The following is a 72,089-nucleotide window of genomic DNA, read 5'->3' on the forward strand; positions in this document are numbered from 1 at the left end:
GAAATGTGGACGTGGAGCAGCGGGTTGGTGCTGGCCGTCACATGAATGTTGAGGGTGCCAAACTTGTCGCTGAGGTCGATGAAGGGCTCGGGGCAGACAATGGTGACCTTGTTGGCGCTGTTGGTGGTGACAGCTTGGTTCGAGCCATCCGTCGAACAGGTGATGTGCCCATCATGACACCGGCAGGGGGCACATAGTGGGTGACCGCGAGCACTTCCTGAGCCTTGGTGGTGGAGTCGGAGACGTCGGGAACGACCGCCGACGAGGCGTGCATTGTGGTTGAGGCCGCCGGATCAACAAGCGGGGTAACCACCGGAAGGGCACCCGTGCTTGCAATACCCAACGCTGAGCTCATCTCATCTGCCTGGGCGCATAACCTCTCGAGATACCACAACAACTGCTCCTTGGCAGTCATGGCATCCCACTCTGGTGGTTTGACGGCAGGCATGGTGTCTCGCCGGTGGAATTGTAGGAATTGGGAGAAAAAATTGATGGGGAAGGGTGGTGCCTGGCTCTGATACCAGATGTAAGGGACTAGATGGGATACATGGTTCGATCTACACTCTCTGTGGTAGTAGCAGATTACAGATCGTCAATTACACGAATGGAAGAAGCGCTCTTGAGAGGAACTGAGGAGGAAGAAAGGTAAAAGGGGAAAGAGAGAGGAGCCGACGCCGTTCCGTGCCGTGATCCACTGGATGCTTGTCTCTTCTTGCTGTGAGGCTTATGTAGCTGTGCAGCTGGGCCAGGCCTTCACTTGTAGGGCCGCGCTGGGTGATGTCCTGGCGAGAGACAGGCCGATTCACCGATAGGTAGGGTCGCCATGGCAGGGGGGCTGACATCTTCCTTGAGCCACCCTTCATGGTTCCTCTTTGCTGTGGATTGCCAAGTACCACCGCACCGAGTCTTTTGCCTTGCTTCGTTTTGGTTTGAAGACCGAGACGAGACCGCCAAGATGCACCCTGGTTTCGCCAAGACCCTGTGTTGGGCCCTGTGAACGACTACAGTGACATGAACATCTACGGATCATGTACAACTACTGTTTCCTGCCTAGAACGACTACCGTCGACGTGCTTTTCACCAAGTACCACTAACGACGAACCCCGAAGGACTTGGATGTGACAAGTTCCTCTCCAAACGTGTACAACTACTGTTTCCAAGCCCGCGAGTACCACTACTTCCCACGATGACCCATGAACAACTATTTCCTTCATCGAACTCGACCCGCTCCGAAATGCATGCTTCAAAGGAATAATCCCGAGACGATCACCCGTGGACCTAATGCATGAGTGATGTGTGAGATGCCCGTGTTTGCACCATGTCCCGAATTGATCCTTGCACGTTCCTCCTCGCTTTTCCATGCCGTCGACCCGTGGGAACCCGGTAACCGGGATCACCCCACCACCTTTTGCATGACACACTCATCCGCACACTTCTCTCTTGCATCGGTATCTCAATCGAGTTACCGGGACCCAAATGTTGCCGTGGCACCATTTTCGTTTCGCCGCCGTGGCACCCTTTTCGTTCCGCCATGGTGACCAAATGCTTCATAACATGCTCATGTCAACATTTTCATAAATATTGCATAAAAATTGCATATGTCATCCGCATCATGATAACAACATTTAAAATGTTTAAAATTGTTGTTTGCATTAAATTGCTAAATAACATATGGGGATTTTCCGGAATTGTTGTTTGTTGTTTCCGGCCTCATTTAAACTTGCCTAGCTAGGTAGTTTTATTATGCTTCACCCCTTGCCAGGTTTAATAACATTTAATATTGTTGGGTACATAACCGAGCGAGAACTAAATAATTGATGTGGTGTTTCGTCAATATGCAACTCGTTGCATATTGAGCTCCACTTAACTTGTAGTGTTGTTTGCTTCACCTTGCCATGTCATGCCTCTTTAAACCGGACATGCATCATACTTGGTTGTGCATTATGCCATGATTATGTGATGGTTGTTTACCATGTCGTTTGCTTCTTTCCGGTTTGCTTCTATCGTTAGCTTCGGTTTCGTTCCGGAGTTGTGAGGATTTGTTCGACTACATCCGTTCGTCTTCTTCAAGGACTTGTTCTTCTTCCTAGCGGAATCTCAGGCAAGATGACCATTACCCTCGATATCACTTCTATCTTTGCTTGCTAGTTGCTTCGTTCTATCGCTATGTTGCGCTGCCTATCACTTCTTTATCATGCCTCCCATATTGCCTTGTCAGCCTCTAACTTTTTCGCCCTTCCTAGCAAACTGTTGCTTGGCTATGTTACCGCTTTGCTCAGCCCCTCTTATAGCATTGTTAGTTGCAGGTGAAGTTGAAGATTGCTCCATGATGGACAGGATTATGTTGGGATATCACAATATCTATTATTTAATTAATGCATCTATATACTTGGTAAAGGGTGGAAGGCTCGGCCTTATTCCTGGTGTTTTGTTTCATTCTTGCCGCCCTAGTTTCCGTCATACCGGTGTTATGTTCCTTGATTTTGCGTTCCTTACGCGGTTGGGTGATTTATGAGACCCCCTTGACAGTTTGCTTTGAATAAAACTCCTCCAGCAAGGCCCAACATTGGTTTTAACATTTGCCACCTAAGCCTTTTTCCCTTGGGTTCTGCAGACTCAAGGGTCATCTTTATTTTTAACCCCCCGGGCCAGTGCTCCTCCGAGTGTTGGTCCAAACTAGAGCCCTTTGCAGCACCCCCTCAAGAAAACTTGAGGTCTGGTTTTAGTTGTACAGATTGCTCATCCCTTGTGCCCTGAGAACGAGATATGTGCAGCTCCTATCGGGATTTGTCGGCACAGTCGGGTGGCTTTGCTGGTCTTGTTTTACCATTGTCGAAATGTCTTGTAAACCGGGATTCCAAGACTAATCAGGTCTTCCTGGGAGAAGGAATATCCTTTGTTGACCGTGAGAGCTTGTGATGGGCTAAGTTGGGACACCCCTGCAGGGTATAAACTTTCGAGAGCCGTGCCCGCGGTTATGTGGCAGACGGGAATTTGTTAATATCCGGTTGTAGATAACTTGACAGTTGACTTAATTAAAATGCATCAACCGCGTGTGTTGCCGTGATGGTCTCTTTCCGGCGGAGTTCGGGAAGTGAACACGGTCTTTCTGTTATGATTGTGTGTAAGCAGTTTCAGGATCACTTCTTGATCACTTCTAGCTTCACGACCATTCCGTTGCTTCTCTTCTCACTCTTATTTGCGTATGTTAGCCACCATATTTGCTTAGTGCTTGCTGCAACTCCACCTCATTACCACTTCCTTCCCATAAGCTTAAATAGTCTTGATCTCGTGGGTTTTGAGATTGGTGAGTCCTCGTGACTCACCAGATACTATCACATCAGTTGCAGGTGCCGATGATACCAGTGCAGGTGATGCAACTGAGCTCATATGGGAGCTCAACGAAGATCTTGGTAGTTGCTATGTTTCGTTTCATGTTGATCAGTAGTGGAGCCCAGTTGGGATGATCGGGGATCTAGCAGTTGGGTTATCTTCTTTTCTTTTGGCTTCGTCCGTAGTCGGACTATGTGTGTACTCTGAATGATGTATGAATTATATGTTCATTGTGTGAAGTGGCGATTGTAAGCCAACTCTTTATCCCATTCTTGTTCATTACATGGGATTGTGTGAAGATGACCCTTGTTGTGACAAAACCACCATGCGGTTATGCCTCTAAGTCGTGCTTCAACACGTGGGAAATATAGCCGCATCGTGGGTGTTACAGAGGCCCCAACCGGCAGCGACCCAGCCGCTGCCCAATGGCCCACCAGGATGAAGAAGCCCAACTCGCTCGTCACCGGCCCACAGTGGACAAAGTGAGCCCAACAACCGCTGTACTTATACCAGCCCGATCGAAGACCCGAGCATCCAGTGGATCACGAAACCGGCGGCGGCACGAACCGTAGTTCATCTTCCTCTTCCGTTCCTCCCCCAAATTCGTGTACTCTGCTTGTAATCGCTACAATACTATCGAGCAATACAACACTACTCTTACATCTGGTACCAGAGGCCAGACCACCACCTTCCTACCCCCGCTCTGGCGCAAATCGTGGAAACCAGACGCTTCCGCCACGCTCGTTCACTTCTGGAGGCCATGGATCCATCGATCCAAACCTTCCTTGACCGCTGGGAGTCGCTCATCGCCGCCGACACCAAGGCCCAGTAGGTGACCGCAGCCAAAATCGACGATCTCCTCACCTGGAAGCTGGATCTGGAGCGTCGCGTCACCGATCTGAGCGAGGCCGTGTCGGTGCCGCAGCTCACGGCGTCGACTTCTACACCACCAAGTGAGGGCGCTCGGGTGGACGCACTCCAAGCCCCACCACCGCCAGTGACGCTCGGCACCGATCCAGGCGCCGGGACCGGCGCGGCTCGCGTTCCCCACGGGTCCGATGACCACGGCGGTTTCAACATCTCACGGGGGCCGTCGGGGGCACCGTTCCAGACGCCCCCACCGCTCCGGGCAAACGGTCAGTGTGATCCTCCCCCCTCTCCCAGCGCACTCTCTCTGTTCGTGCACGCCAGCCAGCTCCTCACCGGACTCGGGCAAGCGCATCCGTCCATTTCCTTCCCGCAATTTTCGGGGGAGAACCCCAACTTGTGGAAAACGCTCTGTGAGCAGTATTTCACCATGTTTGGGATAGCACCATCGTTCTGGGTACCCATCGCACTATACATGACTTGAGCATTCATTGTCATATTGCTTTGCATGATCGTAAGATAGCTAGCATGATGTTTTCATGGCCTGTCCGTTTTTTTGATGTCATTGCTATGCTAGATCATTGCACATCCCGGTACACCGCCAGAAGCATTCATATAGAGTCATATCTTTGTTCGAGATATCGAGTTGTAATATTGAGTTGTAAGTAAATAAAAGTGTGATGATCATCATTATTAGAGCATTGCCTCAGTGAGGAAAGGATGATGGAGACTATGATTCCCTCACAAGTCGGGATGAGACTCCGGACTTTATGAAAAATAAAAGAGGCCAAAGAAGCCAAAATAAGAAAACAGGCCAAAGAAGCCCAAAAAAAGAGAAAAAAAATGAGAGAAAAAGAGAGAAGGGGCAATGTTACTATCCTTTTACCACACCTGTGCTTCAGAGTAGAACCATGTTCTTCATAGAGAGAGTCTTTTGTGTTGTCACTTTCATATACTAGTGGGAATTTTTCATTATTGTCACACCTCTAGTTCTGGTATGACCTAGACTAGCTAGTCATGTGTGCATCATGTTTAAATTTCATTTAAATTTGAAATGGGGATTTGTGAAACCCTCAGAATCATTTCTGGAAATGACCCAAATAAAAATTGCTCCAAAATGGTCCAAGAAAATGCTCATGTTGCTCTCTGAAAATATTGGACAGCGATAAAAATCAAACCAATATTTTTAGGAGCTCATAAGTATTTATTTTGGGCATTTGGAATTAATGCATAATTATTTGCATTGGATATATATATGTTATATATATAATATATGTCCAAAAATTGTGCCACTTGTAGGGGAGCTCTGGAATAATACCACTAGCTCCTGCAAAAATTGGCATAAGAAAATAAAATGATTTAGTATTTTTATTAAATCAAAACAAATGTCAGAAAATAGAAAAGAAAAAGAAACGGGAAAACCTACCTGGTGCTTACCTGCAGCCGTCTGGCCCAGCACTGTGCGGCCTGGCCGGCCCAGTTGTCCAGCCCAGCCCACCTGGCCCCCCTCCTCTGTCGTATTCCTCCCCGATAGGAGGACGGGCGCGTGCCCGACGCGCGCGCACCGCCGGTCCGCGCCACCTCCTCCCTCCCTGCCTGCCTGTCCTCCCTCTCGTCGCTCTGGATGCCCCGTGCGACGCCGCGCAACGCCACGTGCCGCCTCGTACCCCTCTCACTCTCCCCCGGTCCTCTCCTCTCCTCTCCCTCACTTTATCTCTCGCGTCTGAACGCGCCCGCCGCCGCCGACGAGCACCACCACGGCCACCGGCCACCCCTCGCCCTGCCGCTGCGCCCAGAAGATCTGCCTCGTCACCCTAGCCCTCTCCGCCGAGCCACGCGGCACCAGAAGCCCCCGAGCGGCCTCACCAAGCTCGTATTCAACCTCCCGGCGCCGGAGATCCGCCTCGCCGCCCCGTTCAGCTCCAGCCTCCCTCGAGCACGCTAACACCTCCGCCGAATCCGCCGTGAGCTCTGCCGCACTCTCCCCCTAACCCCACCGTCTTTTGCGCCCTCTAGCCCCTCTGCCGCTCGAGCCCGAGCTCCGGCCGCCGCCGCAAGCTCCGCTCCGGTGAGCTCCGGCGCCTCCATGGCTTCCCGTCTGCTCCCCTGGATGTGGGAGAGCACGGGCTACACCCTGGTGCTCTCAGACGCCGCCCCCGTGGCCCCCAACACGGACGCCGTCGTGTCCTATGGTCGCCGCCGCTGACCTCGCCGGCCTGACGGGTGGGCCCCGTTGGCCAGGTGATTAGCTTAGTGCTAATCATTGCCTATCTAACCCCTGACACTGACCAATGGGCCCCGTGCACCCTAATCGTTTTAATTAAGCAAATAACCCCCTGTTTAACCCCATGTCACTGACGTGTGGACCCCACACGTCAGGTTTGACCTAGAGCGACCTGTTGACCTGCTGACGTCACTCAGACGTCATGCTGACGCAATTAACCCTTTTCTGGTTTAAATTTAAATCAGGAAATTCCAGAAAATTAGCAAAACTTCAAAAAACCATAGAAATTCAACCGTAGCTCAGATTGAGATAATTTATATATGAAAAATTATCAGAAAAATGCAATCTTTCCATCTGTACTAGTTTCATGCATGACGAACCAACTTATACGTTCTGTATATGAGAAAACACATTATGGCATTTTAAGAGACTTAATTTAGAGTTGCATTTGAACCCTTGGTTCAAATGGATCTCTTCCAAATAGAATGCTAGATGCATTCGCACAAACAGCATCATATCTACATGCCATGTTCATGCATCATATTTTCGCATATGCTTGTGTATTGATTGCCGACAGCATTCCTTCTCGATAGGTCCTGCTCCAGAGACCGTTCCAGAGTACGTGTCTGAGGAGCAGTGCCCCCTCTGTTGATCTACCAGGCAAGCAAACCCCCTTGTTCATTCCGATACAATCCCACTCTCTCGCTCCTGCTCTCAGTTATTGCATTAGGACAACAACGATTCTTCTGCTACTTCGTGCTGCGGTAGTTGAACCCATTCCTTTGCATGACCTGTCATTGCCACAGTAAATAGTTGAAACCCACTAGCATGTGTAGGAGTTGATTGAAGCCATTATTGTGTTCCTACCATGCCATGCCTGCTATTGCTTAGAGTTTGTCAGGTCTGATTCATTGGGAATGAATTGGAGTGCAGTTCTATGTTCTGATGCTGAGAGTGAAGTGTGTGAATACGATTTGGTAAAGGTAGCGGTGAGAGGCCATGTAGGAGTACATGGTGGGTTGTCTCATTGGAACCGTCCTTAAGCACTGAGTTCTATGTATGTTGTCCAATGACTCAATACTACCACACATTGGGCTCCGGGCGCTGCAAGCCCTCTCGACTTATTAACCAACTTGATCTCTGTCCAGGAGTCGCACCTAGTTTCTGGTGTTTGTAGGTAGTGCTATTTTTCTACCAAGTGGCACCCGGCAGGGTGGGCTTGGGATAGACTAGGCACACGTGGCCTGGTGTACCGAGTGGCACCCGGATGGTGGGCTCGGGAACCCTGCACACATCATTTGGGGCCATGAGCGACACCTCGGCCGGATCTCCTTGCGGATGGAACCCGAATAGGCGATAAACCTGGGCTAGAGTCTTGTGTGGTTAGTCAGGTCGTGGCCGACACCCTCGCCAGGCTTCCGCTTGAACATTGCTGAGATACATGACGTGTACATGGCGGTAAGTGGCGAGAGTGTGTGTGAAGAAGTACAGCCCTGCAGGGTTAAGATGATCTATTCGAATAGCCGGGTCCGCGATTATGGACTTCTTGGATGCTTACATGGTACATAGACAACTTGAAGTGGATACTCTAAAATGCTCAAGACAAGTGTGAGTGCTATGGATGGCCTTCTTGTAGGGAGACGGGAATGAATCCATAGTAGTGTATTGTGTGGTGGTTAGTGGACTCGTGTGCGCCATATCACCTCAAAGAAGTTCTCGTAGTCGTAGAACAGGATAGCCACAAAGTCAAAGCTGGCTTGCTGCAACTAAACCCCACATTACCCTCTTGATACAAATGCATGTATGATAGGATCTGATGTAAGACTTGCTGAGTACCTTTGTACTCATGTTGCTTTATTTATGTTTTTGCAGCGGAGCCTTCGGTCTTACTAGTGTTCTCGTGGACTTCGACGAGTAGCTTGTACCTCAGCTACGATCTTGATAGGATGTTGTAGATAGTCAGGCTCTTCAGCCTTTTTCATTTGTAGGCGTCTATACCCAGACATGTAATGCTTCCGCTTGTTGCTTGTTTGCTCTGAATGTTGGGTCATGTGACCCCTATTTGTAATAAATGCTATGATGGCTCTTGGAGATTTATCTATATGAATTGTTGAGTTATGTTGTGATGCCATGTTGTACAACACATACTTGCATGTTATGCGTACGTGTAATGTGTATTGCTATGTGTGGGATCTGACTATCTAGTTGTTTATCCTTAGTAGCCTCTCTTACCGGGAAATGTCTCCTAGTGCTTCCACTAAGCCCTGATAGCTTGCTACTGCTCCAGAACACTTAGGCTGGCCGACATGTGTCCTTCTTCGTTCCTGTGTCTGTCCCTTCGGGGAAATGTCACGCGGTGTCTACCGGAGTCCTGTTAGCCTGCTACAGCCCGGTTTACCGGAGTCCTGCTAGCCCAGCTGCTATAGCCCGGATTCACTCGCTGATGACCGACACGTTCGATGCTGGGTCATGTATGCGTGTCCCTGTAAGTTAGTGCCACTTCGGGTTCACGACTAGCCATGTCAGCCCGGGTTCTTGTCATATAGATGCTAGCGACACTATCATATACGTGTGCCAAAAGGCGCAAACGCTCCCGGGCATGGTAAGGCGACACCCGTGGGAATACTGTGCGTGAGGCCGCAAAGTGATATGAGGTGTTACATGCTAGATCGGTGTGGCATAGAATCGGGGTCCTGACAGCTTTGGTATCAGAGCCTGACTGCCTGTAGGATTACCAAGCCAAACTAGTCGAAGTTGAGTCTAGAAATTCTTTAGTTATGTAAGGGAATTGATTGTGGGAAGGAACGTATGGCTCTTTTTACTCCTTTACCTCATGGCTTTCTGATCTGAGTCATCCTATCTTTCCTACGGGGTTAAGGTACTAGGCTTTCTCTTCCGTCTATCAGGATCATGTGTTACTACTCCGTAGTCCCATAGGATTGGTTGATCAGAGTCATACCCCAGTTTTCGAGTACTTCTGGTGTAGCCTGTTTAGTACTATCCCAAAACCTTGAGTGGTGATGTTGAGTTGTTGTACCACTCCTTTTTAGCAGGATGTCCCATTTTGAGCATGTTACTGCCGTTATGCTGCCGGAATTGCCCTAGGAGTTCGAGAGTTACTAATCTCCTTGTCGTACATTCTACAGTGTATAGTTGATGCTGATCCGTCCCTGGTTTCGTTTCTCAGGATGTCATCAGTTAAGCGAAGTTCTATTGCTCGTAGCCACAACCATGGAGATGGTAGGGATCAGGATCCTCCTGACCAACCTTTGTTGGCAGAGTTCATGCTAGATATGGAGAGGAACAAGCGTGAGTCTAACCGCTTGTTGGCGCGTATTGAGGAGAACACCGCGCATCAGTTCAAGGGGTCCGCAACCATTCATGATTTCATTCGCTTGCACCCACCTACCTTTCATCACTCCATTGAGCCACTCGATGCAGATGACTGGCTCCGTAGCATCACTCATAAGTTGCATTCCGTGAACGTAGCTGAAGATGACAAGGTTACCTATGCCACATACCACCTAGAAGGTCCTGCTAGTCTTTGGTGGCAGAACTATGAGGCTATGCTTCCAGCTGGCCAGATTCCTACCTGGAGAGATTTCACTGAGGCTTTTCACGAGCATCACATACCCCATGCCCTCATTGATCGCAAGAGAGAAGAGTTCTGTAGTTTCACCCAGAGTAAGATGGCTGTTGATGCTTATAGCAGAGAGTTCGAGAACCTTGCCCGCTATGATTCAGAAGAGGTGTCCACGGACGCGGTTTCGGAAGGGTCTCAACCCCAAGTTGCGTCATGATCTCCACCTGCATCATTGTGATACATTCCAGGCCCTTGTGAACAAGGCCATTAATGCAGAGACAGCTCAGCCCACTTACGAGGAGTCTCGTAAGCACACCCGTGAGTTGGGATCTTCTTCCAGTTCAGGCTCGCAGAAGCGCCGGATTTGGGTTCAAAACTCCGCTCTTCCTTCCGGATATTCACCAAGACCATCTTATGTGGTGCCTCACCCAGCTCAGTCGTCTGCTCCACCCAGGCCTACTGGTAGACCGCTTGTCAGTGCGGGTCCACGTCCAACTTCAGGGACTTGCTTCACATGCGGGAAGCCAGGACACTATGCACGTGACTGCTCTCAGGCCAGATATGCACCACCCCCGCCTGAGAAGTCTTTTGGCCGTGGTAAGCCATCACACAAGATGATCAGTGTCAAGTCAGCCCCCACTGAACGTGGACATGTGCATCACGTCTCAGCTAAAGACGCTCATGATGATCCGGATGTCGTTCTTGGTACACTCCTTGTCAATTGTCATCCAGCATCGGTTCTGTTCGATACTGGAGCATCTCATTCTTTCATTTCTGAAGGCTATGCTCGTTTGCACGACATGTCATTTTGTGATATGCCAACTCCGCTTGAAATCCAAACCCCGGGTCTAGATGGCAAACCACCAGAATCAGCTATGGTAATGAAATCCTTGTTGATAGACTTGTATTTCTTGCATCACTTGTAGCCCTCAAGTCCTCAGATATTTATTAACATCATCTTCGGTATGGACTGGATGACAGCTCATCATGCCAAGATTGATTTTTACACCAGGTCTGTTCAGCTTACACACCCATCTGGCAAGATAGTCACTGTCTCCACTAGAGTTGCAAAGCGTCAGCTCTATTCTCTCAATGCCAGCCCCCTTCCAGACCTTGAATATATCCCGGTAGTCCGTGACTTTCCGGAAGTCTTTCCAGAGGAACTGCCAGGTGTTCCACCTGACAGAGATGTAGAGTTTGTCATAGATCTTATCCCAGGAACCGCTCCAATATCTAGGAGACCTTACAAAATGGCACCATTAGAACTAGCCGAGCTTAAGAAACAACTTGATGAGTCCTTGCAAAAGAGTTTCATCCATCCTAGTTCTTCTCCCTGGGCTTGCCCCGTCCTCTTCGTCAAGAAGAAGGATGGTACGGACCGGATGGTTGTAGATTATCGTCCCGTTAATTTGGTCACGATAAAGAACAAATATCCGCTCCCCAGGATCAACGACCTATATGATTAGCTCGCTGGATCCTCGGTCTTCTCCAAGATGGATTTGAGGTTAGGCTACCACCAAATCAAGATCAGAAATGGGGACATCCCCAAGACGGCCTTTGTCACTCGTTATTGTCAGTACGAGTACACCGTCATGTCCTTCGGTCTAACCAACGCTCCAGCTAATTTCTCCCGCTTCATGAACTCGATCTTCATGGAGTACCTAGATAAATTTGTCGTGGTTTACCTCGATGATATTCTTATTTACTCAAAGAACGAGGAAGAGCATGCCGAACATCTTAGACTTGTGTTAGAAAAACTCAGAGAGCATCGCCTTTATGCCAAGTTCTCCAAGTGTGAATTTTGGTTGCCAGAAGTGACCTACCTAGGCCACGTAATCTCTGGTAAGGGCATTGCTGTCAATCCCGAGAGAGTTAAGGCCATTCTTGATTGGACTCCACCTGAAACCGTTAAACAAGTTAGGAGTATCCTTGGTCTAGCCAGCTATTGTCGCCACTTTGTTGAAAACTTCTCCAAAGTAGCCTAACCCCTCACGGAACTTCTCAAGAAAGATAAAAAGTTTGAGTGGTCCCCATAGTGTGAGTACAGTTTTCAGGAACTGAAAAGACGCCTGACTTCTCTTCCCATACTTGTGCCACCGGATTTCACTAAAGACTTTGTTATCTACTGCGACGCCTCACGACAGGGACTAGGTTGCATTCTTATGCAGGACCATCATGTGATTGCCTATGCATCTCGACAGTTGCATCCACATCAGGAGAATTATCCTACACATGATCTAGAGCTTGCAGCCGTAGTCTATGCACTCAAGACCTGGCGACATTACCTTCTTGGTAAACGTTGCGAGATCTACACCGATCACCAGAGTCTCAAGTATATATTCACCCAACCAGATTTGAACCTTAGGCAAAGACGTTGGTTGGAGTTGATCTCAGATTACGACTTAGGGATTATCTACACCCCAGGCAAGGGCAATGTTATGGCTGATGCGCTAAGTCGTAAATCCTATTGCAACACTCTCATGTTGCGGCAGGGACAACCACTTCTCCATGAGGAATTTTGTAAGCTTAATCTTCACATTGCTCCTCATGGATTCCTGTCTACCTTGGTGGCGAAACCTGACCTTGAGGATCGGATTATCGCCGCTCAAAAGAAGGACACGGGAATTTCCCGGATCAAGAGAAACATTAAGAAGGGAGTTGGTGGATGTTTCTCTCTGGATGATCGAGGTGTTGTTTTCTTTGAAAACCGGTTGGTGGTTCCCAAGAATCAACATCTGTGACAATTGATTCTTAAGGAGGCGCATGAATCTCCTCTCATGATTCATCCCGGTAGTACTAAGATGTATCAGGACCTACGCCAGAGGTTCTGGTGGACTAGGATGAAGAGAGAAATTGCTCAGTTTATTGCTAACTGTGACGTTTGTCGTTGCGTTAAGGCAGAGCATCAAAGACCCGCTGGTACCCTTCAGCCTTTAGCTATTCCTGAATGGAAATGGGATAAGGTTGGTATGGACTTCATCACCGGCTTTCCTAGGACCAAGAGAGGGAATAATGCTATCTTCATAGTCATTGATCGTCTCTCCAAAGTGGCGCACTTCCTACCTGTTCGAAAGAGTATCACTGCTAGTCAGCTCGCTGACTTATATATTTCTCGAATAGTGTCACTTCATGGTGTTACACTAGAGATCAATTCAGACCGTGGTAGTCTTTTCACTTCTCATTTCTGGGAGAGCTTCCAGACTGCCATGGGAACCCATCTTTCCTTCAGTACCGCTTTCCACCCTCAATCAAGTGGTCAGGTGGAACAGGTCAATCAAATTCTTGAAGACATGCTTAGAGCTTGCGTTATCTCATTCAGTATGGATTGGGAGAAATGTCTTCCTTTTGCCGAGTTTGCTTATAATAATAGCTATCAATCCAGTCTCAAGAAAGCCCCTTTTGAGATTCTCTATGGACGAAGATGTCGAACACCTTTGAACTGGTCAGAAACCGGTGAAAGACAATTCTTTGGACTGGACATGATCCAGAGGCAGAAGAGGAAGTTCGCATCATTCGTGAGAACTTCAAAAACAGCCCAGTCTCGTCAAAAGAGCCAGTATGATCGTCATCATAAGGATATGACTTATCAAGTTGGCGACAAAGCTTACCTTCGGGTTACCCCTTTGAAGGGTACCCATTGTTTCGGTATTAAAGGCAAGTTGGCTCCTTGTTATATTGGTCCTTTTCGCATTCTCGCCAAACGAGGAGAGGTTGCCTACCAGTTGGAACTACCCCCACATCTTTCTCGAGTTCATGATGTCTTCAACGTCTCTCAACTCAGGCGTTGCTTCTCGGATCCCATCCGCGGAGTGGACCACAAAACGCTTGATCTCCAAGATAACCTCACATATTGAGAGTACCCTGTTCGCATTCTTGATCAAGCAGAGCGTGTCACTCGACGTCATAACATCAAGTTTCTCAAGGTTCAGTGGTCTCATCATTCTGAGAGAGAAGCAACTTGGGAGCGAGAAGATCGTCTTTACCTGTAGAACCCCGCTTTCTTTCCGTCGACCCCCTGAATCTCGTGACGAGATTCTTTCAAGTGGGGGCGAGTTATCACACCCATAGTTCTGGTATGACCTAGACTAGCTCGTCATATGTGCATCATGTTTAAATTTCATTTAAATTTGAAATGGGGATTTGTGAAACCCTCAGAATCATTTCTGGAAATGACCCAAATAAAAATTGCTCCAAAAGGGTCCAAGAAAATGCTCATGTTGCTCTCTGAAAATATTGGACAGAGATAAAAATCAAACCAATATTTTTAGGAGCTCATAAGTATTTATTTTGGGCATTTGGAATTAATGCATAATTATTTGCATTGGATATCTATATGTTATATATATAATATATGTCCAAAAATTGTGCCACTTGTTGGGGAGCTCTGGAATAATACCGCTAGCTCCTGCAAAAACTGGCATGAGAAAATAAAATGACTTAGTACTTTTATAAAATCAAAACAAATGTCAGAAAATAGAAAAGAAAAAGAAATGGGAAAACCTACCTAGCGCTTACCTGCAGCCGTCTGGCCCAGCACTGTGCGGCCTGGCCGGCCCAGTTGGCCAGCCCAGCCCACCTGCCCCCACCTGTCGTCTTCCTCCCCGACAGGAGGACGTGCGTGTGCCCGACGAGCGCGCACCGCCGCGCCATGCCATCTCCTTCCTCCCTGCCTGCCTGTCCTCCCTCTCGTCGCTCTGGATGCCCCGCGCGACGCCACACGCCACCCCGTACCCCTCTCACTCTCCCCTGGTCCTCTCCTCTCCTCGCCCTCGCTTTCTCTCTCGCGTTAGAACGCGCCCGCCGCCGCCGACGAGCACCACCGCGGCCACCGGCCAACCCTTGCCCTGCCGCTGCTCCCAGAAGATCCACCTCGTCGCCCTAGCCCTCTCCGCCGAGCCACGCGGCACCGGAAGCCCCCGAACGGCCTCACCAAGGTCGTCTTCAACCTCCCGACGCCGGAGATCCGCCTCGTCACCCCGCTCAGCTCCGGCCTCCCCCGAGTACGCTGACACCTCCGCTCAATCCGCTGTGAGCTCCGCCGCACTCTCCCCCTAACCCTGCCGTCTTTTGCGCCCTCTAGCCTCTCTGCCGCTCGAGCCCGAGCTCCGGCCGCCACCGCGATCTCCGCTCCAGCGAGCTCCGGCGCCCCTCGGCTTCCCGTCTGCTCCCCTGGATGCGGGAGAGCACGGGCTACACCCCGGTGCTGTCAGACGCCGCCCCCGTGGCCCCCAACGCAGACGCCGCCGCGTGCTGTGGTCACCGCCGACGACCTCGCCGGCCTGACGGGTGGTCCCCGTCGGCCAGGTGATTAGCTTAGTGCTAATCACCGCCTACCTAACCCCTGACACCGACCAGTGGGCCCCGTGCCCTCTAATCCTTTTAATTAAGCAAATAACCCCCTGTTTAACCCTGTGTCACTTACATGTGGACCCCACATGTCAGGTTTGACCTGGAGCGACCCGTTGACCTGCTGACGTCACTCAGACGTCATGCTGACGCAATTAACCCTTTTCTGGTTTAAATTTAAATCAGGAAATTCTAGAAAATTAGCAAAACTTCAAAAAATCATAGAAATTCAACCGTAGCTCAGGTCGAGATAATTTATATATGAAAAATTATCAAAAAAATGCAATCTTTCCATCTATACTAGTTTCATGCATAACAAACAAACTTATACATGCTGTATATGAGAAAACATATTATGGCATTTTAAGAGACTTAATTTAGAGTTGCATTTGAACCCTTGGTTCAAACGGATCTCTTCCAAATAGAATGCTAGATGCATTAGCACAAACAACATCATATTTACATGCCATGTTCATGCATCATATTGTTGCATATGCTTGTGTGTTGATTGCCGACAGCGTTCCTTCTCGATAGGTTCTGCTCCGGAGACCGTTCCAGAGTACCTGTCTGAGGAGGAGTGCCCCCTCTATTGATCTACCAGGCAAGCAAACCCCCTTGTTCATTTCGATACAATCCCACTCTCTCGCTCCTGCTCTCAGCTATTGCATTAGGACAACAATGATTCATCTGCTACTTCGTGCTGCGGTAGTTGAACCCATTCCTCTACATGACCTGTCATTGCCACAGTAAATAGTTGAAACCCACTAGCATGTGTAGGAGTTGATTGAAGCCATTGTTGTGTTCCTACCATGCCATGCCTGCTATTGCTTAGAGTGTGTCAGGTCTGATTCATTAGGAATGAATTGGAGTGCAGTTCTATGTTCTGATGTTGAGAGTGAAGTGTGTGAACTTGATTTGGTAAAGGTAGCGGTGAGAGGCCATGTGGGAGTACATGGTGGGTTGTCTCATTGGAACCGTCCTTAAGCACTGCGTTCTATGTATGTTGTCCAATGACTCGATACTACCACACATTGGGCTCCGGGCGCTCCAAGCCCTCTCGACTTATTAACCAACTTGATCTCAGTCCAGGAGTCGCAACTAGTTTCTGGTGTTTGTAGGTAGTGCTATTTTTCTACCAAGTGGCACCCGACAGGGTGGGCTTGGGACAAACTAGGCACACGTGGCCTGGTGTACCGATTGGCACCCGGATGGTGGGCTCGGGAACCCTGCACACATCATTTGGGGCCGTGAGCGACACCCCGGCCGGATCTCCTTGCGGATGGAACCCGAATAGGCGATAAACCTAGGCTAGAGTCTTGTGTGGTTAGTCAGGTCGTGGCCGACACCCTCGCTAGGCTTCCGCTTGAACATTGCCGAGATACATGACGCATACATGGCGGTAAGTGGCGAGAGCGTGTGTGAAGAAGTACAGCCCTGCAGGGTTAACATGATCTAATCGAATAGCTGGGTCCGCGGTTATGGACTTCTTGGATGCTTACATGGTACATAGACAACTTGAACTGGATACTCTAAAATGCTCAAGACAAGTGTGAGTGCTATGGATGGCCTTCTTGTAGGGAGACGGGAATGAATCCATAGTAGTGTATTGTGTGGTGGTTAGTGGACTCGTGTGTGCCATATCACCTCAAAGAAGTTCTCGTAGTCGTAGAACAGGATAGCCATAGAGTCAAAGCTGGCTTGCTGCAACTGAACCCCACATTACCCTCTTGATACAAATGCATGTATGATAGGATCTGATGTAAGACTTGCCGAGTACCTTTGTACTCATGTTGCTTTATTTATGTTTTTGCAGCGGAGCCTTCGGTCTTACTAGTGTTCTCGTGGACTTCGACGCGTAGCTTTTACCTCAGCTACGATCTTGATAGGATGTTGTAGATAGTCAGGCTCTTCAGCCTTTTTCATTTGTAGGTGTCTGTACCCAGACATGTAATGCTTCCGCTTGTTGCTTGTTTGCTCTGAATGTTGGGTCATGTGACCCCTGTTTGTAATAAATGCTATGATGGCTCTTGGAGCTTTATCTATATGAATTGTTAAGTTATGTTGTGATGCCATGTTGTACAACACATACTTGCATGTTATGCGTACGTGTAATGTGTATTGCTATGTGTGGGATCTGACTATCTAGTTGTTTATCCTTAGTAGCCTCTCTTACCGGGAAATGTCTCCTAGTGCTTCCACTAAGCTCTGATAGCTTGCCACTACTCCAGAACACTTAGGCTGGCCGGCATGGGTCCTTCTTCGTTCTTGTGTCTGTCCCTTCGGGGAAATGTCACGCGGTGTCTACCGGAGTCCTGTTAGCCTGCTACAGCCCGGTTTACCGGAGTCCTGCTAGCCCAGCTGCTACAGCCCGGATTCACTCGCTAATGACTGACACGTTTGATGCTGGGTCATGTATGCCTGTCCCTGTAAGTTAGTGCCACTTCGGGATCACGACTAGCCATGTCAGCCCGGGTTCTTGTCATATAGATGCTAGCGACACTATCATATACGTGTGCCAAAAGGCGCAAATGGTCCCGGGCATGGTAAGGCGACACCCGTGGGAATACTGTGCGTGAGGCCGCAAAGTGATATGAGGTGTCACATGCTAGATCAGTGTGTCATAGAATCGGGGTCCTGACAGCTTTGGTATCAGAGCCTGACTGCCTGTAGGATTACCAAGCCAAACTGGTCGAAGTTGAGTCTAGAATTTCTTTAGTTATGTAAGGGAATTGATTGTGGGAAGGAACATATGGCTCTTTTTACTTCTTTACCTCATGGCTTTCTGATCTGAGTCATCCTATCTTTCCTACGGGGTTAAGGTACTAGGCTTTCTCTTCCGTCTATTAGGATCATGTGTTACTACTCCGTACTCCCATAGGATTGGTTGATCAGAGTCATACCCCAGTTTTCGAGTACTTCCGGTGTAGCCTGTTTAGTACTATCCCAGAACCTTGAGTGGTGATGCTGAGTTGTTGTACCACTCCTTTTTAGCAGGATGTCCCATTTTGAGCATTTTACTGCCGTTATGCTACTGGAATTGCCCTAGGAGTTCGAGAGTTACTAATCTCCTTGTCCTACATTCTACAGTCTATAGTTGATGCTGATCCGTCCTTGGTTTCGTTTCTCAGGATGTCATCAGTTAAGCGAAGTTCTGTTGCTCGTAGCCACAACCACGGAGATGGTAGGGATGAGGATCCTCCCGACCAACCTTCGTTGGCAGAGTTCATGCTAGAGATGGAGAGGAACAAGCGTGATTCTAACCGCTTGTTGGCGCGTATTGAGGAGAACACCGCACATCAGTTCAAGGGGTCTACAACCATTCATGATTTCATTCGCTTGCACCCACCTACCTTTCATCACTCCATTGAGCCACTCGATGCAGCTGACTGGCTCCGTAGCATCACTCATAAGTTGCATTCTGTGAATGTAGCTGAAGATGACAAGGTTACCTATGCCACATACCACCTGGAAGGTCCTGCTAGTCTTTGGTGGCAGAACTATGAGGCTATGCTTCCAGCTGGCCAGATTCCTACCTGGAGAGATTTCACTGAGGCTTTTTGTGAGCATCACATACCCCAGGCCCTCATTGATCACAAGAGAGAAGAGTTCTGTAGTTTCACCCAGAGTAAGATGGCTGTTGATGCTTATAGCAGAGAGTTCGAGAACCTTGCCCGCTATGCTTCAGAAGAGGTGTCCACGGACGCCAAGAAGCAGGCTAGGTTTCGGAAGGGTCTCAACCCCAAGTTGCTTCGTGATCTCCACCTGCATCATTGTGATACATTCCAGGCCCTTGTGAACAAGGCCATTAATGCAGAGACAGCTCATCCCACTTACGAGGAGTCTCGTAAGCACACTCGTGAGTTGGGATCTTCTTCCAGTTCAGGCTCGCAGAAGCGCCGGATTTGGGTTCCAAACTCCGCTCTTCCTTCCGGATATTCACCAAGACCATCTTATGTGGTGCCTCACCCAGCTCAGTCGTATGCTCCACCCAGGCCTACTGGTAGACCGCTTGTCAGTGCGGGTCCACGTCCAACTTCAGGGACTTGCTTCACATGCGGGAAGCCAGGACACTATGCACGTGACTGCTCTCAGGCCAGATATGCACCACCCCCGCCTGAGAAGTCTGTTGGCCGTGGTAAGCCATCACACAAGATGATCAGTGTCAAGTCAGCCCCCACTGAACGTGGACATGTGCATCACGTCTCAGCTAAAGACGCTCATGATGATCCGGATGTCGTTCTTGGTACACTCCCTGTCAATTGTCATCCAGCATCGGTTCTGTTCGATACTGGAGCATCTCATTCTTTCATTTCTAAAGGCTATGCTTGTTTGCACGACATGTCATTTTGTGATATGCCAACTCCGCTTGAAATCCAAACCCCAGGGTCTAGATGGAAAACCACCAGAATCAGCTATGGTAATGAAATCCTTGTTGATAGACTTGTATTTCTTGCATCACTTGTAGCCCTCAAGTCCTCAGATATTAACATCATCTTGGGTATGGACTGGATGATAGCTCATCATGCCAAGATTGATTGTTACACCAGGTCTGTTCAGCTTACACACCCATCTGGCAAGATAGTCACTGTCTCCACTAGAGTTACAAAGCGTCAGCTCTATTCTCTTAATGACAGCCCCCTTCCAGACCTTGAAGATATCCCGGTAGTCCGTGACTTTCCGGATGTCTTTCCAGAGGAACTGCCAGGTGTTCCACCTGACAGAGATGTAGAGTTTGTCATAGATCTTATCCCAGGAACTGCTCCAATCTCTAGGAGACCTTACAAAATGGCACCCTTAGAACTAGCCGAGCTTAAGAAACAACTTGATGGGTCCTTGCAAAAGGGTTTCATCCGTCCTAGTTCTTCTCCCTGGGCTTGCCCCGTCCTCTTCGTCAAGAAGAAGGATGGTATGAACCGGATGGTTGTAGATTATCGTCCCGTTAATTTGGTCACAATAAAGAACAAATATCCGCTCCCCAGGATCAACGACCTATATGATCAGCTTGCTGGATCCTCAGTCTTCTCCAAGATGGATTTGAGGTTAGGCTACCACCAAATCAAGAACAGAAATGGGGACATCGCCAAGACGGCCTTTGTCACTCGTTATGGTCAGTACGAGTACACAGTCATGTCCTTCAGTCTAACCAACACTCCAGCTACTTTCTCCCGCTTGATGAACTCGATCTTCATGGAGTACCTAGATAAATTTGTCGTGGTTTACCTCGATGATATTCTTATTTACTCAAAGAACGAGGAAGAGCATGCCGAACATCTTAGACTTGTGTTAGAAAAACTCAGGGAGCATCGCCTTTATGCCAAGTTCTCCAAGTGTGAATTTTGGTTGCCAGAAGTGACCTACCTAGGCCACGTAATCTCTGGTAAGGGCATTGCTGTCAGTCCCGAGAGAGTTAAGGCCATTCTTGATTGGACTCCACCTGAAACCGTTAAACAAGTTAGGAGTTTCCTTGGTCTAGCTAGCTATTATCGCTGCTTTGTTGAAAACTTCTCCAAAGTAGCCTAACCCCTCACGGAACTTCTCAAGAAAGATAAAAAGTTTGAGTGGTCCTCATAGTGTGAGTACAGTTTTTAGGAACTGAAAAGACGCCTGACATCTGCTCCCATACTTGTGCCACCGGATTTCACTAAATACTTTGTTATCTACTGCGACGCCTCACGAAAAGGACTAGGTTTCATTCTTATGCAGGACCGTCATGTGATTGCCTATGCATCTCGACAGTTGCATACACATGAGGAGAATTATCCTACACATGATCTAGAGCTTGCAGCCGTAGTCTATGCACTCAAGACCTGGCGACATTACCTTCTTGGTAAACGTTGCGAGATCTACACCGATCACCAGAGTCTCAAGTATATCTTCACCCAACCAGATTTGAACCTTAGGCAAAGACGTTGGTTGGAGTTGATCTTAGATTATGACTTAGGGATTACCTACACCCCAGGCAACGGAAATGTCATGGCTGATGCGCTAAGTCGTAAATCCTATTGCAACAATCTCATGTTGTGGCAGGGCCAACCACTTCTCCATGAGGAATTTTGTAAGCTTAATCTTCACATTGCTCCTCACGGATTCCTGTCTACCTTGGTGGCGAAACCTGACCTTGAGGATCGGATTATCGCCGCTCAAAAGCAGGACACGGGAATTTCCCGGATCAAGAGAAACATTAAGAAGGGAGTTGGTGGATGTTTCTCTCTGGATGATCGAGGTGTTGTTTTCTTTGAAAACTGCTTGGTGGTTCCCAAGAATCAACATCTGCGACAATTGATTCTTAAGGAGGCGCATGAATCTCCTGTCATGATTCATCCCGGTAGTACTAGGATGTATCAGGACCTACGCCAGAGGTTCTGGTGGACTAGGATGAAGCGAGAAATTGCTCAGTTTATTGCTAACTGTGACGTTTGTCGTCGCGTTAAAGCAGAGCATCAAAGACCTGCTGGCACCCTTCAGCCTTTAGCTATTCCTGAATGGAAATGGGATAAGGTTGGTATGGACTTCATCACCGGCTTTCCCAGGACCAAGAGAGGGAATAATGCTATCTTCATAGTCATTGACCGTCTCTCCAAAGTGGCGCACTTCCTACCTGTTCAAGAGAGCATCACCGCTAGTCAGCTCGCAGACTTATATATTTCTTGAATAGTGTCACTTCATGGTGTTCCACTAGAGATCAATTCAGACCGTGGTAGTCTTTTCACTTCTCATTTCTGGGAGAGCTTCCAGACTTCCATGGGAACCCATCTTTCCTTCAGTACCGCTTTCCACCCTCAATCAAGTGGTCAGGTGGAACGGGTCAATCAAATTCTCGAAGACATGCTTAGAGCTTGCGTTATCTCATTCACTATGGATTTGGAGAAATGTCTTCCTTTTCCTGAGTTTGCTTATAACAATAGCTATCAATCCAGTCTCGAGAAAGCCCCTTTTGAGATTCTCTATGGACGAAGATGTCGAACACCTTTGAACTGGTCAGAAACCGGTGAAAGACAATTCTTTGGACCAGACATGATCCAGGAGGCAGAAGAGGAAGTTCACATCATTCGTGAGAACTTGAAAAACAGCCCAGTCTCGTCAAAAGAGCCAGTATGATCGTCATCATAAGGATATGACTTATGAAGTTGGCGAGAAAGCTTACCTTCGGGTTACCCCTTTGAAGGGTACCCATCATTTTGGTATCAAAGGCAAGTTGGCTCCTCGTTACATTGGTCCTTTTTGCATTCTCGCCAAACGAGGAGAGGTTGCCTACCAGTTGGAACTACCCCCACATCTTTCTCGAGTTCATGATGTCTTCCACGTCTCTCAACTCAGGCGTTGCTTCTCGGATCCCATCCGCGGAGTGGACCACGAAACGCTTGATCTCCAAGATAACCTCACATATCGAGAGTACCCTGTTCGCATTCTTGATCAATCAGAGCGTGTCACTCGACGTCATAACATCAAGTTTCTCAAGGTTCAGTGGTCTCATCATTCTGAGAGAGAAGCAACTTGGGAGCGAGAAGATCGTCTTTGACTGGAGTACCCCGCTTTCTTTCCGTCGACCCCCTGAATCTCGTGATGAGATTCTTTCAAGTGGGGGCGAATTGTCACACCCGTAGTTCTGGTATGACCTAGACTAGCTAGTCATGTGTGCATCATGTTTAAATTTCATTTAAATTTGAAATGGGGATTTGTGAAACCCTTAGAATCATTTCTGGAAATGACCCAAATAAAAATTGCTCCAAAAGGGTCCAAGAAAATGCTCATGTTGCTCTCTGAAAATATTGGACAGAGACAAAATTAAACCAATATTTTAGGAGCTCATAAGTATTTATTTTGGGCATTTGGAATTAATGCATAATTATTTGCATTAGATATATATATGTTATATATATAATATATGTCCAAAAATTGTGCCACTTGTTGGGGAGCTCTGGAATAATACCACTAGCTCCTGTAAAAATTGGCATAAGAAAATAAAATGATTTAGTATTTTTATTAAATCAAAACAAATGTCAGAAAATAGAAAACAAAAAGAAATGGGAAAACCTACCTGGCGCTTACCTGCAGCCGTCTAGCCCAGCACTGTGCGGCCTAGCCGGCCCAGTTGGCCAGCCCAGCCCACCTGGCCCCCTGTCATCTTCCTCCCCGACAGGAGGACGGGCCCGTGCCTGACGCACGCGCACCACCGCGCCGCGCCATCTCCTCCCTCCTTGCCTGTCCTCCCTCTCGTCGCTCTGGATGCCCCGCGCGATGCCACGCGCCGCCCCGTACCCCTCTCACTCTCCCCCGGTCCTCTCCTCTCCTCTCCCTCACTTTCTCCCTCGCGTCCGAACGCGCCTGCCGCTGCCGACGAGCACCACCGCGGCCACCGGCCACCCCTCGCCCTGTCGCTGCTCCCAGAAGATCCGCCTCGTCGCCCTAGCCCTCTCCGCCGAGCCACGCGGCACCGGAAGCCCCCGAACAGCCTCACCAAGCTTGTCTTCAACCTCCCGACGCCGGAGACCCGCCTCGCCGCCCCGCTCAGCTTCGGCCTCCCCCGAGTACGCTGACACCTCCGCCGAATCCGTTGTGAGCTCCGCCGCACTCTCCCCCTAACCCCGCCGTCTTTTGTGCCCTCTGGCCCCTCTGCCGCTCGAGCCCGAGCTCCGGCCGCCGCCGCGAGCTCCGCTCGGGTGATCTCCGCTCCGGCGAGCTCCGGCGCCCCCTCGGCTTCCCGTCTGCTCCCCTGGATGCGGGAGAGCATGGGCTACGCCCCGGTGCTCTCAGACGCCGCCCCCGTGGCCCCCAACGCGGACGCCACCGCGTCCTGTGGTCACCACCGCCGACCTCGCCGGCCTGACGGGTGGTCCCCGTCGGCCAGATGATTAGCTTACTGCTAATCACCGCCTATATAACCCCTGACATTGAGCAGTGGGCCCCGTGCCCCCTAATCCTTTTAATTAAGCAAATAACCCCCTGTTTAACCCCGTGTAACTGACGTGTGGACCCCACACGTCGGGTTTGAGCTGGAGCGACCCGTTGACCTGCTGACGTCACTCAGACATCATGCTGACGCAATTAATCCTTTTCTGGTTTAAATTTAAATCAGGAAATTCCAGAAAATTAGCAAAACTTCAATAAATCATAGAAATTCAACCGTAGCTCAGATTGAGATAATTTATATTGGAAAAATTATTAGAAAAATGCAATCTTTCCAACTGTACTAGTTTCATGCATGACAAACCGACTTATACATGCTGTATATGAGAAAACACATTATGGCATTTTAAGAGACGTAATTTAGAGTTGCATTTGAACCCTTGGTTCAAATGGATCTCTTCCAAATAGAATGCTAGATGCATTAGCACAAACAGCATCATATCTACATGCCATGTTCATGCATCATATTGTTGCATATGCTTGTGTGTTGATTGCCGACACCGTTCCTTCTCGATAGGTCCTGCTCCGGAGACCGTTCCAGAGTACCTGTCTGAGGAGAAGTGCCCCCTCTGTTGATCTACCAGGCAAGCAAAACCCCTTGTTCATTTCAATACAATCCCACTCTCTCGCTCATGCTCTTAGTTATTGCATTAGGACAACAATGATTCATCTGCTACTTCGTGCTGCGGTAGTTGAACCCATTCCTTTGCATGACCTGTCATTGCCACAGTAAATAGTTGAAACCCACTAGCATGTGTAGGAGTTGATTGAAGCCATTGTTGTGTTCCTACCATGCCATGCCTGCTATTGCTTAGAGTGTGTCAGGTCTGATTCATTGGGAATGAATTGGAGTGCAGTTCTATGTTCTGATGCTGAGAGTGAAGTGTGTGAACACGATTTGGTAAAGGTAGCAGTGAGAGGCCATGTAGGAGTACATGGTGGGTTGTCTCATTGGAACCGTCCTTAAGCACTGAGTTCTATGTATGTTGTCCAATGACTCGATACTACCACACCTTAATCACTTATTAACCAACTTGATCTCTGTCCAGGAGTCGCAACTAGTTTCTGGTGTTTGTAGGTAGTGCTATTTTTCTACCAAGTGGCACCCGACAGGGTGGGCTTGGGCCAGACTAGGCACACGTGGCCTAGTGTACTGAGTGGCACCCGGATGGTGGGCTCGGGAACCCTGCACACATCATTTGGGGCCGTGAGCGACACCCCGGCCGGATCTCCTTGCGGATGGAACCCGAATAGGCGATAAACCTGGGATAGAGTCTTGTGTGGTTAGTCAGGTCGTGGCTGACACCCTCGCCAGGCTTCCACTTGAAGGTTGCCGAGATACATGACGTGTACATGGCGGTAAGTGGCGAGAGAGTGTGTGAAGAAGTATAGCCCTACAGGGTTAACATGATCTATTCGAATAGCCGGGTCCGCGGTTATGGACTTCTTGGATGCTTACATGGTACATAGACAACTTGAAGTGGATACTCTAAAATGCTCAAGACAAGTGTGAGTGCTATACATGGCCTTCTCGTAGGGAGACAGGAATGAATCCATAGTAGTGTATTGTGTGGTGGTTAGTGGACTCGTGTGCGCCATATCACCTCAAAGAAGTTCTCGTAGTCGTAGAACAGGATAGCCACAGAGTCAAAGCTGGGTTGCTGCAACTGAACCCCACATTACCCTCTTGATACAAATGCATGTATGATAGGATCTGATGTAAGACTTGCTGAGTACCTTTGTACTCATGTTGCTTTATTTATGTTTTTGCAGCGGAGACTTCGGTCTTACTAGTGTTCTCATGGACTTCGACGAGTAGCTTGTACCTCAGCTACGATCTTGATAGGATGTTGTAGATAGTCAGGCTCTTCAGCCTTTTTCATTTGTAGATGTCTGTACCCAGACATGTAATGCTTCCGCTTGTTGCTTGTTTGCTCTGAATGTTGGGTCATGTGACCCCTATTTGTAATAAATGCTATGATGGCTCTTGGAGCTTTATCTATATGAATTGTTGAGTTATGTTGTGATGCCATGTTGTACAACACATACTTGCATGTTACGCGTACGTGTAATGTGTATTGCTATGTGTGGGATCTGACTATCTAGTTGTTTATCCTTAGTAGCCTCTCTTACCGGGAAATGTCTCCTAGTGCTTCCACTTAGCCCTGGTAGCTTGCTACTGCTCCAGAACACTTAGGATGGCCGGCATGTGTCCTTCTTCGTTCCTGTGTCTGTCCCTTTGGGGAAATGTCACACGGTGTCTACTGGAGTCCTGTTAGCCTGCTACAGCCCGGTTTACCGGAGTCCTTCTAGCCCAGCTACTATAGCCCGGATTCACTCGCTGATGACCGACTCGTTCGATGCTGGGTCATGTATGCCTTTCCCTGTAAGTTAGTGCCACTCCGGGTTCACAACTAGCCATGTCAGCCCGAGTTCTTGTCATATAGATGTTAGCGACACTATCATATACGTGTGCCAAAAGGCGCAAACGGTCCCGGGCATGGTAAGGCGACACCCGTGGGAATACCGTGCGTGAGGCCGCAAAGTGATATGAGGTGTTACATGCTAGATCGGTGTGGCATAGAATCGGGGTCTTGACAATTATAGAACTTGGCTTGTATATTCTGATGATGGGCTTCCTCAAACGCCCGAGGTCTTCATGAGCAAGCAAGTTGGATGCACACCCACTTAGTTTCCAGTTTGAGCTTTCATACACTTATAGCTCTTAGTGCATCCGTTGCATGGCAATCCCTACGCACTCACATTGATATCTATTTATGGGCATCTCCATAGCCCGTTGATACGCCTAGTTGATGTGAGACTATCTTCTCCCTTTTTGTCCTCACAACCACCACCATATACCACCATAGTGCTATGTCCATGGCTTGCGCTCATGTATTGCGTAAGAGTTGAAAAAGCTGATGCGCGTTAAAAAGTATGAACCAATTGCTTGGCTGAAACCGGGGTTGTGCATGATGGGAGTATTTTGTGTAATGAAGATGGAGCATAGCCAGACTATACGATTTTGTAGGGATGAGCTTTCTTTGGCAATGTTATTTCGATAAGACATAATTGCTTGGTTGGTATGCTTGAAGTATTATTGTTTTTATGTCAAATGATAGACTATTGCTTTGAATCACTCGTGTCTTAATATTCATGCCATGATTAGACATATGATCAAGATTATGCTAGGTAGCATTCCACATCAAAACTTATCTTTTTTTATCATTTACCTACTCGAGGATGAGCATGAATTAAGCTTGGGGATGCTGATATGTCTCCATCATATCTATAATTTTTGATTGTTCCATGCCAATATTCTTCAACTTTCATACACTTTTGGCAACTTTTTATACTATTTTTGGGACTAACATATTGATCCAGTGCCCAGTGCCAGTTCCTGTTTGTTGCATGTTTTATGTTTTGTAGAAACCCAATATCAAACGGAATCCAAACGGGATACAAACGGACGGAGAATTATTTTTGGAATATTTGGGATTTTCCGAAGGAAGAATCAACGCGAAACTGTGTCCGAGGTGGCGAGGAGATAGGGGGGCGCGCCCTCCCCCCTAGGCGCGCCTAACACTCTCCTGGGCCACCTGTAAGGCGGTTGATGCTCTTCCTTTGCCGCAACAAAGCTAATTTTATGAGAAAAATCTGGGCGAAAGATTCACCCTAATCGGAGTTACGGATCTCTGGATATAAAAGAAACGGTGAAGGGGCAGAATCTGGGAACGCAGAAACAGAGAGATAGATCCAATCTCGGAGGGGCTCTCGCCCCTCCCAAGCCATGGGAGCCAAGGACCAGAGTGGAAACCCTTCTCCCATCTAGGGAGAAGGTCAAGGAAGAAGAAGAAGAAGTAGGGGAGCTCTCTCCCCCTTGCTTCCGGTGGCACTGGAACGCCACCGGGGGCCATCATCATCACCGCGATCTTCACCAACACCTCCGCCATCTTCACCAACATCTCCATCACCTTTCCCCATCTATATCCAGAGGTCCACTCTCCCGCAACCCGCTATACCCTCTACTTGAACATGGTGCTTTATGCTTCATATTATTATCGAATGATGTGTTGCCATCCTATGATGTCTGAGTAGATTTTCGTTGTCCTATCAGTGATTGATGAATTGCTATGATTGGTTTGAGTTGCATGTTTTATTATTGGTGCTGTCCTATTGTGCCCTCCGTGTCACGCAAGCGTGAGGGATTCCCGCTGTAGGGTGTGCAATATGTTTATGATTTGTTTATGGTGGGTGGCGTGAGTGACAGAAGCACAAACCCGAGTAAGTAGGTTGTTTGCGTATGTGATAAAGGGGACTTTAATGCTACGGTTGGGTTTTACCTTAATGATCTTTAGTAGTTGCGGATGCTTGCTAGAGTTCCAATCATAAGTGCATATGATCCAAGTAGAGAAAGTATGTTAGCTTATGCCTCTCCCTCAAATAGAATTGCAATAGTGATTACTGGTCTAGTAACGTAGTCAATTGCTTAGGGACAATTTCACAACTCCTACCACCACTTTTCCACACTCGCTATATTTATTTTATTGCATCTTTATCTAAACAGCCCCTACTTTTTATTTACGTGTTCTTTATTTTCTTGCAAACCTATCCTTTCACACCTGCAAAGTACTTCTAGTTTCATACTTGTTTTAGGTAAAGCGAACGTCAAGCGTGCGTAGAGTCGTATCAGTGGCCAATAGGACTTGAGAGAGTATTTGTTCTACCTTTAGCTCCTCGTTGGGTTCGACACTCTTACTTATCGAAAGAGGCTACAACTATCCCGTATACTTGCGGGTTATCAAGACCTTTTTCTGGCACCGTTGCCGGGGAGTCATAGCGTGGGGTGAATATTCTCGTGTGTGCTTGTTTGCTTTATCACTATGTAATTTTTATTTTGCTGTTCTAAGTTGTTCTCTATCTTTAGTTATGGATATGGAACACGAAATACCAAAAAAATTAGGTGTAGATGCTACTCATGGAGATGGGGAACCTCCTAAAACCCTCGATGCTCGTTATGTGAAAGAAATTATGTACTACTTTAATAATCCTGAGAAAACCCCATTCAATTATGTTATGGGAGTAACGTTGGATCAACATGAATACTTTAGGGATTATCGCTTGACACAAAAAGGGAAACTATTATGGGATCAAATACAAATGTTGAAGTGGTATGCCAGGCAACTATGCTTGATGCATGATTATACTTGCTGCTCTAGGATGAAGGCTCCACACCTTCCCTTTTCATGCAAATTTAATGATAATGAAACCTTAGCTTCTTATGCTAATGGTATCTATGATTACTATGATGTGGAACGAATAGAAGAATTTGTTGCTTTTATGGGTGCTTATGAGATTGAATCTATGTTCAAAGCGTTTGACGATTTTGATGATTCAGTTTACAGACCAGAAAATTTTGCTATATTTAGATATTGCTATGAAAATTATGAATACAATTACAATATTAATGCATTTATTGAGAAAGTCTCCGCTGTCCAAGAAGAGACTAATATTTTGCAGGAAGCTATGGAAGAAGAAATAGATGAAACTGTGAGCCCATTGGATGAAAAAGATGATGAGGAGAGTGAAGAACAAAAGGAGGAAGAGCGGATTGATCACCCATGCCCACCTTCTAATGAGAGTAACTCTTCAACTCATACATTGTTTAATTTACCTTTGTGCTTACTGAAGGATGATTGCTCTGATCCCGTTGATTCTCTTGAAATATCCCTTTTTGATGATGCTTGCTATGCTTGTGACCAAGATGCCAATATGAATTATGCTTATGGAGATGAACTTGCTATAGTTCCTTATGTTAAACATAAAATTGTTGCTATTGCACCCACACATGATAGTCCTATTATCTTTTTGAATTCTCCCAACTACACTATATCGGAGAAGTTTGCGCTTAGTAAGGATTATATTGATGGGTTGCCTTTTACCATTGCACATGATGATTTTGATGAATATAATATGTGTGTGCTTGCTGATCCTACTTGCAATTATTATGAGAGAGGAACTTTATCTCCACCTCTCTATGTTTCTAATATGATAAAATTGCAAGAAACTGCTTATACTATGCATTGGCCTTTACTAGGTGTGCATGAATTGTTCTTTTATGACATGCTGATGCATAGGAAGAGAGTTAGACTTCATTGTTGCATGATATATGTTATTTTGTGCTCACTGCTAAATTACAAATCATTGTTAATTAAAATTGGCTTTGATATACCTTGGGATCCGGGTGGATCCATTACTTGAGCACTATATGCCTAGCTTAATTCTTTAAAGAAAGCGCTGCCAGGGAGACAACCCGGAAGTTTTAGAGAGTCATTTGTTTCTGTTGAGTGCTTTTATATAGTTTAAAAACAAAATAAATAAATAAAGAGGGGAACCTAAAACTTTTCAAAAAGGAAAGTGAAAGTGAGAAAGACAAGCATTGTTGAAGTGGGAGAGCTCCTTGAACAAAGTTCATGCTCACAGAAACTTTGTGAATCTTAATTACAGAAACTTTTCATCAAAAATAATTATCCCCTTGTACAATTCCATTGTATTATAAAAATAATGTGCTAAGGTTTTCCTTTAGGATGTTTACAATGCTTGTTGGTTTGTACGGTGCAGGACAGAAACTTTGGCTGTAATGCACAATTTTACATTTTTAACTGGAACCTCAAGCGGTTCTGATTCGTTTTGCACTGTCTTTCTGTACAACTTGTTTATTTTTCCTAATTTTGGTAGAATTTTTGGGGTACCAGAAGTATGGTGAGTGTACAGATTTCTACAGACTGTTCTGTTTTTGACAGATTCTGTTTTTGATGCATAGTTTGCTTTTTTTGATGAATCTATCAATTTATATTAGTGGATTAAGCCATGGAAAAGCTATATTAGAGTAGACACAATGCAAAAATATAATATGAGCTGGTTTGCAACAGTACTTAGAGTGGTGATTTGCTTTATTATACTAACGGATCTTACCGAGTTTTCTGTTGAAGTTTTGTGTGGATGAAGTGTCTAATCGAGGAGGTCTCGATACGAGGAAAAGGAAGAGAGGCAAGAGCTCAAGCTTGGGGATGACCGAGGAATCCCAAGTAAATATTCAAGGAGACTCAAGCATCTAAGCTTGGGGATGCCCCGGAAGGCATCCTCTCTTTCTTCAACAAATATCGATATGTTTTTGGATTTGTTTCGTTCATGCGATATGTGCAAGTCTTGGAGCGTCTTTTGCATTTAGTTTTCACTTTTATTTTATGCACCATGCTGGTATGAAATAGTCCTTGGTTGATTTATGGAATGCTCATTGCACTTCACTTAAATCTTTTGAGTATGGCTTTATAGAATGCTTCATGTGCTTCACTTATATCATTTGAAGTTTGGATTGCCTGTTTCTCTTCACATAGAAAACCGCCATTTGTAGAATGCTCTTTTGTTTGACTTATATTTGATAGAGCGTGGGCATATATTTTGTAGAAAGAATTAAACTCTCTTTCTTCACTTATATCAATTTAGAGAGATGACAGGAATTGGTCATTCACATGGTTACTCATAAAATCCTGCATAAACTTGTAGATCACTGCATGATATGTTTGATTCCTTGCAATAGTTTTGCGATATAAAGCTGGTGATATTAGAGTCGTGCTAGTTGAGTAATTGTGAAATTGAGAAATACTTGTGTTGGGGTTTGCAAGTCCCATAGCATGCACGTATGGTGAACCGTTAACGAAGTTGGAGCATGAGGTGTTCTTTGATTGCTTTCCTTATGAGTGGAGGTCGGGATCGCGCGATGGTTAACTCTACCAACCCTTCCCCTAGGAGCATGCATAGTAGTACTTTGCTTTGAGGGCAAGTAGACTTTTGCAATAAGTATATGAGTTCTTTATGACTAATGTGAGTCCATGGATATACGCACACTCACCCTTCCACTTTGCTAGCCTCTATTGTGCCGCGCAACTTTCGCCGCTATCATGAACCCATTATTTACCTTCCTCAAAACAGCCACCATACCTACCTATTATGGCATTTCCATAGCCATTCCGAGATATATTGCCATGCAACATCCATCATCATCATATACATGACTTGAGCATTAATTGTCATATTGCTTTGCATGATCTTAAGATAGCTAGCATGATGTTTTCATGGCTTGTCCGTTTTTTTTGATGTCATTGCTATGCTAGATCATTGCACATCCCGGTACACCACCGGAAGCATTCATATGGAGTCATATCTTTGTTCGAGATATCGAGATGTAAGTAAATAAAAGTGTGATGATCATCATTATTAGAGCATTGCCCCAGTGAAGAAAGGATGATGGAGACTATGATTCCCCCACAAGTTGGGATGAGACTCCAGACTTTATGAAAAATAAAAGAGGCCAAAGAAGCCCAAATAAGAAAAGAGGCCAAAGAAGCCCACCAAAAAAATATAATAAAAAATAGAAAAAATAAAAAAAGAGAAAAAAATGAGAGAAAAAGAGAGAAGGGGCAATGTTACTATCCTTTTACCACACTTGTGCTTCAGAGTAGCACCATGTTCTTCATAGAGAGAGTCTCTTGTGTTGTCACTTTCATATACTAGTGGGAATTTTTCATTATAGAACTTGGCTTGTATATTCTGATGATGGGCTTCCTCAAACGCCCGAGGTCTTCATGATAAAGCAAGTTGGATGCACACCCACTTAGTTTCCAGTTTGAGCTTTCATACACTTATAGCTCTTAGTGCATCCGTTGCATGGCAATCCCTACTCACTCACATTGATATCTATTGATGGAAATCTCCATAGCCCGTTGATACGCCTAGTTGATGTGAGACTATCTTCTCCCTTTTTGTCCTCACAACCACCACCATATACCTGTTGGGGAACATAGTAATTTCAAAAAATTTCCTACGCACACGCAAGATCATGGTGATGTATAGCAACAAGAAGGGGAGTGTATCTTCATACCCTTGAAGATCGCTAAGCGGAAGCGTTTATCAACGCGGTTGATGTAGTTGTACGTCTTCACGATCCGACCGATCCAAGTACCGAACGCATGACACCTCCGAGTTCTGCACACGTTCAGATCGATGACGTCCTCGCCTTCTCGATCCAGCAAGATGGGCGAAGTAGTAGATGAGTTCCGGCAGCACGACGGCGTGGTGACGGTGTTGGTGAAGAACAATCTCCGCAGGGCTTCGCCTAAGCACTACGGAAACTATGACGGAGGATAAACTAGAGGGGACGGGGTTGCCGGCACACTACTTGGTGTTTCTTGATGTGTCTTTGGTGCTAGCCCTGCCCCTCTATTTATATGTTGAGCCTTGGGGTCGAAACTTGGAGTAAAAGCCTCCACAAAGTCGGTTTCACCCGAAAGGCAAGAGTCCTTCTCGGACTCCAGGGCCAGACGCCAGGGTTCCCGGCGTCTGGACCCAGACGCCAGGGACCCTGGCGTTTGGCCCCTAGACTCCGCAAAACTTCCTTTTGCCCTTTCCAAAAACCTTGTGGGCTTTCCCCTTTGGCCCAAATAATGTGTTCTCGTACCCAAACATTTCGGGAAACATCCGGAACCCCTTCCGGTAAATTCCGGAACCCTTCCGGAGATCAAACACTATTATCCCATATATCAAACTTTATCTCTGGACCATTCCAGAGTTCCTCGTCATGTCCATGATCTCATCCGGGACTCCGAACAACATTCGGTTACCAACATGCATAACTCATATATTACTATATCGTCAACGAAACGTTAAGCGTGCGAACCCTATGGGTTCGAGAACTATGTAGACATGACCGAGACACGTTTCCGGTCAATAACCAATAGCGGGACCTGGATGCCCATATTGGCTCCCACATATTCTACGAAGATCTTTATCGGTCAAACCGCATAACAACATACGTTGTTCCCTTTGTCATCGGTATGTTACTTACCCGAGATTCGATCATCGGTATCCAATACCTCGTTCAATCTCGTTACCGGCAAGTCTCTTTACTCGTTACGTAATGCATCATTCCATAACTAACTCATTAGCTACATTGCTTGTAAGGCTTATAGTGATGTGCATTACCGAGAGGGCCCAGAGATACCTCTCCGACAATCGGAGTGACAAAACCTAATCTCGAAATACGCCAACCCAACATGTACCTTCGGAGACACCTGTAGAGCTCCTTTATAATCACCCAGTTACGTTGTGACGTTTGGTAGCACACAAAGTGTTCCTCTGGTAAACGGGAGTTGCATAATCTCATAGTTACAGGAACATGTATAAGTCATGAAGAAAGCAATAGCAACATACTAAACGATCAAGTGCTAGGCTAACAGAATGGGTCATGTCAATCACATCATTCTCCTAATGATGTGATCCCGTTAATCAAATGACAACACATGTCTATGGTTAGGAAACATAACCATCTTTGATTAATGAGCTAGTCAAGTAGAGGCATACTAGTGACATTATGTTTGTCTATGTATTCACACATGTATCATGTTTCCGGTTAATACAATTCTAGCATGAATAATAAACATTTATCATGAAATAAGGAAATAAATAATAACTTTATTATTGCCTCTAGGGCATATTTCCTTCAGTCTCCCACTTGCACTAGAGTCAATAATCTAGTTCACATCGCCATGTGATTTAACACCAATATTCATATCTGTATATGATTAACACCCATAGTTCACATCGTCATGTGACCAACACCCAAAGGGTTTACTAGAGTCAATAATCTAGTTCACATAGCTATGTGATTAACACCCAAAGTGTACTAAGGTGTGATCATGTTTTGCTCGTGAGAGAAGCTTAGTCAACGGGTCTGTCACATTCAGAACCGTATGTATTTTGCAAATATTCCATGTCTTATAATGCTCTGCACGGAGCTACTCTAGCTAATTGCTCCCACTTTCAATATGTATCCAAATTGAGACTTAGAGTCATCTGGATCGGTGTGAAAGCTTGCACCGATGTAACTCTTTACGACGGGCTCTTTTATCACCTCCATAATCGAGAAATATTTCCTTAGTCCTCACTAAGGATATTCTTGACCAATGTCCAGTGATCTACTCCTAGATCACTATTGTACTCCCTTGCCAAATTCAGAGCAAGGTATACAATAGGTCTCATAACACCATAACATACTTTATAGAACCTATGACTGAGGCATAGGGAATGACTTTTCATTCTCTTTCTATTTTCTGCCATGGTCGGGTTTTGAGTCTTAGTCAACTTCACACCTTGCAACACAGACAAGAACTCCTTCTTTGACTGTTCCATTTTGAATTACTTCAAAATTTTATCAAGGTATGTACTCATTGAAAAATCTTATCAAGCGTCTTGATCTATCTTATAGATCTTGGTGCCCGATATGTAAGCAGCTTTACAGAGGTATTGAAAAACTTTTATTCAAGTATCCATTTATGCTATCCAGAAATTCTATATCATTTCCAATCAACAATATGTCATACACATATAATATCAAAAATGCTACAGAGCTCCCACTCACTTTCTTGTAAATACAGGCTTCTCCAGAATTCTGTATAAAACCATATGCTTTGATCAACTCATCAAAGCTTATATTCCAACTCCGAGATGCTTGCACCAGTCCATAGATGGATTGCTGGAGCATGCACACTTTGTTAGCACCTTTAGGATTGACAAAACCTTCTGGTTGTATCATATACAACTCTTCTTTAATAAATCTATTAAGGAATGTAGTTTTGACATCCATTTGCCAAATTTCATAAAATGTGGCAATTGCTAACATGATTCGGACAGACTTAAGCATCGCTACAGTTGAGAAAATCTCATTGTAGTCAACACCTTGAACTTGTCAAAAACCTTTTTGCGACAAGTCGAGCTTTGTAGATAGTAACACTACTATCAACGTCCGTCTTCCTCTTGAAGATCCATTTATTTTCTATAGTTTGTCGATCATCGGGCAAGTCCACCAAAGTCCACACTTTGTTCTCATACATGGATCCCATCTCAGATTTCATGGCCTCAAGCCATTTCGCGGAATCTGGGCTCATCATCGCTTCCTCATAGTTCGTAGGTTCGCCATGGTCAAGTAACATGACTTCCAGAATAGGATTACCGTACCACTTTGGTGCGGATCTTACTCTGGAAGACCTACAAGGTTCTGTAGTAACTTGATCTGAAGTTTCATGATCAATATCATTAGCTTCCTCACTAATTGGTGTAGGAATCACTGGAACTGATTTCAGTGATGAACTATTTTCCAATTCGGGAGAAGGTACAGTTACCTCATCAAGTTCTACTTTCCTCCCACTCACTTCTTTCGAGAGAAACTCCTTCTCTAGAAAGGATCCATTTTTAGCAACGAATATCTTGCCTTCGGATCTGTGATAGAAGGTGTACCCAATAGTTAGCTTTGGGTATTCTATGAAGACGCACTTCTCCGATTTTGGTTCGAGCTTATCAGGTTGAAACTTTTTCACATAAGCATCGCAGCCCCAAAATTTAAGAAACGACAATTTTTGTTTCTTGCCAAACCACAGTTCATATGGTGTCGCCTCAACGGATTTAGATGGTGCCCTTTTAACGTGAATGCAGCTGTCTATAATGCATAACCCCAAAATGACAATGGTAAATCAATAAGAGACATCATAGATCGCACCATATCCAATAATGTGTGGTTACGACATTCGGACACACCATAACATTCTGGTGTTCCAGGTGGCGTGAGTTGTGAAACTATTCCACATTGTTTTAATTGAAGACCAAACTCGTAACTCAAATATTCGTCTCCGCGATCAAATCGCAGAAATTTTATTTCCGTTACAATGATTTTTCCACTTCACTCTGAAATTCTTTGAACCTTTCAACTATTTCAGACTTATGTTTCATCAAGTAGATATACCCATATCTGCTCAAATCATCTTGTGAAGGTCAGAAAATAATGATACTTGCCACGAGCGTCAACACTCATTGGATCACATACATCGGTATGTATTATTTTCAATAAGTCAGTAGCTTGTTCCATTGTTCTGGAGAACAGAGTTTTAGTCATCTTGCCCAAAAGGCACGGTTCACAAACATCAAATGATTCATAACCAAGTGATTCCGAAAATCCATCTTTATGGAGTTCCTTCATGCGCTTTACACCGATATGACCCAAACGACAGTGCCACAAATAAGTTGCACTATCATTATTAACTTTGCATCTTTTGGCATCAATATTATGAATATGTGTATCACTACAATCGAGATCCAACAAACTATGTTTATTGGGTGTATGACCATCGAAGGTATTATTCATGTAAACAGAATAACAATGATTCTCTAACTTTAAATGAATAACTGTATCGCAATAAACATGATCAAATCATATTCATGCTCAACGCAAATGCCAAATAACATTTATTTAGGTTTAACACTAATCCCGAAAGTGTAGGGAGTGTGCGATGATGATCATATCAATCTTGGAACCACTTCCAACACACATTGTCACTTCCCCTTAAACTAGTTTCTGTTTATTCTGTAACTCCTATTTCGAGTTACTAATCTTAGCAACCGAACAAGTATCAAATACTCAGGGGGTACTATAAACACTAGTAAGGCACACATCAATAACCTGTATATCAAATATACTCTTGTTCACTTTGCCATTCTTCTTATCCACCAAATATTCAGGGCATTTCCGCTTCCAGTGACCATTTCCTTTGCAGTGTAAGCACTCAGTTTCAGGCTTTGGTCCAGCTTTGGTCTTCTTCACGGGAGTGACAACTTGTTTGCCATTCTACTTGAAGTTTCCCTCTCTTTCCCTTTGCCCTTTTCTTGAAACTAGTGATCTTGTCAACCATCAACACTTGATGCTCTTTCTTGATTTCTACCTTCGTCGATTTCAACATCACGAAGAGCTCGGGAATCATTTTCGTCATCCCTTGCATACTATAGTTCATCACAAAGTTCTACTAACTTGGTGATGGTGACTAGAGAACTCTGTCAATCACTATCTTATCTGGAAGATTAACTCCTAGTTGATTCAAGCGATTGTAGTACCTAGACAATCTGAGCACATGCTCACTAGTTGAGCGATTCTCCTCCATCTTTTAGCTATAGAACTTGTTGGAGACTTTATATCTCTCAACTCGGGTATTTGCTTGAAATATTAACTTCAACTCCTGGAACATCTCATATGGTCCATGACGTTCAAAACATCTTTGAAGTCCCGATTCTAAGCCATTAAGCATGGTGCACTAAACTATCAAGTAGTCATCATATTGATCTAGCCAAACGTTCATAACGTCTGCATCTGCTCTTGCAACAGGTCTGTCACCTAGCGGTGCATTAAGAACATAATTCTTCTGTGCAGCAATGAGGATAAACCTCAGATCACGGATCCAATCCGCATCATTGCTACTAACATCTTTGAACACAGTTTTCTCTAGGAACATATCAAAATAAACATATGAAAGCAACAACGCGAGCTATTGATCTACAACATAATTTGCAAAATACTACCAGGACTAAGTTCATGATAAATTTAAGTTCAATTAATCATATTACTTAAGAACTCCCACTTAGACAGACATCCCTCTAATCCTCGAAGTGATTACGTGATCCATATCAACTACACCATGTCCGATCATCACGTGAGATGGAGTAGTTTCAACGGTGAACATCAATATGTTGCTCATATCTAATATATGATTTACGCTCGACCTTTCGGTCTCCGTGTTCCGAGGCCATATCTGTTATATGCTAGGCTCGTCAAGTTTAACCTGAGTATTCCGCGTGTGCAACTGTTTTGCACTCGTTGTATTTGAACGTAGAGCCTATGACACCCGATCATCACGTGGTGTCTCAGCACGAAGAACTTTCGCAACGGTGCATACTCAGGGAGAACACTTCTTGATAATTTTAGTGAGAGATCATCTTAAAATGCTACCGCCAATCAAAGCAAGATAAGATGCATAAAGGATAAACATCACATGCAATCAATATAAGTGATATGATATGGCCATCATCATCTTGTGCTTGTGATCTCCATCTCCGAAGCACCATCGTGATCACCATCGTCACCGGCGCGACACCTTGATCTCCATCGTAGCATCGTTGTCGTTACGCCATCTATTGCTTCTACGACTATTGCTACCGCTTAGTGATAAAGTAAAGCAATTACAGGGCGTTTGCATTTCATACAATAAAGTGACAACCATATGGCTCCTGCCAGTTGCCGATAACTTCGGTTACAGAACATGATCATCTCATACAATAAAATATAGCATCACGTCTTGACCATATCACATCACAACATGCCATGCAAAAACAAGTTTGACGTCCTCTACTTTGTTGTTGCAAATTTTACGTGGCTGCTACGGGCTTAGCAAGAACCGTTCTTACCTACGCATCAAAACCACAACGATAGTTCGTCAAGTTAGTGCAGTTTTAACCTTCGCAAGGACCGGGCATGGCCACACTCGGTTCAACTAAAGTGAGAGAGACAGACACCCGCCAGTCACCTTTAAGAACGAGTGCTCGTAACGGTGAAACCAGTCTCGCATAAGCGTACGCGTAATGTCGGTCCGGGCCGCTTCATCTCACAATACCGCTGAACCAAAGTATGACATGTTGGTAAGCAGTATGACTTGTATCGCCCACAACTCACTTGTGTTCTACTCGTGCATATGACATTTACGCATAAAACCTGGCTCTGATACCACTGTTGGGGAATGTAGTAATTTCAAAAAATTTCCTACGCACACGCAAGATCATGGTGATGTATAGCAACGAGAAGGGGAGTGTATCTTCATACCCTTGAAGATCGCTAAGCGGAAGCGTTTATCAACGCGGTTGATGTAGTCGTACGTCTTCACGATCCGACCGATCCAAGTACTGAACGCACGGCACCTCCGAGTTCTGCACACGTTCAGCTCGATGACGTCCTCGCCTTCTCGATCCAGCAAGACGGGCGAAGTAGTAGCTGAGTTCCGGCAGCACGACGGCGTGGTGACGGTGTTGGTGAAGAACAATCTCCGCAGGGCTTCGCCTAAGCACTACGGAAATCATGACAGAGGATAAACTAGAGGGGATGGGGTTGCCGGCACACGGCTTGGTGTTTCTTGATGTGTCTTTGGTGCTAGCCCTGCCCCTCTATTTTTATGTTGAGCCTTGGGGTCGAAACTTGGAGTAAAAGCCTCCACAAAGTCGGTTTCACCCGAAAGGCAAGAGTCCTTCTCGGACTCCAGGGCCAGACGCCAGGGTTCCCGGCGTCTGGACCCAGACGCCAGGGACCCTGACGTCTGGCCCCTGGACTCCGCAAAACTTCCTTTTGCGCTTTCCAAAAACCTTGCGGGCTTTCCCCTTTGTCCCAAATAACGTGTTCTCGTACCCAAACATTTCGGGAAACATCCGAAACCCCTTCCGGTGAATTCCGGAACCCTTCCGGAGATCAAACACTATTATCCCATATATCAAACTTTATCTTCGGACCATTCCGGAGTTCCTCGTCATGTCCATGATCTCATCCGGGACTCCGAACAACATTAGGTTACCAACATGCATAACTCATATAATACTATATTGTCAACGAAACGTTAAGCGTGCGGACCCTACAGGTTCAAGAACTATGTAGACATGACCGAGACACGTTTCCGGTCAATAACCAGTAGCGGGACCTGGATGCCCATCCCACATATTCTACGAAGATCTTTATCGGTCAAACCGCATAACAACATACGTTGTTCCCTTTGTCATCGGTATGTTACTTACCCGAGATTCGATCGTCGCTATCCAATACCTAGTTCCATCTCGTTACCGGCAAGTCTCTTTACTCGTTACGTAATGCATCATTCCGTAACTAACTCATTAGCTACATTGCTTGCAAGGCTTATAGTGATGTGCATTACCGAGAGGGCCCAGAGATACCTCTCCGACAATCGGAGTGACAAAACCTAGTCTCGAAATATGCCAACCCAACATGTACCTTCGGAGACACCTGTAGAGCTCCTTTATAATCACCCAGTTACGTTGTGACGTTTGGTAGAACACAAAGTGTTCCTCCGGTAAACGGGAGTTGCATAATCTCATAGTTACAGGAACATGTATGAGTCATGAACAAAGCAATAGCAACATACTAAACGATCAAGTGCTAGGCTAACGGAATGGGTCATGTCAATCACATCATTCTCCTAATGATGTGATCCCGTTAATCAAATGACAACATATGTCTATGGTTAGGGCACATAACCATCTTTGATTAATGAGCTAGTCAAGTAGAGGCATACTAGTGACGTTATGTTTGTCTATGTATTCACACATGTATCATGTTTCCGGTTAATACAATTCTAGCATGAATAATAAACATTTATCATGAAATAAGGAAATAAATAATAACTTTATTATTGCCTCTAGGGCATATTTCCTTCAATACCACCATAGTGCTATGTCCATGGCTTGCGCTCATGTATTGCATAAGAGTTGAAAAAGCTGAAGCGCGTATGAACCAATTGCTTGGCTGAAACCAGGGTTGTGCATGATGGGAGTATTTTGAGTAATGAAGATGGAGCATAGCCAGACTATATGATTTTGTAGGGATGAGCTTTCTTTGGCTATGTTATTTTGATAAGACATAATTGTTTGGTTGGTATGCTTGAAGTATTATTGTTTTTATGTCAAATGATAGACTATTGCTTTGAATCACTCATGTCTTAATATTCATGCCATGATTAGACATATGATCAAGATTATGCTAGGTAGCATTCCACATCAAAAATTATCTTTTTTTATCATTTATCTACTCGAGGACGAGCATGAATTAAGTTTGGGATGCTGATACGTCTCCGTCATATCTATAATTTTTGATTGTTCCATGCCAATATTCTTCACTTTCATACACTTTTGGCAACTTTTTGTACTATTTTTGGGACTAACATATTGATCCAGTGCCCAGTGCCAGTTCCTGTTTGTTGCATGTTTTATGTTTTGTAGAAACCCAATATCAAATGGAATCCAAATGGGATAAAAACGGACGGATAGTTATTTTGGAATATTTGGGATTTTCCGGAGGAAGAATCAACGCGAAACGGTGTCCGAGGTGGCCAGGAGATAGGGGGCGCGCCCTCCCCCCTGGGCGCGCCTGGCACTCTCCTGGGCCACCCGTAAGGCAGTACACGCTCTTCTTTTGCCGCAAGAAAGCTAATTTTATGAGAAAAATCTGAGTGAAAGATTCACCCCAATCGGAGTTACGGATCTCCGGATATAAAAAAACGGTGAAGGGCAGAATCTGGGAACACAGAAACAGAGAGATAGATCCAATCTCGGAGGGGCTCTCACCCCTCCCAAGCCATGGGAGCCAAGGACCAGAGGGGAAACCCTTCTCCCATCTAGGGAGAAGGTCAAGGAAGAAGAAGAAGAAGTAGGGGGCTCTCTCCCCCTTGCTTCCGGTGGCACCGGAACGCCGCCGGGGGCCATCATCATCACCGCGATCTTCACCAACACCTCCGCCATCTTCACCAACATCTCCATCACCTTTCCCCATCTATATCCAGCGGTCCACTCTCCCGCAACCCGCTGTACCCTCTACTTGAACATGGTGCTTTATGCTTCATATTATTATCCAATGATGTGTTGCCATCCTATGATGTCTGAGTAGATTTTCATTGTCCTATCAGTGATTGATGAATTGCTTTGATTGGTTTGAGTTGCATGTTTTATTATTGGTGCTGTCCTATTATGCCCTCCATGTCACACAAGCGTGAGGGATTCCCGCTGTAGGGTGTGCAATATGTTTATGATTTGCTTATGGTGGGCGGCGTGAGTGACAGAAGCATAGACCCGAGTAAGTAGGTTGTTTGCGTATTGGATAAAGGGGACTTGATACTTTAATGCAATGGTTGGGTTTTACCTTAATGATCTTTAGTAGTTGCGGATGCTTGCTAGAGTTCCAATCATAAGTGCATATGATCCAAGTAGAGAAAGTATGTTAGCTTATGCCTCTCCCTCAAATAGAATTGCAATAGTGATTACCGGTCTAGTAACGTAGTCAATTGCTTAGGGACAATTTCACAACTCCTACCACCACTTTTCCACACTCGCTATATTTATTTTATTGCATCTTTATCTAAACAGCCCCTACTTTTTATTTACGTGTTCTTTATTTTCTTGCAAACCTATCCTTTCACACCTACAAAGTACTTCTAGGTTCATACTTGTTTTAGGTAAAGCGAACATCAAGCGTGCGTAGAGTCATATCAGTGGCCGATAGGACTTGAGAGAGTATTTGTTCTACCTTTAGCTCCTCGTTGGGTTCGACACTGTTACTTATCGAAAGAGGCTACAACTATCCCGTATACTTGCGGGTTATCACCCGACCACAGTCCAACTCCACGCCGTCAAGGAGATGCTGGAACTCTTCGGCATCGACGACAACCAAGAAGACAGTGGAGTTCCCGTTCCGTCGTGTGACACGGCCATGGGCATCTCACGCTCTGCTCTGGACGGCAGTGTATCAGCCAAAGCATTCCAACTTCTCGCCACTATGCAAGGGCAAGATGTGCTATTACTCGTCGACAGTGGTAGTTCTACATCCTTCATCGACCAGAAGCTGGCACAACAGTTGAGCGGTGTCTCTCCTCTCAAGAAACTGTGCCATGTTCGTGTGGCTGATGGAAGAGAGCCGACATGCAAGACATCCTTCCATCCTGCCAATGATTTTCTCAAGGCCATGATTTCATCACCGACATGAAGATACTTCCTCTGGGCACATATGACGCAATTCTCGGCATGGATTGGTTGGAGCAACATAGTCCAATGACAGTCCATTAGAAGGAAAAGTATATTCAGTTTCCAACTCCTATGGGGCGAGCCCACCTGTTCGGTCATGAAGCCAATTCCACCACTTGCCACGTGATCAACAGTATCCAACTTCAGAATCTGCATCGCCAAGGCTCTCTGTTGCATGTCATCTTGCTGTACCAGCTTGAGGGAGGAGCGGCAGGCAACCCAACAGAACCACCTGAACTACATCACCTCCTGGCTGAATTTGACGATGTATTTGGTGAACCTTCAGGCCTTCCACCGCACCGCGCCTGCGACCATACCATACCCTTGGTTCCTGGCGTGCAACGTGTCAATATCCGGCCTTACCGGCACAAGCCGGAGCACAAGACACAGATTGAGCGCCAAGTGGCAGAATTGCTCCAGTCAGGTGTGATCTAATGCAGCAAGAGCAATTTTTCTTCGCCTGCAATTCCAGTCAAGAAGGATGGGACATGGCGGTATGCATCGACTACTGCCATCTCAATGCCATGACCCGTATCAGTAAATTTCCTGTGCCCATGATAGAAGAATTGCTCGATGAACTCCATAGAGTAAGGTGGTTTTCCAAGATCGATCTCCGAGCCGGCTACCAGCAGATACAGTTGGCTGAGGGCGGGGAGTTTAAGACAACATTCCAAACACAGTCAGGGCATTATGAATTTAAGGTTCTGTCTTTTGGATTGGCGGCGGGCTAGCCACGTTCATCGGAGCTGTGATAGAAACTCTGCACCCACTCCTTCGCCACTGTGTCCTCTTTTTCTCCGACGACATTTTGGTATTCAACAAGACCTGGGAGGAACATGTTGACCATCTCAAACAAGTCCTCCAGCTGCTACGGAGAGATCATTGGAAGGTCAAGCGCTCCAAGTGTGAATTCGGCCAGCAGCAACTGTCCTATCTGGGTCACGTCATTAGCGGCGATGGGGTAGCCATGGAGCCCAGCAAGATACGTGCGGCGCAAGCTTGGAACACACCCAAGGATGCCAAGGAAGTTCGCCAGTTCCTCGGCCTTGCAGGATACTATCGCCGTTTCGTTCGAGGGTTTGGCATGATAGCTAGGCCTCTCTTCAACTTACTCAAGAAGGGGGTGAGGGAGTCCTGGTTAGGGGGTATCTAGACAGCTGGACTATATACTTTGTCCGGACTATTGGAGCGTGAAGATACAAGACTCAAGACTTCGTCCCGTGTCCAGATGGGACTCTACTTTGCGTGGAAGACAAGCTTGGCGATCCGGATATTAGATTTCCTTCTTTGTAACCAACTCTGTGTAAACCCTAGCCCCCTCCGGTGTCTATATAAACCGGAGGGTTTAGTCCTTAGAGGCAGAATCATAATCATCATAGGCTAGCTTCTAGGGTTTAGCCTCTACGATCTCGTGGTAGATCAACTCTTGTAATACTCATATCATCAAGATCAATCAAGCAGGAAGTAGGGTTTTACCTCCATTGAGAGGGCCCGAACCTGGGTAAAACATCGTGTCCCTTGCCTCCTATTACCATTAGCCTTAGATGCACAGATTGGGACTCCCTACCCGAGATCCGCCGGTTTTGACACCGACATTGGTGCTTTCATTGAGAGTTCCTCTGTGTCGTTGCTTCAAGGCTCAATGGCTCCTTTAATCATCAACAACAACACGGTTCAGGGTGAGACTTTTCTCCCCGGATAGATCTTCGTGTTCGGCGGCTTTGCACTACGGGCCAATTCGCTTGGCCATCTAGAGCAGATCGACAGCCATGCCCCTGGCCATCAGGTCAGGTTCGGAAACTTGAACTATGCGGACGATATCCACGGAGATTTGATCCTTGACATATTTGGGCCTACGCCAGAAGCGCCGAACAGTCACGACGAGCACGGCTTAGACCTGCTGTCGGACAATACTCGGGATATCGCACCTGTAGGAGCAACGGACCTAAATCCGGGGCAGATTGTGTCGTCCGAGGACGGGTGAATGGACCCCGCCCCGGATGCCACATACTCATAGGCCCAAGAGTCAAACACGGACTTCATCCCCAAGGAATCCTGTGTCTCCGGACTCTTGGACATGTGTCCAGTTGTAGGTCCCAGACCCCGGGCACGCCGATTCTGGCCGGGCTCCGGTAATGGAATTCGTCGCTGCGGATATCTTCCAGCGCTCGCCCTTTGGCGACATGCTGAACTCACTAAAGTCTCTCTCTTTGTCAGGAGACTCTTGGCCGAACTATGTCCAGCTCAAGGGGGAAGAAGGCGACGAAGAAATTTGTTACCCACCCACCACCCACTTTATAGCCACTGTCGATGACATAACAGACATGCTTAACTTCGACTCTGATGACACCGACGGTATGGACGTCGGCACAAGAGACGATTCAGAACCACCACCCACGGGCGCTGGACTGCCACCTCATCATATGATATATACATGGTGGACACTCCTAAGGAGGACGATGGCGATAAAACGGAAGACAAAACCCCCGGACAAAAGCCAAAACGACGGTGTAGACGCCGCTCTAAGTCCAGCCACAGTAAAAACATCGATAACAGCGCCCGAAGGATCGGCACCCCAGACAACAACCACATGGACCTGGCAATGGAGCAGGACGAGCCAGGTCATGCCGAACACAGCCCGGAGCAGACGCCCGATCACAGCGATCCCGAGGGCCGAACCCATCAACCCTCCCCGGGAGAGGAGCAAAGCCTGGACAACGATGCATTCATCATCCCGAAAACACGTTTGGAACGAGATAACCACCACAGAAAGCTCATGGCCACTGTGAGAAGTCTAAAGAAGCAGAAGCAAGGGCTTAAGTCCGCCCAGGAAACGCTCAATCGCAGATGGAATATAGTGCTAGACACTGAAGAAAAATACGGCGATGATTGCTACACAAAGAGCTATCCAAAGCGCAAGCTGCTGCCAGAATTCGATGATGAGGCCGTTCCACCGAAGAACAATACGGCCAGCAGGCCGGACAAACCACTCGTAACCGCAACAAAACAACCACTGACGCCGCACAGGATTTACGCGAGTTACTGGACAAAACGGCCGGTGCGACCAGGTCCATCTATGGATCTAGAGGACACACTCCGGCGAAGGATTATGGTCACCAAAACGATCATACTGATCGAGTACCAGTTCGGAATCAACACCAGACACAACAACAGTCGACATCATGCCACAACATGTCCAGATACAGAGGAGCTGGTCACCCTCTGTGCTTCACCGACGAGGTACTGGACCACGAATTTCCACAGGGTTTCAAACCCGTGAACATAGAGGCATATGACGGAATGACAGACCCCGGAGTCTGGATTGAGGATTTTATCCTACATATCCACATGGCTCATGGGGACGACCTCCACGCCATCAAATACCTTCCCCTCAAGTTGAAGGGACTAGCTCGGCACTGGTTGAAAAGCCTCCCCGAAAATTCAATCGGAAGTTGGGAGGAACTCGAGGACTGCCTTCAGGGACAATTTTCAAGGTACCTATGTCCGACATCCGGACGCGGACGATTTAAGTCGCATAATTCAACAACCCGGAGAGTCCACCCGCAAGCTTTGGAACAGATTCCTCACTAAGAAGAATCAAATTGTCAATTGTCCGGAAGCCGAAGCCCTAGCAGCCTTTAAGCACAACATCCGGGATGAATGGCTCGCCAGACACCTCGGCCAAGAAAAGCCGAGGACAATGGCAGCCTTAACAAGCCTTATGACCCGCTTTTGCGCAGGTGAAGACAGGTGGTTGGCCCGTAGAGGCACCAGCGACCCAAGTACATCCGAAATAAGGGATGGCAACAGGAAGCCATGGCGCAATAAAAACAAACGTCGAAACAAGGAAGAAAGTCCGGACAACACAACGGTCAATGCCGGATTCAGGGGCTCTCGACCCGGTCAACAAAAGAAGCCATTCAGAAGCGAAGAACTACTCTTCGCCATCGCCCCCCTCCAAAGTGATTATCATGCATTGCTCGGGAGAACGGCCTTCACCCGCTTCAATGCAGTACCGCACTACGCCTACCTTAAACTTAAGATGCCCGGTCCACGTGGCGTCATCATCGTTAACAGAAATTCAGAGCGTTCCTTACGCGCGGAAGAGTATGTGACGGCTCTAGCAGCCGGACTCTAAGCGGCCGCTAGTATCAGAATGCATGATTGGTCGTTAAGACCACGGACACGGTTAGACGAGTCCGGCAGCCCAGATAAACCTGAGCTAGGCGCCAGACATGTAATCCCATAGAGGACACCAGGGGCTATAGATATTTAATAAAGCCCCGCTGTTGGGTTGACCTTATTAACAGGCCAATGTCTTACACTTTTACTACTCATCGCACACTTACGTCATACTCTTCTATATGAGTTTGTCTTTTTATAGATACCATTCGTGCGATACCCTCCCAGAACACGACACAATGGAGATAAAGGCGCAGACGTGCAGCAGGGCCCTGCTCAAAGGTTTCTCTTTAGATTAAGCCCCTGTGTAAACCTTTTTTTTATTGTCTCTTGTTGTTTACACATCCCATGGGTACTACACCCACAGAGGATACTACCGTTATTGGCATCTTGCCATGACAGACCAATGCACGTACCTGGAAATACGGGGTTCATAATAAAGGGAGCTACTCAGCCCAGTATGTATTACAAAGTCCGAATACCTTCGGGAGTGTTCGGCGTCGCGAGTTTGGCCTTATATGCATCAGCTCCGAATCATGTCTTTGGTGAAATGTTGGGTTTGTCCGGCTCCTGGGTTTGCCGCCTTACGTTCCGTCCTTATCGGCTAAGGTGGCCAAAGGAGAACTACTGCGATTATGCCTTGGTTATTCCGGATGAGCACCTCAGTAGAGAAAGCCAAAAACTGACTGTCATGATATGGCGAGAGACTGTTCAACCACTCGAAGACTTATCGGAATCTTTAGGATTCCTCCGCATTAACGAAGGACCGTTTCCTGGTCATGTACACACGCGCCCGTATTCGGATGCACGTGAAGGTACCAGGGGCTACATAGTAGCCCCACCGTCAAACTCCTATGGCTAATGAAAGTGTTAATGCTATATAGTCCGCTTGCCTAGTTCGACGTGCGATCACCTCCTTAATGGACCAAGACGTTGGGTCAAGTGTGATTATGTATATTTTCGCGAACACCCCCGCATTGCATGCGTGGGGGCTGAAGCCAACGACTACTAACTTTCAGACTACATATATACATAAAACGGCCGCACAGGAGGCACAATAGCACTTTCGGGCAAAAAAGTATAAAAATAGCCTTCGTAATTAAAATAACGTTGTTTTTACAATGAAACGACTTGTCACTCGAACATGACATTCTTCGAGCACTGAGCCTCTATTAAGCGAGCACCTTCTGCCACCTGCTCCAAGTAGTGCTCGGCCGGATCCTGGCCTCCCGCCAGATTCTGGGTCGCAATGATGGTGGCCTCCATATGTGTCCAATATGCTTTAACGTGGGCAAGAGCCATCCGTGCACCCTCTATGCACGCCGACCTCTTCATGGCATCGATCTGCGATACGACACCAAGGAATTGTTGCAATCAACCAAAATAACTGTCCGGATTAGGCCCCTTCGGCCATAGATGGTCTATTACAGACCGCATTGCAAGACCGGACAACCTATGAAGCTCAGCCACAACAGCCATCCTTTCACTCAACGACAATGGGCGCGTGGGAGCACTGAATTGCGACCAGAACAGCTTCCCCACTTCATCATCTCCCTGATCTTCGAAAAACTTGGCCGCATCAGCTGTGCTCTTCGCCAAATCCGCATACGCATCTACAGGGCTCCAGCGTCGATCCAGGGGGGCATACTTCGGATCTAAAAACTTCATCCGCAATAAATAGGGTTTTCCAGCCACGATTTCTCTGGCCTGTTGAAGCTCCTCCCGCGCATCCCTGATTTTGGACCGCGTCTCCTTGGCCGCATCAAGTGCCTTCTTCAGGTTAGACGAATTAGCCTGATTCTCTTTTTTAAGGAGCTCATACCAGTCGACGGCATTTTTGAGCTCCACAGCCATCTCGGCTATTTTGTCTTCGCTTCGGCGATGAACAGCCTGTTTGGCTCTCAACTCCTCGGCCACCTTCAGGGCAGTGATGTCTACTACACAACCTTCTTCTTGTAGATGTTGTTGGGCCTGCAAGTGCACAGGTTTGTAGGACAGTAGCAAATTTCCCTCAAGTGGATGACCTAAGGTTTATCAATCCGTAGGAGGCGTAGGGTGAAGATGGTCTCTCTCAAGCAACCCTGCAACCAAATAACAAAGAGTCTCTTGTGTCCCCAACACACCCAATACAATGGTAAATTGTATAGGTGCACTAGTTCGGCAAAGATATGGTGATACAAGTGCAAAATAGATAGTAGATATAGGTTTTTGTAATCTGAAATAATAAAAACAGCAAGGTAACAAGTAGTAAAAGTGAGCGTAAACGGTATTGCAATGATAGGAAACAAGGCCTAGGGTTCATACTTTCGCTAGTGCAAGTTCTCTCAACAATAATAACATATATAGATCATATAACAAGCCCTCAACATGCAACAAAGAGTCACTCCAAAGCCACTAATAGCGGAGAACAAACATAGAGATTATGGTAGGGTACGAAACCACCTCAAAGTTATTCTTTCGGATCAATCTATAAAAGAGTTCGTACTAGAATAACACCTTCAGACACAAATCAACCAAAACCCTAATGTCACCTAGATACTCCATTGTCACCTCAAGTACCCGTGGGCATGATTATACGATATGCATCACACAATCTCAAATTCATCCAACCAACATAAAAGTACTTCAAAGAGTGCCCCAAAGTTTCTACCGGAGAGTCAAGAACGTGTGCCAACCCCTATGCATAGGTTCCCAATGTCACGAAACCCGCAAGTTGATCACCAAAACATACATCAAGTGGCACATGATATCCCATTGTCACCAAAGATAATCACGGCAAGACATACATCAAGTGTTCTCATAAAAGACTCAATCCGATAAGATAACTTCAAAAGGGGAAACTCAATTCATCACAAGAGAGTAGAGGGGGAGAAACATCATAAGATCCAACTAAAATAGCAAAGCTCGGGATACATCAAGATCGCTCCATAGATGGAACACGAGAGAGAACACGAGGGAGAGAGATCAAACACATAGCTACTGGTACATACCCTCAGCCCCGAGGGTGAACTACTCCCTCCTCGTCATGGATAGTGCCGGGATGATGAAGATGGCCTCCGGTGATGGGATCCCCCTCCGGCAAGGTGTCGGAACAGGGTCCCAATTGGTTTTTGGTGGCTACAGAGGCTTGCGGCAGCGAACTCCCGATCTATCTTCTGTTCTGGAAGTTTTAGGGTATATGAGTATATATGGGTGCAGGGGGTACGTCGGTGGAGCTACTGGGGCCCCACGAGGCAGGGGGGCACGCCCAGGGGGGTGGGCGCGCCCCCACCCTCGTGAGCACCTCCCGTATCTTCTAACGTGAGGTCCAAGTCCATCAGGTGGGTTCCCTTCCAAAAATAACTTCTCCAGTTGATTTAGTTCCGTTTTGACTCCGTCTGATATTCCTTTTCCTCAAAACACTGAAATAGGCATAAAACAGCAAATCTGGGCTGGGCCTCCGGTTAATAGGTTAGTCCCAACAATAATATAAAAGTGGATAATAAAGCCCAATATTGCCTAAAACAGTAGATAAAGTAGCATGGATCAATCAAAAATCATAGATACGTTGGAGACGTATCAAGCATCCCCAAGCTTAATTCCTGCTCGTCCTCGAGTAGGTAAATGATAAAAAAGAATTTTTGATGCATAGTGATACTTTGGCATAATTTCAATGTAAATCTTCTTAATTGAGATATGAATATTCAGATCCAAAAGATTCAAGACAAAAGTTCATATTGACACAAAAATAATAATACTTCAAGCATACTAATCAAATCAATCATGTCTTCTCAAAATAGCATGGCAAAAGAAAGTTCATCCCTACAAAATCATATAGTTAGGCTATGCTTCATTTTTGTCACACAAAGATGTTCCCAACTTCTATACCCCGATGACAAGCCAAGCAATTGTTTCATACTTAAATAATCTCAAACTTTTTCAACCTTCACGCAATATATGAGCGTGATCCATGGATATAGCACTATGGGTGGAATAGAATATGATGATGGGGATTGTGTGGAGAAGACAAAAAAAGGAGAAAGTCTCACATTGATGATGCTAATCAACGGGCTATGGAGATGCCCATCAATTGATGTCAACATGAGGAGTAGGGATTGCCATAAAACGGATGCACTAGATCTATGAATGCTCAACAAAAGAAAACTAGTGGGTGTGCATCCAACTCACTTGCTCATGAAGACCTAGGGCATTTGAGGAAGCCCATCGTAGGAATATACAAGCCAAGTTCTATAATGAAAAATTCCCACTAGTATGAAAAGACAACTTATGAGACTCACTACATGAAGAACAAGGTGCTACTTTGAAGCACAAGTGTGGAAAAAGAGATAGTAGCATTGCCCTTTTTATTTTTTATTTTATTTTTTTGGGCATTTCTTTTTTCTTTTTTTGCCTTTCTCTTTTTTTTGGGCCTTTCTTTTTTTTGGCCTTTCTCTTTTTTTGGGCAATGCTCTAATAATGATGATTATCACACTTCTATTGATTACAACATAAGGATTACAACTCGAAACTTAGAACAAGATATGACTCTATATGAATGCCTCCGGTGGTGTACCGGGATGGTGAAATGAATCAAGAGTGACATGTATGAAAAATAATGCATGGTGGATTTGCCACAAATACGATGTCAACTACATGATCATGCAATGGCAATATGACAAAAGTAATGTATGTCATGATGATGATGATGGAAGTTGCATGGCAATATATCTCGGAATGGCTATGGAAATGCCATGATAGGTAGGTATGGTGTCTGTTTTGAGGAAGATATAGGGAGGTTTATGTGTGATAGAGCGTATCGTATCACGGGTTTGGATGCACCGGCAAAGTTTGCACCAACTCTCAAGGTCAGAAAGGGCAATGAACGGTACCGAAGAGGCTAGCAAAGGCGGAAAGGTGAGAGTGCGTATAACCCATGGACTCAAAATTAGTCAAAAGAACTCATATACTTATTGCAAAAAATTTAGAAGCCATCAAAAATCATGTACTACGCGCATGCTCCTAGGGGGATAGATTGGTAGGAAAAGACCATCGCTCGTCCCCGACCGCCACTCATAAAGATGCACAAGCCAGGTACACTTCATGTTTCAAATTTGTTACACAACTTTAACCATACGTGCATGCTATGGGACTTTCTAACTTCAACACAAGCATTCTTTAAATTCATAATCACCCAACTAGCATGACTTTAATATCACTACCTCCATATCTCAAAACAATTATCAAGTATCAAACTTCTCTTAGTATTCAACACACTCATAAGAATTCTTATAAATCTTCTATGCTTAGCATATTAGGATTATTTAAGAAAATTACCGTGCTATTTAAGACTCTCAAAATAATATAAGTGAAGCATGAGAGCAACAACAAACTACTCCGAAAGATATAAGTGAAGATCACTGAGTAGTCGAATAATTATGCCAACTATATGAAGAGTCTCTCTCATTTAAAAATTTCAGATCTTGATACTTTATTAAAACAGCAAGCAAAGCTAAAGAAAACTACAATGCAAGGATGGCACAACTCATGTGAAGAAGCAAAAACTTAGGCTCAACCGATACTAACCGATAGTTGTTGAAGAAGAAAGGTGGGATGCCTAACAGGGCATCCCCAAGCTTATATGCTTGAGACTTCTTGAAATATTATCTTGGGGTGCCTTGGGCATCCCCAATCTTGAGCTTTTGTGTCTTCTTAATTCCTCTCATATCATGGTTTCTCTTTTTATCAAAAGCTTCATTCACAACAATCTCAACAAGAACTCGTGAGATAGGTTAGTATAAACCAATGCAAAACCTTATCATTTTCTACTGTAAAAAATCACTAAAATTATTATTCAACATTGCATACTAAATGCCTCTGCATATTTAATACTCATATCCTCAAATAGAATCATTAAACAAGCAAACATATGCAAACAATGCAAACATAACAGCAATCTGCCAAAACAGTACAGTCTGTAAAGAATGCAAGAGTATCAATACTTCCCTGACTCCAAAAATTATGAACTAAAATTACCAGTGTAATAAATTTATCAGAGCTCAATATGCAAAAAGATTCAACATTATACTACTCTCTGACTTTTCTAGAGAATTTTTGCAACAGCGGTAAACTTTCTGTTTTCAAACAGCAACATGCAAACTAGCAAAATAAGCATGGCAAAGGCTATCCTTGACTTTTTTTATTGAAACTAAAGAGGCAAAAAACAATTCTAACTAACAGCAAGAAAAAAGTAACAAAAGAAATTGACGCTCCAAGCAAAACAGATATCATGTGGCGAATAAAAATATAGCTCCAAGTAAAGTTACCGATGAACGAAGACGAAAGAGGGGATGCCTTCCGGCGCATCCCCAATCTTAGTTGCTTGGTTGTCCTTGAATATTACATTGGGGTGCCTTGGGCATCCCCAAGCTTAGGCTCTTTCCACTCCTTATTCCTTTGTCCATCGAATCGTTACCCAAAACTAGAAAACTTCAACCACACAAAACTCAAAACAAAACTCGTAAGCTCCGTTAGTATAAGAAAATAAAACCACCACTTAGGTACTGTAATGAACTCATTCTAAATTAATATTGGTGTAATATCTACTGTACTCCAACTTATCTATGGTTCATACCCTCCGATACTACTCATAGATTCATCAAAATAAGCAAACAACACATAGAAAACAGAATCTGTCAAAAACAGAACAGTCTGTAGTAATCTATATAAAATGTATACTTCTGGAACCCCAAAAATTATGAAATAAATTTTTGGACCTGAGAAATTTGTCTATTAATCATCTTAAAAAGGAATCAACCTAAAAGCACTCTCCAGTAAAAAATGGCAGCTAATCTCGTGAGCGCTAGAGTTTCTGTTTTTCACAGCAAGATCACATAAACTTCACCCAAGTCTTCCCAAATGTTCTACTTGGCACTTTATTGAAACAAAAGCTATAAAACATGATTACTACAGTAGCATAATCATGTGGACACACAAAAACAGTAAGGATAAATAGTGGGTTGTCTCCCAACAAGCGCTTTTCTTTAATGCATTTTAGCTAGGCATGATGATGACAATGATGCTCACATAAAAGATAAGAATTGAAACATAACGGGAGCATCATGAAGCATATGACTAGCACATTTAAGTCTCACCCACTTCCTATGCATAGGGATTTTGTGAGCAAACAACTTATGGGAACAATAATCAACTAGCATAGGAAGGTAAAACAAGCATAGCCTCAAGAATTTAAGCACATAGGGAGGAAACTTGATATTATTGCAATTCCTACAAGCACATATTCCTCCCTCATAATAATTTTCAGTAGCATCATGAATGAATTCAACAATATAACCAGCACCTAAATCATTCTTTTCATGATCTACATGCATAAAAAATTTACTACTCTCTTCATAAGCAAACTTCTTCTTTATAGCATACGTATCATCACAATAATCATCATAGATAGGAGGCATGCTTCCATCATAGTAAATTTGCTCATCAAAGCTTGGGGGACAAAAAATATCATCTTCATCAAACATAGCTTCCCCAAGCTTGTGGCTTTGCATATCATTAGCAACATGGATATTCAAGGAATTCATACTAACAACATTGCAATCATGCTCATCATTCAAATATTTAGTGCCAAACAATTTAGAGATTTATTCTTCTAGCACTTGAGCACAATTATCCTTTCCATCATACTCACGAAAGATATTAAAAAGGTGAAGCGTATGAGACAAACTTCACTTCATTTTTTTGTAATTTCTTTTATAAACTAGACTAGTGCTAAAACAAGAAACAAAAAGATCCGATTGCAAGATATAAAGATATACCTTCAAGCACTCACCGCGCCAAAAAGAGCTTAGTTGACGGAGTGTGAGTACCCTTTACCTAGCCTCCCCGGCAACGGCGCCAGAAAAGAGCATGATGTCTACTACACAACCTTCTTCTTGTAGATGTTGTTGGGCCTGCAAGTGCACAGGTTTGTAGGACAGTAGCAAATTTCCCTCAAGTGGATGACCTAAGGTTTATCAATCCGTAGGAGGCGTAGGATGAAGATGGTCTCTCTCAAGCAACCCTGCAACCAAATAACAAAGAGTCTCTTGTGTCCCCAACACACCCAATACAATGGTAAATTGTATAGGTGCACTAGTTCGGCGAAGAGATGGTGATACAAGTGCAAAATAGATAGTAGATATAGGTTTTTTGTAATCTGAAATAATAAAAATAGCAAGGTAACAAGTAGTAAAAGTGAGCGTAAACGGTATTGCAATCATAGGAAACAAGGCTTAGGGTTCATACTTTCGCTAGTGCAAGTTCTCTCAACAATAATAACATAGTTAGATCATATAACAAGCCCTCAACATGCAACAAATAGTCACTCCAAAGCCACTAATAGCGGAGAACAAACGTAGAGATTATAGTAGGGTACGAAACCACCTCAAAGTTATTCTTTCAGATCAGTCCATAAAAGAGTTCGTACTAGAATAACACCTTAAGACACAAATCAACCAAAACCCTAATGTCACCTAGATACTCCATTGTCACCTCAAGTATCCATGGGCATGATTATACGATATGCATCACACAATCTCAGATTCATCCAACCAACATAAAAGTACTTCAAAGAGTGCCCCAAAGTTTCTACCGGAGAGTCAAGAACGTGTGCCAACCCCTATGCATAGGTTCCCAATGTCACGAAACCCGCAAGTTGATCACCAAAACATACATCAAGTGGCACATGATATCCCATTGTCACCACAGATAATCACGGCAAGACATACATCAAGTGTTCTCATAAAAGACTCAATCCGATAAGATAACTTCAAAAGGGGAAACTCAATTCATCACAAGAGAGTAGAGGGGGAGAAACATCATAAGATCCAACTACAATAGCAAAGCTCGGGATACATAAAGATCGTGCCATAGATGGAACACGAGAGAGAGAGATCAAACACATAGCTACTGGTACATACCCTCAGCCCCGAGGGTGAACTACTCCCTCCTCGTCATGGATAGCGCCGGGATGATGAAGATGGCCTCCGGTGATGGGATCCCCCTTCGGCAGGGTGCCGGAACAGGGTCCCGATTGGTTTCTGGTGGCTACAAAGGCTTGCGGCGGCGGAACTCCCGATCTATCTTCTGTTCTGGAAGTTTTAGGGTATATGAGTATATATGGGTGTAGGGGGTACGTCGGTGGAGCTACGAGGGCCCCACGAGGCAGGGGGGCGCGCCCAGGGGGGGTGGGCGCACCCCCCACCCTCGTGAGCACCTCCCGTATCTTCTAACGTGGGGTCCAAGTCCATCAGGTGGGTTTCCTTCCAAAAATAACTTCTCCAGTTGATTTCGTTCCGTTTTGACTCCGTCTGATATTCCTTTTCCTCGAAACACTGAAATAGGCATAAAACAGCAAATCTGGGCTGGGCCTCCGGTTAATAGGTTAGTCCCAAAAATAATATAAAAGTGGATAATAAAGCCCAATATTGCCTAAAACAGTAGATAAAGTAGCATGGAGCAATCAAAAATTATCGATACGTTGGAGACGTATCAGGCAGCCGCATTGCTAGCCCGGGCTTGTTCCTTGGCCAGGGCAAGCTCCGCCCTTAGGGCTTCCACGGCAGCATCACCGTCTGCATTCCAAGCATATTGCTTTCATATTATGCTCCTCTCAATTTTTTCCTATAAAAAAGGGGGAAAGCAGAGCACATACCTTGTGACTCGTTAAGCCGCTCGTTCACAAGTGTGATATCGGCATCAATAACTCCAGTTTGGCTCCTCAGTTCGGCAACTTCAATGGACCGGTCGGCTGCCGGATCCTTAGACACATGCGCATAAATACAGCGGGATAGTTACTTAACAATGTGATCCTCCGGTTGACGCCTAGGACCGGCAACCAGAGTCTCAGGGGCTACTATCCATATGGAGCACACCTAGCGCGTGCGTCACAGTCAAAAATTATGTATTTTCATTACATACCTCAAAGCCTCTCAACAGGCTCGTAAAGGCTTCACTCAACCCGCTAGTGCCGGATGAAATCTTCTCAAGCACCGTGATCATTATTGAGCGGTGCTCCTCCGAGAGAGCAGCTCGCTCCAGAAGGCCCATCAGTGTGTCCGGCCGGACGCCGAACTATGCCGGACCCTTCCTATCGCCCCCCGTGGGAGCCGAACGCTCCGGGATCAGGGCGGCCGAAGTATTAGCTTCTGGCTTCGGTAGATCTGGACTCCTCCGTGACGACACCTCGGGGTCGCCCGCCCCATGAGGCGGAGAGGTTGGTGGGGTCTCACTCTCCATCATCTCCAGAAGGAGATTCCCCGAAGACGAACTCTGTCGAGAAGAGCTGCTAGCCGGACTGCAAAGAATGGATCCTGGTTATTGTTCTCGGAGAAGGAAGCAATTCCTTCATATTTACGGTTAACTTACAGCTCAGCTGAGGACTGGCCCATTGGCAGGCATGGCGCGGTGAGGAAGCCCTTCGGGGCAGGGCCCCCTGGTGAAGCTTTCTTCCCTTGTCTGGGCACCTCCGTCTCCAAGTCTTTGGAGGCGGCCCTCTTCCTCCCGCGAGGGGAGGAGGCCTTAGATTCCCCTCCCCGACTATCCTCCTTTGGGGAGGTAGTAGTTCCCCCGGTTTAGATGCGCAATGTGTGAAGTTCTGCTTCCCTATTCTTCCCTTCATCTTTCCCCGAGGGCACTTTACTTAGCACACGACCTAGCATCTTGGCTATGGTGGGACTAGGCGAGCCTTCGGGAAGTGGTGCCGGACACCTGATTCTCTCCGCCTTGCAGAGCCATTCCTGGCCAGGGTGGGTTTTCAGAATAATGTTATGATAAAAATAAACAAAGTGTTCGGTTTCTGGTTTACTTACTGGGGTATCTGGGCGATTGTTGCTCAGGCCCGCATCCTCGGTGGTGTCCGGACACTTTGCTTGTGGTCCAAAGAATAATTTACCCATCCCTTCGAGCGTCAGGCTGAAGAAGTGCAGAATGGTCCGCGGACCTTCCGGATTGAATTCCCACATCCGGAGAGGCCGGCGTTTGCGTGGAAGGATCCGTCGGACTAGCATTACCTCAATCACGCTGACAAGGCTAATGTCCCTCTCAAGAAGCTCCCGAATGCGGCTCTGTAATGTCGGTATATCATTAGTAGGCCCCCAATCCAGTCCCACATTGGCCCATGATGCTAGTTGAGGTGGAGGGCCCGAACGGAAGTCGGGGGCAGCCGCCCACTTTGTGCCTCTAGGAGCCGTGACGTAAAACCACCTCCGCTGCCATAGATCAGACACCTCCGGGAAGGAGCCCTCTCGCCAGGGGACGTCGGCATTCCTGCTTATTACAGCACCCCTGCACTCCGTGTGTCGCCCCTCAATCATCTTCGGCTTCACATTGAAGGTCTTGAGCCATAAGCCGAAGTGCGGGGTGATGTGGAGAAAAGCTTCGCACACAACGATGAACAACGAGATGTGAAGGATGGCGTCCGGGGCTAGATCATGAAAATCTAGCCCGTAATAGAACATGAGCCCTCTCACAAAGGGATCAAGGGTGAAGCCTAAGCCGTGGAGGAAGCGAGAAACAAACACAACACTCTCGTTGGGTTTGGGAGTTGGGATGACCTGCCCTGGAGCAGGAAGCCTGTGCTTGATGTCGACGGTCAGATATCTGACCTCCCTGAGCTTCGCAATGTCCTCCTCTGTGACAGAGGAGGCCATCCACCGGCCTTGAAGGTTGGATCCGGACATGATTGAAGATCCGAAGTGCTCAAAGCTTGGGTTTTGGGTGTTGGGACTCGAGATGTGAAAAGGCGCAAGCGTGGTAGAACAGAGGGATAGGCCTCGGCCCCCCTCTTTAAAGGGGGAGAATTTCAAGCGTCCTCAGCGTAACCGCTTGGGACTTACCTAAAAACACGGAGTCAGGCCAACAGGCGTCATGGGGTTGCACGCGCTCGTGTTGATGAAGGATCCCGTGGTAAGGGGAACACGATCTCTGCTTTGGCAAGGTGTGCCAATGAAACCGTCTCGCAGCGCGTATCGAGGCAGGCCAAGAAATACCGGTTCGTGTTGGACTAGACAACGGCGTAAGAGCACACCATACAAAAATTGCTAGCATATCAGATTTATGAAGTACTATGCTCTCTTTGGAGGTGTGCGGAAATTATCTCGCAAAACTGGACACAATCCTTAAATCTGCTCCAGAGTATTCGGAGATGGAACCTGCCTTGCAATGCCGAAGACAATCTATGCGCCAGACACATCGTCATTGAAGCCTGGTTAAGGGGCTACTGAGGGAGTACTGGATTAGGGGGTATCTGGACAGCCGAACTATATACTTTGTCCAGACTATTGGAGCGTGAAGATACAAGACTCAAGACTTTATCCCGTGTTCGGATGGGAATCTCTTTTGCGTGGAAGACAAGCTTGGCGATCCGGATATTAGATTTCCTTCTTTGTAACCGACTCTGTGTAAACCCTAGCCCCCTCCGGTGTCTATATAAACCGTAGGGTTTAGTCCTTAGAGGCAGAATCATAATCATCATAGGCTAGCTTCTAGGGTTTAGCCTCTACGATCTTGTGGTAGATCAACTCTTGTAATACTCATATCATCAAGATCAATTAAGTAGGAAGTAGGATTTTACCTCCATTGAGAGGGCCCAAACCTGGGTAAAACATCGTGTCCCTTGCCTCCTGTTACCATTAGCCTTAGATGCACAGATCGGGACCCCCTACCCAAGATCTGCCGGTTTTGACACTGACAGGGGGTGCCTTTTGTCTGGACAGATAACATAGCACAGGCGTTTGAACTGCTCAAACAACAACTGATTACAGATCCAGTGCTCGCGCTCCCCAATTTTAGCAAGACTTTTACATTGGAGACAAACGCCTTTGACAAAGGGATTGGCGCGGTTCTGCAACAGGAGGGCCACCCCATAGCCTTCATGAGCAAGAGCCTGAGCCTCTAGGTACCAAGGGCTCTCCACTTATGAAAAGGAATACCTCGAGATTGTCATCGCAGTGGATCAATGGCGGCCTTACCTTCAACAAGTGAGTTCGTCATCCACATGGACCAAAAAAGCCTCATACACTTGGAGGAACAGAGGCTCTCAACACCGTGGCAGCAACGCGCATTGACGAAGCTTCTGGGCCTGCGATACACCATCCGCTACAAGAAGGGCACGGAGAACACACCCACTGACGCTTTGTCCAGAGCTCGATCACAGGAACTGCTATTCAATGTTACCTCTTGTCAACCCTCGTGGCTCGAGGATGTCATAGCCAGCTACAACTGCAACCCACAGGCACAGAAACTCCTGGAACAACTGGCAGTGAGGGAAGATCCCAAAGGACATTTCTCGTTACAGAATGGGATTCTGCGATTCCGTGGGCGCATTTGGCTGGGTGGGTCAACTGAGCTCCAACACGCATCATGGCAGCCTTTCATGATAGTTCAATTGGTGGTCATTCTGGATTCCCAGCAACCTCCCGGCGCGTCCGTCGCCTCTTTGCTTGGCCAAAAATGAAGAATTATGTCCTGCAGTATGTCTGTTGTTGCCCAACTTGTCAACAAGCTAAACCAGATAGAGTAGCATCACCCGGTTTGCTTCAACCTCTGCCCATTCCACAAAGCTGTGGGAGATGATCACGATGGATTTTGTTGAAGGCCTGCCTCAATCCGGTAAATTCAACTGCCTCTGGGTTATAGTGGACAAGCGCACTAAGTTTGCGCACTTTTTGCCGTTGACACACCCATACACAGCAGCGAAAGTGGCCCTCCTCTACATGAACAGCGTATATCGGATCCATGGTTTCCCTGCGGCCATTGTGTCTGATCGTGACCCGGTCTTCACGATCCACTTTTTGAGGGAGCTGTTCAAGTATGCGGGTATAGAGCTAAGGATGAGTACGGCCAACCAACCACAAACCAATGGACAGACTGAAAGAGTGAATCAATGCGTGGAGACTTACTTCAGATGCTTTGTGCACGCCTATCCGACGCGGTGGAGCCACTGGATACCACTTGCCCAATTCTGGTACAACTTCTCGCACCACTCCAGCATTGGGATGTTGCCGTTCAAAGCAATGTTTGGACATGAACCGCGGCACTGGGGGATCACTCCTACTTCTGAGTGCATAGTCCCGGCACTCCACTCTTGGCTGGATGAGCGTGCAGTGATACAAGACCTGCTTCAACAACATCTGAACAGGGCGCAACAACACATGAAGGCCCAAGCAGACAAGTGACGATCTCCTCGTACCTTTGAGGTTGGCAACTCAGTCTATCTTAAGCTCCAACCATACATTCAAACCTCCGTCGCCAGGCGAGCCAATCATAAACTGGCGTTCAAGTACTATGGACCTTACCAAGTCATCGCCAAGATCAATGATGTTGCATACAAGCTGGAACTTCCTCCACACTCGCAAGTTCATCCGGTCTTTCACGTGTCCCAGCTACACCACTGCCTTCGACCGGGTATGCCGTCCAACCCAACTCTTCCACCCCTTACTGATGCACCTGTCATGCCAGTTGCAGTCCTCCAACAACGTTGGCGCAAGAAAATTGGCGCCATGGTCGAGCAGGTCCACGTCCGCTGGTCCGATGAATCAGCTTTCGGCGACACTTGGGAGGACAAAGCTGCGCTACAAGCTCGATTCCCGGCAGCAGAGGCTTGGGGGCAAGCCTCGTCGCAAGGAGGAGGGGATGCCAGCGTCCCTAGCTCCAGCCAGGCACCTGACAAGGAGGCCCGAACTGGCAGCGACCCAGCCACTGCCCGATGGCCCACCAAGACGAAGAAGCCCAGCTCGCTCGTCACCGGCCCACAGTGGACAAAGTGAGCCCAGCAATCGCTGTACTTATACCAACCCGATCGAAGACCCGAGCATCCAGTGGATCACGAAACTGACGGCGGCAGGAACCCTAGTTCATCTTCCTCTTCTGTTCCTCCCCCCAAATTCGTGTTCTCCGCTTGTAATCGCCACAATACTACCGAGCAATACAACACTACTCTTACACTAGTGGTGCCAATTCATCGATGGCGTCCGTCGCGGCCGAGGTGGAAGAAGATGACGCCGACGATGATGGAGCGACCCCGAGCTCGAGGCAGCGGTCGTAGTGATGTGGAGGTCGACGGTGGAGCTGCCGGCGTGGTCCTAGATGATAGGGTCGATGCAGGGCGCGGTCAGGGGCATCCATGGCAGCAGCGGTGGTGGTTGTGGCGGATCTGGGTGAGAGAAAGGGTGACGAGGGAGAGAGGGGGCGTCCAGAGGGAGTGGGGTGAGTGGTGTGGCAGGGAGGAAGGAGGCCCGAGGGGTCGAGGGGCCTTATCCCCTCGCCGACGCTGGCGAGGTGGTCCGGCGGGCCGCTGCACGCGATCGTGCGGACCCGAGTAACAGGAGGAACGACCGGGGAGGGGAGTAAGTGGGCCGCTGGCTGAGGTGGGCCGAGGCCCGGGGGAGTCTAGGGGCTTTTCTTTTCTTTTTTAATAACTTCTGTATTCCAAATTCTTATAATAACAAAATAATTTTATAAAGTATGCAACGTGCACATAATCTAGTTAATAAAGTTAGGCCACTGCCACAATTACTTTAGCATTTAAATAAACTAATTTTATTTTATTATTAGTTTAAAAGCATTAAAATATGATTTAGCCACTGTTTTAAACAATTTAGGGCATTAAAACATTTTACCAAAATGTTTGTTCACCACCAATATTTTCAAATGATTATTTTCAACAACTTGAACATTTTAGTTTTCATGTTTGAGAACTTTTGAATTTCACTTTAAATTTGAAATTTAATTTGAATTGCTTTTGAGTCAACGCGAGATTTAGCGACAATGATTGTGATGACATGGCACCATTAGCATGGTATTACTGTAGCGTAATTATTGGGGTGTCACAAATCTCGTCCACTACAAGAAATCTCGTCCACTACAAGAAATCTCGTCCAAAGATTTAAGAGGCAGAACAAAGGGGGAGGGCTCTGGTTACGAAGTTCCAACAAATCTTATAGTTCCTGGTTGCTTTCCTCGTAGAGGTCGATCCATTACATTGATGCTTTCATTTCTCTACTTCAGGTCGTTATGATGAAGTCATTATCCTTTCTTCGAGAACTCCATTGTACTTACGAAAAAGGATAAGGGGTAACTTCGAAAGAACGGAACTCTACATGATTGCTTATCTAGTAGATAACTGAGGGAAGGTGGCAGAAGCATCTCTTGAATTGAAACTTAAGAAAATATCAAGAGTAAGGTAAGAAGGTACCACGAGAAGTTCCAAGCGGGCAGGCAATCGTTCGATGCCCGATCAGAAGGTGAAAGGGTTTCAGAGCAACGAAAATAAATATTGTGTTTGATACCCAAGTAGATCATCCCTAGGACGGTAGCTTCTGATCTACATACGAAGCCAAGCGTGAGGAATAGCTTTAGAAACAGGGGTGTATAGGAGAGTCAGGTTTCGATCCCATGGAACTGTGGGTTATGGGCCCACCATGTGGGTTAAAAGTAGAAAGGGCGATGACATCTTGCACGGTCATGATAGCAAGGCATGTTAGAGGATAGCATGTCAATTATGTCGGCAACAAATCGGTACCAAGGGCGAGGGACGAAGAGAACCATTTTCTTGCTCGCAGGAACGAGGTGGACCAATAGGCAAAGTTCTCGTCCACCGGTGGTTACCGAATTGTCATCAATAATAGTAACAAGGTCTTACTGGCAGGGTTGTACACCAAGGTGTTTACATAAGCAGAAGAATATTACTGCTTAGGTCATATAGATCCAAGAAAGGTTAAACAAAACAATGGAAAGAAAAAATTGATTATCAGATTAAACAGAACAATGGAAAGGAAAATGTGATTATACCCAAGTATAAGGAGTATATCTTGCCCAAGGACAAATAGAGCATGATATACATGACAGGGCAACAGGTACATATCCATTTGGAAAATGAGGTGAGGAATTTATGAGGTTTACCCATTCAATGGTGCTTGGATAATTGATCAAGAAAATTTAGCATTGCGCTTCTATATTCCATTTGATATTCGAAATACCATGTTCATGCTTCGAGGTAGCATTGACATGGACATCAAGTAAAGGTCGGACTTCAGAAACACAAGGAATCCAGTAGGAACTGCTTGAACAACTCATACAATTTCATCATGGAAAAGATGAGGATGTGGTTGATGGGCTCGGTAACAACTCATCGAGATTTCCGTAAACATGGATTTCCATAATTAAGTGAACAAGGTGATAGCATTGGACAGACCAAAGTACATAATGAAGTATGTTTGAGGAGAACATCCACAATTAAACATTGATCGAAAATGCACCTGGAAATATGGACCAAGTAGCACGATCAATGTTAGAATGGTGATGGCGAGAAGTATCATTGTGTCAAGGGTTCATAAGAGGCGGTGCAATTTCTCACAGTATTGTTGACATAAAATATGGTCCAAGGTATAATAGAACATAAGCTGGATAGCAAAGAGCTCTGGGTATGACACATAACATGAACAAGTTTGTGTTTGGGGGAAGGCAAGAATGTTGTGGATGGCAACACAAATTACCAAAGGATAAGGACGATATTTCTCATCATGAATTAGATTGATATCCTGGAAGAGCTTAGAATGTTGATGATGATCACGACACATTTGTCGAGAGGTTTTATGAAGATGTAATCGATCGGCGCTGACATCAAGTCAAAGGAATGATGAAGCAAAAGGTTATTGGAACCACGGGTACGATACAAACTCGAAATCAAGCTTGCTCTTTGAGGGCGAAATGATATGATGAGGAAGATCAACATAAGCTTAGCTCATCATTGAAAATTATGCTCCGGGAAGAAGGACCAGGTAGCACAGTTAAAATTTAGCACGATAATGACATGGACGGTCAAGCTAAAAATGACTTGAAGGATTATTAAACTTGTAGGCAACGAAAATTACTTAGAGTTATTGAATCAGAGTGCGGAATCGATTCACTTATTGGTGTTCTCGAGTGACTAATAACTCAGAACCCAGGGGAATATGAAATCGATAAGCAATACTAGATGAGGACTCATAGGAAGCAACAAAGTTCTTTGATATTCTTGAGATACCGGATGGTATTACTCAAAGGTAGAGCGGAATCGAGGCTGGACAGGTGAAATGATCTGCAGAAGACAAGTACCTTTTGACTTGACTGTGAAATGAAATCGAAGGAGACCAATATGGTCGGAACCACATTCGTAAATGATCAACCTACAGATACAAAATGAACTTATAACATGGGGATAATTATTTTAAGAGAAGCTTCCATGATAAGGTATACATCGTGTCCACGGGCATGAACACAAGGTTCAAGGTCGACTCCCACTTCTCCAATGCATAACCTTCCATTCACTTCTCATTTCGAAAATGTCATTAGGGTTGAAAGTTTTACCCGGTGAAATACCAGACGAGTATGACCCATGAAATATTCCAGGTTCACACAGATTAGGGAAGACATTGGTCCAACCCATCGGGGCATCTTAGGAACATATACCACAAACTTCAAGAGTAAATAACACAAGCTCGATAGTAGAACGTGGTTGAAAAAAGCAGAAGATACAATTTACCAAGTATCATGGAAAGAATTCACAAGGGGATTAAATATGAAGGACACTATCGGATAAAATCCAACAAAGGATCTGGTGGTTGTGACGCCCGGATAATTAAGCTACAGTAATTCCATGCTAACGATGCCACATCACCTCGGTTACTATTGTTAATCTCGTGTTAGTTCGAAACCGATTCAAATTCAAATTTGAATTAAAGTCAAACGATAAAAGTTTTCAAACAGTAAAACTAAAATATTCATCATGTGGAAAATATTCATTTGTTAATATTGGTGGTGAACCATCATTTTTTTAAATGTTTAAATGCGCTAAACTATCCAAAACTGTGGCAAACAACTCCAAATTTTGTCATTTCTATTTAAACAAAATTTCAAATGAATTCAAATACCTCTCAATCTTTTTGTGGCAGTGCCTAAAAATGCAACGCCAATTTTCGACCAAGTTCCATATTTTGCAAAAATAATTTGATGGCTTAGTTAAATACAAACAATGCATATTAAAAGAAAAAGCAGAAAACAAAAAAGTTTTAGAGAAGGAAAAGAGGTAGAGGAAATTCTACTTCTTCACTGGGCCCTAGTGGCCACAGTGCAGACCCAGTGCACCAGGAGCCATCCTCCTCCTCCCTATTCATAAAGAGGGGGGGGGGGTGGCACGCATCCGAGCCACCATGGTCATGGCTGTGGGTGCGTGGCGACCATCCCGCGGTTCCCCGCCGCGCATAAGGGCAGCCCCTGCCCCTCTCTCCATCCCCGGAACCCTAGACCACCCACTCTTCCTCTCGCCCGCTCTCTCTCTTGATTTCGGCGTCGCCCGAAACCTCCGACACCATGGCCGACCCCGTCCACATGACCACCTTCGTCCCCACGGGCTTGGAGCTTGTCCAAGAGCTCCATATGCCTCCGCTTCTTCATCCACGAGCATGGCCTTGAGCTAGGTCTACTCCGCCATCGGGATCGGGCGACTTCTTCCCCTACTGTCGCCGTCGCTCGGGAGCATGTCTTGGAGGATCTCCGCGCTCGGCTTCATCCGTTCTGGGGACCAGCTTGAGCCGAGGAGCTGTGTAGCCGACGCCATCATCGTCTTCTTCAACTGGCCGCCACCAAATCATCGTTGGTGCCGTCGCTCCGGTCCACCCCGACCCTCCCCGAGCACACCAACAGACTCACTGTGCGATCCTCCATTGGACCCCCTACCCCCTTTGTTTTGGACGCTGTAGGCCCGCCATCACCGTCATGTCCGAACCTACACGTACGTGTACGTGCGTGCGAGCAGTTGCTGCTCCTCGGTTGTCGCTGCTGCTACTGTGCATGGCCTCGCCCGTAGTTGCCGCAGCCGTCCGTAGCCGCTGATGTTGCTCGTGCACTGCTAGCCTGCTACCGCCCCCTGTTAGACTATATTTATACGTAGCCTCTGTATAGATCTTGTATATTGTACCGTACACCTTTGTGTACCCCTTTATATATATGAGATAGCCGCACCTACCAAGGGTGTCGTGCAGTTTCCAAAACCCTAAGCCTTACATGGTATCAACCCTAACCGGTCCTATGTCTTCTGCTGCCGCCGCTGCGATTGCACCGACCTCCCTCGCCGCTGTCGCGCCGGTCTCTGCCACGGCCCCTGCCTTGTTGTTCCTCTCCCCGCGCCCCTTGTCTCGGTCTAGACTGGCCAACCTTCGATGGTGGGCGCCTCCTTAGATCAGCCGCCGCCGCCACCATCCACGACCGCGCCTCCGCCAGCTTGGGGGTATGCCGATCCTGCCGGTCCCTGGATGGGATCGTCGCCGGGTCCTCCGCCGTCAGCAGGGCCCTACGGGGCTGCTCCCATGGTTGCCTCCATGTACACCGCCCCGTATGGCGCCTCACCCTACTTGGCGGCTGCACCGCACGGTGCTGTGCCCGCGGCGCCCTGCACTGCCTCGCCCTCGCAGCAACCCTACACGGCTATGCCCACTGCCCTCTATGGTGCCACGACCGCTGGGTCACGCGGGGCACCGGCTGTGTCGTACGGTGCACCACCACCGCCGTTGCCCAATGGTGGCTACTACCCGCCTCTGATGACTGCGTTCTCATCATGGAGTTCCTGCACCGGCTGCTTCCTCCACAGCGTTGGGTCCTGGTGCATCCGGTGGTTCGTCCCATGTGGGCTAGTACGTGTCGCCTCCTGCCGCTGATCCCGCCGTGGCCATTGCGTCGTTCTACTTCGCGCATCTTATCCTGGTGAAACTGACGACAGATAATTATTTGTCATGGCGGGCACAGGTGTTGCCACTTCTCCGCAGTCACTACCTGGAGGGCTACGTTGATGGTTCTCTGCTGTGTCCTCCTCCGCATCACCCGGCGTATCATGCGTGGGTGGCTCAGGATCAGGCCATCCTCTCTACAATTCAGTCGTCACTCACCGAGGGGGTGTCCTCCTTGGTCCTCTTCGCTGCCACGTCGCAGGAGGCGTGGTTTGCCCTCTTCACGAGCTTCGCATCTCAGCAGCAGGCGCGTGTTCACACTCTTCGTATGGAGCTGGGGGAGACCAAGCTTCTTGACCTCAGCATTACCAACTACTTTGGCAAGATGGCGCATCTCGCAGACACCTTGGCCTTCATTGGCCAGCCGCTTCGTAAAGAGGACTTCACTACCTTTGTCATGAACGGGCTGGACGATGACTACGATAACCTTGCTGAAAACATCAATGGTCGTGATACTTCGCTTGAACCTCGTGAGCTCTACGCCCGCCTTCTCGCCACAGAACAACGCGTCAAGTCCCGCTGTTCCAACCCGAGTTTCATTGCTGCAAATTCTTCCACTCGCGGTAAAGGGAAGCCCTTCAAGTCACCTGTTGGCGGCAAATCAGTACCACAGGCTTCGCAGGCTCCGCGGCCGCCCATCGCTGCCTTCTTGCCTACTACCGGGGGTGGTCATCCGTGTGCCTGCTGCCCCTCATGCGGTGTTCAGCTCCCTTGTCAGCTGTGTAGCCTTCCAGGTCACATAGCATCCCGCTGTCATCGTTGCTTCAAGCAGGACTTCCTCGGCATCAGCAACAATGGCAAAGGTAACGAGAAACAGGCTGCCTTGGCCACTCATGAGCCTACACGACAAGCAGGCCACACTCCATCGTATTCCATTGATCCAACTTAGTATATGGACACGGGCGCTACGAATCATCTGATGGGCGACATGGGTAAGCTCTCCGTCCAGGAGCTATACCGTGGACATGATCAGGTTCACACTGCCAGCAGAGAAGGTATGCACATATCACATGTTGGTCAGGCCTCGCTCTTAACTCATAAACAGAAATCCCTCCATCTCCGTAATGTTCTTAGAGTTCCTTCTGCTACTCATAGCTTACTGTCTGTTCCTCAACTTACTCGTGATAACAATGTTTCCACTGAGTTTCATCCTTTTTTATTTTTTATCAAGGATCGGCCCATGAGGGACGTTTTTCTTAGAGGTCGTATGCGGGATGGACTCTATGCACTTGATCTGCCGTCTGCACCTCGAGTGTTCAGTGGTGTCCGTGTGTCGCCCACTCATTGGCATGCACAGCTTGTTCATCCTGCCACTCCCATAGTTCGTAGTGTTCTTCATCTTCATAGTCTTCCCGTTGTGTCCAATAAAGATGTTGCCACAGTTTGTGATGCCTGTCAGCAAGGCAAAATTCATCAACTTTCGTTTTCAGATTCGAGTCGTGTCGTTAAAACTCCACTTGAGCTTATTTTTTCTGATGTATGGGGGCATGCCCAAACTTCTGTGAATGGTCATAATTATTATGTCAGTTTCATTGATGCTTATAGTCGGTTTATTTGGCTTTATCTTATCAAGTGCAAATCTGATGTGTTCGATGTGTTTCTACAATTTAAAGCTCATGTTGAGCGTCTTCTTAAGCATAAGCTTATCCATGTCCAATCCGATTGGGGGGGGGGGTGAATATCACAACCTCAATTCCTTTTTTAATAAGCCTGGGATTTCACACCGTGTGTCTTGTCCTCGTACACATCAGCAGAATGGCACGGCTGAACGTAGGCATCGTCAGATTGTTGAAACTAGCCTCACGTTACTTGCCCATGCATCGGTACCTTTTTGGTTTTGGAGTGATGCATTTTCCACTACCCGTTTTCTCATAAATAGGCTTCCTACACGACTCCTTGGGATGAAAACACCACTTGAACTGTTTCTTAATGAGTCTCCAGATTATACATTTCTCAAAGTTTTTGGTTGTGCTTGCTGGCCTCATCTTCGTCCGTACAATAGTGTAAGCTTGAGTTTCTGTCAAAACTTCGCGTTTTTCTTGGGTACATCTCTCTTCATAAAGGGTACAAGTGCCTTCACATTCCATCTAATCGTGTCTACATCTCGCGTGATGTTGTGTTTGACGAGAATGTATTCCCGTTCTCATCTTTATCGCTAACTCCCGCACTTCCGGTCTTATCCTCGTCTTCCACCTCTCCACTACTTGCTCAGTTTGTTGATATTGCATTCTCTCATGCGTTGTTGCCTAATCATGCTGCAGGAACGGGTCGTGGAACTCGCCTTGAGTTGTTGGAGGAACAGGAGGTGTCCGATGCACCTGACGTGGGGAGCGGTGTGCTGCATGCGCCATGCACCTGCGGTGGCTATCGCTGGACCGGGGTCTTCAGCGCCGGCCTCACCCACACCAGCCTCCCCTGGGCTGGTCACCCCTCGGCTGGTCTCGCCTGGGTCGGCCTTGGTTCATCTCGAGCGGGCGGTCTCACCTGGTCTGGCCTTGGTTGGCCTCGAGCCGGCGGTCTCGCCTACCCCGTCGCCTGTTGCATCGCTTGGCCCTGCCTCGTCCTTGCCAGGAGCCGATGCTCCATCACCAGACGCCTCGCCAGCCTCCTTGCTGGTGCCGTTACCACCCGCTGTACCATCGGCTGCTATTGCTCTTCGACCACATACACGCAGCAGGTCTGGTATTTTCTATCCCAAGCAATGCAAAGATGGGACGGTGGCCTGGCTTGCGGCATGCGTTGCTCATGTTGAGGCAAATCCCTCGGCTGAACCGCATCACTTCCAGGCTGCTCTTGGGATTCCTTATTCGCGTCAGGCTATGGAACAAGAGTTTCAGGCATTGTTGACAAATGGTACTTGGCAGCTTGTCCCTCCGGTCTCTGGTGTTAATGTCATTGATTCCAAGTGGGTCTTCAAAGTTAAGAAGCATGCCGATGGTTCTATTGAATGCTATAAGGCACAGTTAGTGGTGAAAGGGTTCAAGCAAAGGTATGGTCTTGACTATGAGGATACGTTCAGTTTGGTGATCAAACTGACGAATATACAACTTCTGTTGTCCTTGGCTGTTACTCGAGGCTGGTTTCTCCGCTAGCTCGATGTTCAGAATGTTTTTCTGCATGGAGTTCTGGATGA

Source organism: Triticum aestivum, chromosome 7B (genome assembly GCF_018294505.1).
Source record: "Triticum aestivum cultivar Chinese Spring chromosome 7B, IWGSC CS RefSeq v2.1, whole genome shotgun sequence".
NCBI lineage: Eukaryota > Viridiplantae > Streptophyta > Magnoliopsida > Poales > Poaceae > Triticum > Triticum aestivum.